Here is a 72,089-nt window from a genome sequence, read left to right on the forward strand (position 1 = left end):
GTTCTCAATTGGTTAAATTCAGTTTTAGAATCATGTATACAAAGGAATCATGGGGATACAGAGGAACCATGGGTACTGACGACCAACTATAAATTATTCTGAAATTTTCAACTGCTTGGAAGGTTGGCACGCCTAATCCCATGTTATTCAAGAGTCAACTGTATTTCATTGTTATGAACTTTCAGTTTTCTTTAATCTAAATCAGTGCCACTTTTTTTGTTGTTTTGTTTTTACATTTCTTTATATTGCCTTTTTCAAAGAAAAGTTCTCTAAATTGGTTCAAAAACCTACACCCAAGGAGAGGTGGAAGAAAAAGTCAGACCACTCCAGGTTGGTAGGTGACAGATTTAACATGCAAGAAAACTTACATATGGACAGCTGAAAGACAAGTAGATCTCTGTCCTCACACACCAGAATCTTAAAAGTTTATATGGAGGCCTTAACTGAGTTCATTCATATATACTATTCAGATGGTCTCAGCAACACCTTACTCTTTCAAGATCATGCTTTTTTTTAAAATAAATTTATTTATTTTAATTGGAGGCTTGAAACAACTCCTAGTATGGGAATGATGGATGGAATGTACATTCCAAGAGCAAAGGAGGAAATGAAGAGACTTTGATTGCTGGGCCTAGCTCAGGAGCCAACCAGAAGGACCATTTGCTCAATAACCTCCTTCAACAATTGGATATGTCTGATGTTTCCTCATACTTATACACAGATTATGTGTATTTGACAGGAATAGCAGATACACCATCTTACACTAAGTGATCAAGTTAAAATCAGTAGTAATGGGATAAACTGATACCATGTTTCTCTTCATCTAATGAATGGAGAATAACAAACTGAAAATTTGAAGTCTATATCTGATTAAAGTATAAATACATTCTTTGTTATGCTTTTTTAAATAAAGAAGTTTCATAGTAAAAGTAAACTTCCTGTCATACTATTATCTCAACCCCCAAGTTCATTTTTTCCTCATAGGAAAGTGCTTTTAATGGTTTGTGGACATTTCTAACATCTCTTTCTGTGAGTTTACATATGTATAAAAAGTATACAGGCAGTTCACAACTTTCAGTGGTCCAACTTATAATTTTTCAACTTTACAGTGGTGTGAAATGATATACCTTCAGCAGAAACTGTACTTCAAATTTTGAATTTTAATTTTTTCTTTAGCTAGCAATAATCTCTCCTTATGCTGGGTAGTAACAGCTAGCCAGCCAGCCACAGCTCCCAGTCTGCCACATGATCACAAATGTAAACAAACCATATGGTTACAACCATTCTGTATCCACATAGTATTCATTACAACACGGGAAATACTCAACACTTTATAATAATACAGGATTTATGCTGGATTTTTGCCCATTGTAAGTTAATCTATGTGTTCTGGGCACATTTAGGAGAAGGCAATGGCACCCCACTCCAGTACTCTTGCCTGGAAAATCCCATGGATGGAGGAGCCTGGTGTGCTGCAGTCCATGGGGTCGCTAAGAGTAGGATACGACTGAGCGACTTCACTTTCACTTTTCACTTTCAGGCATTGGAGAAGGAAATGGCAACCCACTCCAGTGTTCCCGCCTGGAAAATCCCGGGGACGGGGGAGCCTGGTGGGCTGCCGTCTATGGGGTCGCACAGAGTCGGACACGACTGAAGCGACTTAGCAGTAGCAGCAGCAGGGCACATTTAATGTAGGCTGGGCTAAGCTATAATATTCAGTAAATTGGATATATTAAATGTATTTTTGACTTATGATGGATTTATCAGGATGGTGGTGCTAGTGATAAAGAACCTGCCTGCCAATGCAGGAGACCTAAGAGATGCAGGTTCGGTACCTGGGTTGGGAAGATCCCCTGACGGAGGGCATGGAAACCTACTCCAGTATTCTTGCCTGGAGATCCTATGGACAGAGAAGCCTGGCAGGCTACCGTCCATAGGGTTGCAAAGAGTCGGACATGACTGTAGAAACTTAGCACGCACTCAACTTCATGATAGGGCTTCCCGGGTGTTGTAGTGGTAAAGAATTCTCCTGCCAGTGCAGGAGACCTAAGAGACATGGGTTTGATCCATGGGTCAGGAAGACAGACTGGAATAGAAAATGACAACCCACTCTAGTATTCTTGTCTGGAAAATTCCATGGATGGTGGAGCAAGGTGGGCTACAGTCCATGGAATCACAAAGAGTTGAACACAACTGAGTGACTGAGGACGCAACCCCATGTTAAGTTAAGGAAGATCTGTATTCAGGGTGATTTTGAGGGGTGGTGGTTGAAGTTGCCTAAGTAGAATAACACTACATATTTTGTCTTATAGTTCATTTTATTCACTTAATATACTTTAGAATGCTTTCCATGAGAGCTCACAACTCATTCTTTTTTAAATTAATTAATTTATTTTAATTGGAGGCTAATTACAATGTTGTAGTGGGTTTTGCTATACATTGACATGAATCAGCCATGGGTGTACATGTGTCCCCCATCCTAAAGCCCCCTCTCACATCCCTCCCCACCCTATCCCTCACAGTTGTCCCAGTGCAGCTCATTCTTTATCTGATGATTAATATTCCATTATACATATGAAGCATTAATTATTTAACAATTCTTAAGTTGATAAACCCAACCTTTTACTATTCCAAACAATTCTGTAAAGGCACTCTTATACATGTATCTTCATGTACACCTACAAATATTTCCATGAATAACTACCTAGGAGTTAAAAATTTGAAAGATGACATTCTTATTTTTTGTAAATCCTACCAATTTCCCTTTAAGTCAACTGACCATTTCATGTTTCTACTAACTGTATAAGGAAAACCTGTTTCCTCTACATATTTGTCAATAGTTATTATTAGCAAGACAATTTTTAATATTTGTTAATCTGTTGGGAAAAATCTTATTATTGATTGCTAGAGAGGTTGTGTGCTTCTTCATATATTTATTGATCATTTTTGTAATGCTTCTATGATTTGCCTATTTGTATACTTTACACACTTTCATTGTGCATATTTTTCTTATTTATTTGAAAACTTATCTTTATATTTCTTTTCACATTCATCATATATGATTCTTATGTTATCAATATATGTTTTCTCAATTACTTTTATTCAAGTGTGCTTTGTAACAGTTCACTGGAAGAAACTTAAAAAATCAAAAGTCCCACTGTCATGATTTTACCCAAGGAAAACCTGAGACTACAAAGAGAAGCATATTAACTTATTCTAAGTCACACAACTGAGCTTTTAGTATTATGTGAGGATGCCAGAATGTGTAGGATAGTGGGGAGAAAATTCAGAATTTATATTTTTGATGAAAGACCTGGCTTGGAGCACAATATAAGATAATAATTAGATCTTCAATCTACTATTTGGCAAGGACTTTAAAATCCCTGAAAAGAAAACCAAATTTGGAATCCAAAAGCATAGTTTCAATGTTTAGCTCTAAAATATATGAGCTAAGCGTACTCATTACTATTCAGATTCCTCATTTGTAAAATAAGAATACAAGCAGATGTCCTACATATTTCAAATCAGTGAAGAGTTTTATGCCTTTAAAATATTATACAAATAAAGGCAAGCCCAGAGTGACTTTTGGTAATACAAGGTAACCTCTTATTTTGCAAATAAACCACTCTTTCTTAGTTACAAGTAACTTAAATAAAGAAAACAATGTTTTATACTATATTCAAATAATAGAGATTTCTGTTGCATAGAGATTCTCATCCTCTGTCATTAATCTTCACAAATCCAACATTAGTTTTTCAGTAGGCCAAACACCCTTCAAGTATTCTAAATTTCTATCATTTCTTATTACTTTTATATTTAATTTCAATTTAAACTTGATTTGCAATTCAAAATTAAAATGCCCAAATTTATTTCTACTAAGATAGAAAAAAATATTAATGACCATGTTTTATGGCATTGATAATTCAATTTTGAATCTTCTTATGAAAAGAATTTCCTCAAACTGTAGAAGTTAATCATTATTTTATGTGAACTATAAGCACGGCTATATGGTTCTCTTGTTTCTTGAGGTAGGATTGAATTGCTATAACCTTCCCTCTTAGAACTGCTTTTGTTTCATCCCATAGGTTCTGGGTCATTGTGTTTTCATTATCATTTGTCTCTAGGAATTTTTTTATTTCCCTTCTTATTTTCTGAGTAACCTGTTCATTAGTTAGAAATGTATTATTTAATCTCCACGTGTGTGTGTGTTTTTAATAGGTTTTTCCTGTAATTGATATCTAGTCTCAAATTGTTGTGGTCAGAAAATATGCTTGATACGATTCCATTTTCCTAAACTCACTTAGGTTTTATAAATGACCCAAGATGTGGTGTATCCTGGAGAATGTTCCGTGTGCACTTGAGAAGAAAGTGCATTTGGATGGAAAGTCCTAAAGATATCAAATAGGTCCATTTGCTCTAATGTTTCATTTAAGGTGTGTGTTTCTTTATTAATTTTCTGTTTTAATGATCTGTCCATTGGTGTAAGTGGGGTGTTAAAGTCCCCTACAATTGTGTCACTGTCAATTTCCCCTTTTAGGTCTATTAGTGTTTCCCTTATATATTGAGGTGCTCCTATGTTGATTGCATAAATATTTACTATTATTATATCTTCTTGGATTGATCTGCTGATCATTCTGTAGTGTCTTTCTTGATCTCCTGTAATATTCTTTATTTTAAGGCCTATGTTGCCTGAGGACTAGTGGCTCAGATGGTAAAGTGTCTGTCTACAATGCAGGAGACCTGGGTTTGATCCCTGGGTCAGGAATATTCCCTGGAGAAGGAAATGGCAACCCACTCCAGTACTCTTGCCTAGAAAATCCCATGGACAGAGGAGCCTGGTGCGGGCTACTGTCCATGGGGTTGCAAAGAGTCAGACACGACTGAATGACTTCACTTTCACTTCATGTTGCCTGAAATGAGAATTGCCACTCCAGCTTTCTTTTTATTTCTATTTTCATGGAGTATCTTTTTCTATCCTCTTATTTCCAGTCTGTATGTGTCTCTAGGTCTGAAGTGGGTCTCTTGTAGACAGCATGTATATGGGTCTTGTTTTTGTATCTATTCAGCCAGTTGTTTCTTTAGGTTGGAGCATTTAATCCATTTACATTTAAAATAATTATTGATATATATGTTCCTATTTGCATTTTCTTAATTGCTTTGGGTTTGTTTTTGTAGGTTTTTTTTCCTTCTCTTGTGTTTCCTGCCTATAGAAGTCCCTTTAATATTTGTTGTAAAGCTGCTTTAGTGGTGCCCAGCCAGGTAGAATAATCTTGGTTGTAGCATTTTTTTTTTTTCAGTACTCTAAATATATCCTGCCATTCCCTTCTTGCCTGTAGAATTTCTGCTGAAAGATCAGCTGTTAATTGTATGGGTTTTCCCTTGTATGTTACTTGTTTTTCCCTTGCTGTTTTTTAATATTCTTTCTTTGTGTTTACTCTCTGTTAGCTTGATTAGTGTGTGTCTCAATGTATTTCTCCTTAAGTTTATCCTGTATGGGACTCTCTTCACTTACTGGATTTGATGGACTATTTCCCTTCTCATGTTGGGGAAGTTTTTTACTTCAAAAATTTTCTCAGACCCTTTCATTTTTCCTTCTTCCTCTCAGACCCCTATACTCAAATATCGGTGCATTTAATATTGTCCCAGGGGTCTCTAAGGCTATCCTCAATTCTTTTCATTCTTTCCCCTTTATTCTGCTCTTCCAACTCACTTATATGTACTTCTGTCTCATTATTCTACTGTTGGTTCCTTTTAGAGTATTTTTAATTTCAGTAATTATGTTATTCATCCTTTTTTGTATTATTTATTCTAGGTCCTCATTATTTGTGTTAACTGATTCTCACATTTTCTCCATTCTATTTTTGACCTTTGTAACATTTTTACTATCATTACTCTGAATTCTTTTCCAGGTAGTTTGCCTATTTCCTCTTCATTTGTTTGGTCTTGTGAGTTTCTTCCTTGTTCCTTCATTTGCACTATATTTCTCTGTCTTTTCTTTTTTTTCCCTAACTTACTCCATTTCAGGTCACCAGTTCCCTGGCTTTAAGGTCATATTCCTTCTTCCTTTTGGTTTCTTCCTTCAGTGGGTAAGGTTGGTCTAGTGGTTTGTGTTGGTGTCATGTTGGGGGTGACATGCCTGTGTTCTAGTGGGAGGAGGTGAGTTACTTTTCCCTTCTGATGGGCAAGGCTGTGTGAGGTTCTGTATTTTGGGGTGTCTGCAAGAATTCTGTCTGCTGATAGCTGGTTTTGTGTTTTTGTCTTGCTTGTTTGAATGAGGCATCCTACACTGGGTGCCATCAGGAGATGAAGGATACCAGGCTTTGTATACAGGTTTTGGCCTTCGTGGGCTTCCCTGGTGTCCCAGACAGTAAAGATTCCTCCTGCAATGCAGGATGGAAGTTGTCACTAATTAATACTCCTTGGGATTACAAGTTCTTTGGCAGTCTGGGATCCTGGACTCAGGGCTTCCACTTCAGTGACTCAGGCCCAATCCCTTGTCAGGAGACTTAGACTCCACAAGTTGTTTGTTATTTGATTAAAATGTATTGAAACAAACACACCAAGTAAAAAGTAAAACATAATAAGAAACAAAAGACGAACCTAAACAAATGGTAAGTACCAGACCAGACAGATAATAACAAAAACAATGGGGCATATATATACATGCGTTTCAGTTCAGTTCAGTCACTCAGTCATGTCTGACTCTTTGTGACCCCATTAATACACACATTTAAACACATACAAATTTAAGCAAAATATTCCAAAGAAAAAAATGTATAAGAGATTGCTTTGGTGAGCAATGGAAACCAAAAGTGATATCAACCAATTAATAACAGAATTAACTAAAACTTAAACTGGAAAGCTGAGCCAAAGTAGAGTGCCAGTTGGGGAATAAAGCAAAGAAAACATAACAAATAACAAGCATGGTGAAAAAAGAAACAGTGAAAGAAAAAGAGAAGAAGGAAAGGAAGGAAGGAAAGGAGAAAAAAGGAAGGGAAGGCAGAAAAGAGAAAAAGTAGAAAAGCAAAGTTAAATAGAAGTACGCAAGAAAGGTTTATATATATTAGGGAATAACTGCATCAGGAAACAAACAATAAGAAAAACAGTCAAACAGGAGAAAAACAAAAACAAAACAAAACAAAAATCAAAGAAAAAAATTTTTTTAATTATTAAAAAGAGAAAGGAAAAATTCGCAGCACCTGCAAAAGCCAACATAAAAGTATGTAAGAATAAAAAGTGTGATTTTTAAAAAAGAGAAAAGTCCTCAAGGTCATAGTTCTTAATTGTGGTGTCTGCCACCCATGAGCGGGGTTGGACTAGTACCCTGTGATGGTTTCCTGTTGGGGGAAACTTGTGAATGTGTTCTGGTCGATGGAGCTGGATCTCATCTCTCTGAAGGGCAGCACCATATCCAGTAGTGGGTTTTGGGGTGTCTATGGGTTTGGTATAGCTCTGGGCATCCTGTCTGCTGGTGTGAAATGCTGTGTTTCTGTTTTGTTGAAGGATTGGCATGGGGTATCTGGGCACTGGTGCTTGCTGACCTTTGGGTGCTCTTCATTTTGGTGTTGAGATGGAGGTATTTGGGAGGGTTTTGTCTACTAATATTCCCTGGGATCAGGAGTTCTCTGGCAATTCAAAGTCTTGGGCTTGTGTCTCTCACCTCAGGGGTTCAGGCTTGATACCTACTAAAGCTCCAAGACCTCACAAGCCACACAGCACAAAAGACAAGTTCCCAATACTCTTGGTGAAGGCAACACTCAACAGCCCAAATCACCCAGAGAAGCTTATACTAAAGTCCCTAATATTTCTAGGAAGGTCTCTGGACCTGTTGTGGGCAGTGAGGGTTCAGTTCAGTCTCAGATCTTTTTCTACCTTGTAGTTGCTCCTAATGTTCACAGTTGCCCCTAAAGTCCACAGTATGTTCCCCACCTGAACATGAAGGGGTGAAGGCCAAGGTCATGAGGGCTCACTTGTTCTGTTGGGCTGGGGAGAAGGGAGGATATGTCAGCCCACATACGGGGGAAGTGCTTGGGTTGTGCAGGCGGAGTGCTAATGGCAATAGTGACCTGTTGGATGTTGTTACGGTCTGAGGTGGATCGTGAGTTCTACCAGAGGAAAAGGTCCCAGTTCGTGGGTCCCTAGAAAGAGCTCAGCTGTTCAAGCTCCCAACAAGGTGTGGGCAGTAACCTGGGCCTGCTCACAGTCTGGTGGCGGCTGTAATCTCTAGGATTGGGACTGCATCGGTGGTGTTTTGTCCACTGCCTCCGGCAACCCTCCCAGCTTTGGCAGTGGCAATCACATCTATTTCTGCAACAGTGTTGAAGCAGCCCTCTCAACACATCCTAACAACCACCAGCCTCCCTACCTCTCCCAGGGGTCTTTGGCAGAGCCTCCACTCCCAGTCCCACCCTCTGCTGTAGGCAGAAGCTTTCTAGCCACTCTCTCAGCTCCCTGTCCCCTCTCTGCTCTGGTGGAGGCTTCTGTGCTGCTTTTCTTGGTTCCTGCCCCCTCCTTCTGGCTCTGGCTGGGGCTTGCTAGCTGCTTCTCTTGTCTCCCAGCCCTCACCCTCTCATCCAAGCTGAGGCTTGTGAGCTGCTTAAGGGCTGAGAATTGCTGTTCAGCAGCTTTCTCTGTATTTTGCCTTCTGAGTCCCCACTGTTGCACAGCTCCCTGAGGTTCTGCGGCTCCCCTTTGGTCCCACCTCTGTGGGGGTTTCCTAGTGAATGGAAACTTTTCCTCCTTCACGACTCCCTCCCTCTCTTGGGGCACTAGCTCCCATTCTGAAGTCCTCTTGTTTTTCTCTTAACGTATTTATCTTTTATCCTACCTCATTCCATAGCTTGCCTTTTTGGAGGCCTGGGGTCTTCTGCTGCCATTTAGAAGTTGCTCTGTAGGAGTTGTTCTGTATTTTTATGAGTTTTTGATGTATTTGTGGGGAGGCAGCCTATCTCCCCATCTTATCCCTCTGCCATCTTCTTCTGCTTTCCCACTATCTCTTAATGGCTGTTTCTCTACTTTCTTTTATGGAACAACTTTCACTTTTTTAATATCCTTATATGCTATTAAAAAAGCAATACACATATAAACACATAGAAAAAAAGCAAAGAACTTACTACCATCCTCATTATGAGTCATATATAGAGCTTGTGCTGAGTCATATATTTGTAACATATAACATATACCTGTTATACATAACATATAACATATACCTGTTATACATAACATATAACATATACCTGTTATACATAAATTGGGACATATCCTTTGGAATTTGCAGAAAAAATATACTTTATGTATTTTGCATATATATATGTATATATACTCATACTGAGACAAATACAAGTATTTCAACCAAAAAAGGTAAATATTATTTAAGTCACTTCACTTTCACTTTTTAAAATCCTTCAAATAAGATTTCAAAAAAGCGTCATTGTCTCTTTTGTGTTTTAATATTAACATTTAAAACAAATGCTCCTTAGGATAGAACTAACATCAGTGGAACACATCCCAAGAGAAATTTCAAAACACCTCTTACTGACTCTGAAATGTTCTGACCACCAAGGATTAGTACAGAACCAGTACACAATGTGCAGCAGCACATGTAGGTATTAATACATAGGTAGGTTCATACTGTTACCAAATATCATGACACTCTTAAAACTCAAAGAATTAAATGTAGCACAAAGAGAAAGAAGACACAAAGTCTCTTGGACTCTGGCTGTTATGCTAGGAGCCTAAGGGTGAAAGAATAGAAAGGAATCAGTATTATTCAGAGAGTATTCTCCAAATTCTGCCATCTTAAGGGATAGCTACAGACATGATAATATTTGATTGAAGAAGAAATTAAATAAGTGGTTTCATACAAAAAAAAAAAAAAAAGAAGAAATTGAGGTGTAATTTCTCTCAGGTTCTGGAGGGGCAGGCAGAACCATTGTCAAAATGAGATCCAAAGGAGCTTTCTATAATTAGTTAAAAAGGAACACCTCTATGGGAAATAAAGCCCACCAGCCCAAACCCAAAGAATAGACTTGGAGACACAAGGGGTAGCAAGAAGTGAGGCTTTAATGACCATCTTGTAAGAGTGGGTGTCTGGTGGGCAGGCACACAGAGGGCAGTTACAACAAGCAATTCATCCTCTCGCATACGAGTCCCTGCCCCAGTTCCTCACTGGCTGAGTACTATGGGGTGAACAATCTTCCTGGATGTCACCTAGGCTTATTCGCTCTCTCTTTATGGCTAGCCCCTCCCTGACACATTGTTTTCTCCTTTCCTGCACACCTGTTCCTGATATTATGCTTTGAATTCACCAGTAGAATGAGCCTGCATGAATATCCTAGGCATCCCACCCACCCCTTGTTTGCCCAGACTTTCCAGTTTTGTAACCCTTAAGGTTACTACCCTGGTGGCTCAGACCGTAAAGCGTCTGCCTACAATGCGGGAGACCCGGGTTCGATCCCTGGGTAGGGAAGATCCCCTGGAGAAGGAAATGGAAACCCACTCCAGTACTCTTGCCATGGAGAAATCCATGGATGAAGGAGCCTGGTGGGCTACAGTCCATGGAGCCGCAAAGAGTTGGACACGACTGAGCGACTTCACTTTCACTTTCACTTTCAAGGTTACTACATTAGTAAGCTGTTAGGCAAGTTCAGTTCAGTTCAGTTCAGTCCCTCAGTCGTGTCCGACTCTTTGCGACCCCATGAATCGCAGCACGCCAGGCCTCCCTGTCCATCACCATCTCCCGGAGTTCACTCAGACTCACTCACGTCCATCGAGTCAGTGATGCCATCCAGCCACCTCATCCTCTGTCGTCCCCTTCTCCTCTTGCCCCCAATCCCTCCCAGCATCAGAGTCTTTTCCAATGAGTCAACTCTTCGCATGAGGTGGCCAAAGTACTGGAGTTTCAGCTTCAGCATCATTCCCTCCAAAGAAATCCCAGGGCTGATCTCCTTCAGAATGGACTGGTTGGATCTCCTTGCAGTCCAAGGGACTCTCAAGAGTCTTCTCCAACACCACAGTTGAAAAGCATCAATTCTTTGGCGTTCAAGTTAGGCTGGTAATAATTTTTCCACTCCAAGCCAGCCACCCTTGAAAACGGACCACTTTAAGTTTTTACTCTTTACACCTCCTAGGAGTCTGTTGGGAAATGAGAATTCTGAGATCCATTTGGAAACTAGAAAAGGCTAGAAACTCAGTTGGTAATTGAGTTTTATCCCAATAAATTACAAGGATATAAGCAATACTCTTGACCACATGTAGGACCTAGATTCTAACAATGAAGCATATAGCTGGTGCAGAATCTAAAAGAGGTCCTTTAATTTAGCATCTGTAACAACTTCCAAGTCCAGGTAAGTTACTTACCCTTACATTTTAATCTAGTTTTATATATATTTCACATTGTTGTGTACAATAAATATGTTGGTATACATAATGCTTAGATATTGCACACTTACATGAAAAGTTTTATACTTTAAAAACTGACAGTGGTAAAAATGCAACTTCAGGTGTCATGTATGAAATGGGAAAGTTACTATCAAAGCAGAAGGAAATGAATTCTCAACTATATCCTCCTTAGCCTAACAACAACTTCTAGTCTTCTCTGACAACCAAGCTTCTGTTCAAGCCAAGAAGTGAATAAATTTCTTCTCTACCACTAATTAGCTGTAATGGGACCTGCTTCCTCATTATAATATAGATAAAATAAGAATATCAACCCCACAGGAATAGTTTGTAGAGTTTAAAGAAGGACAATTTGTATAAAGCTTTTATTAGCATGCCCTAGAAACAAGGACTGTCCAATATATTGTCCAATATAACTACAAAACACATATTCCAGCCTTTACACTTTTTAAAAGGTTAAGGGGAAATTAAAAATTTTACATATTTTATAAATCCTATATGTCCAAAATATCATTTTAGCAAGCAATCAATAGAAAACTTAATATATTTTACATTGTTCCTACAATATATTTTATATATGATGTATCTTTTGTGCTTAGAGTACATCTCAATTTAGTTTAACCTCATTTCAATATTCAATAGCCACATGTGACTAGTGCCAACTGTACTGAACAAGGCAGAGCTAGGATGTGGTTAACACTCAACAAATATTTATTAGTATTAATTGTTATAGCAATATTGGAGTTACTATTGCCATTGTAATATTCTGACAGTAATCCCAAGCAGTGTTTATAACTATTCATATGTTGGGACTCAGCGCAAGTCACTCCAAAATATGCCACAGTGGCATATTGATTATTTGGAATTAACGTTACTGAAGAAAGAGATGACACAAGAGGAACACTCTGACCATCCTTTCTGTCTCCCTGAAAGCAGGAAATTAATCTCCCACGTGAAGACTATACTCCCTGCATCTAGAGGTAGAAGGACATTCTTATCATAAAAGATAAAAAATTCAAGTGGAAAATCCTGTATGAAAAATATCCTATTTTAATTTGCTACCACAAGTTCAAATTCTGTGTAATTTTTTTACTAACTGAGCACTCCAAAACTAAGTTTCTTTGTTCTGTCCAGTCTTCACAAATTCACTGTTTCTTTGTCTAGGAACTAAAAAAAAAAAAATAACTGCCTGTTTTGTTCATGTCTTAGGTCCCATTTCTATGGTACCTCAATGTTTATGAACTAAAATGTACTTCTTTTTCTCCTGTTAATCTATCTTGCATTAATTTTACAATTAGTCCAACCACAAGAGCTCAAGAGAAGTAGAAGGGAAAATTTCCCTTCCCTAGTGTGTAGAATTATAAAATAATTTAAAATCCCTTTCTAATTTACAGAATATAGTCTTCCAATGATGGAACAAAAACTAATAAAAATAAAACTTGATATGAATTTTTAATATGTTAGGAAAAACTACAGAAGAAAACAGTCAAAGAGCACAACAAATATTCAAAGGGGAAAAACTGTATGGAATGAGAAAAATTTCAGCTAGATTATATATTTCAAGAAAAAGTTTTTAAAAGGCAAAATATAAGACTCTAAAACATAGGTTTAAATTTTTGTTTATAGCCAATATAGTGGGAAGTGTTATCTAAAACCTCTGTTTATTTTCCAGAAAATCCAGATAAATGTAAAAGTCTTAGGAAGGCAACTTAGATGTACAGTTTTGAATTAAGCAAAACCAGGGTTAACTCTGTACAAGACTTTCTAGAACAAAATTATTTTATAAGTCAGGGAGGAACTTTATTCTTTGAAGAATACAAGTTAGCCTGAAGTTCTAAAGGACTTGTGTAGATTTTATTGTCAGATTCCAAGGGAGTGAGCCTTACATAAGGCTTGTCAACCTAAAGAACAGTCACAACCTAGAAGTCCACGGGGTCGCTAAGAGTCGGACACAACTGAGCATCTTCACTTTCACTTTTCACTTTCATGCATTGGAGAAGGAAATGGCAACCGACTCCAGTCTTCTTGCCTGGAGAATCCCAGGGACAAGGGAGCCTGGTGGGCTGCCGTCTATGGGGTCGCACAGAGTTGGATACAACTGAAGTGACTTAGCAGCAGCAGCAGAAGTTTTATTTGGTGGGAATTTTTATGACTTCAAGCCAGGGAGACAGCATGTCAAATGACCTGGAGAGAAACGTTCCCTGAAGTCCTCAAAGTTCCCATCAAATCAAACATAACTCTCAGCTTCTATGTTGTGACTGTTTTTCAAGTCGATAGTTTTGGCAACCATCATGAAGAGAACCAGAGCAGATTTCTGTCCTCTGCTTGGTCCCTACAAGAAACTGGAGCTTTGGTTCCAGCAGAGGCCACTTATACTCATTTGCCTTCCTGGGGAGTCCAGACAGATTTGAGTGAGTCTCTCCTGGTTCTCAGCTCTCCCATATTGGTTGATGATCCTGAGTTTTATTTGGTGGGGTATGGCAGGTGCCTGCCCCTTCTCAATTGAAAGATATGGGGATGGGGAGAGGGGGGAACAATTGAAAGACAGGAATACATACCCACCCAGGGTCTGGATACTGGATAAAGGCTTGGTTGAAAGATACTGAGGAATACATAGGACTCTGTTGAAAGATAACAAGCTTACACCATTTTAGGAAGCTAAGTGGTCTGTGCCGAGTAGTTAGGTAAGAGCCTTATCTGATACTTTTCTGCAAGTCAGCTGCCTTAATAGAATTAGTCAGGATAAAAGTGAAGATATTACTTTTATTCCAAAGAAAAGGGACAAGATTCCTCATGGCTGGTTACAGCTTTATCAGGTGACTGAGAAATTTACAGGAGTGGTGGAGGCTGAGTCCTCATATTGTTCAGTGGTCCCATAGAGAAACCCATTCATTAATTAAACCTTTGATCACCCAGGTATCACAAATAAGAATTGGCTATTCAGTGATCTGAGCACCTATGGTGGTCTTTGCTGAAGGGAGAAACCAAGACACGGAAGATGAGCTGAAATGACTCTGGGGTGACTCCTGGAGGAATTAAACCCACAAGTGGCACACAGTCCCACCACACAGTTTCACTAGTAAATTTTATCCATGACAAACTTAAAGTGGGAAGCAGAATCTCTCAAAAACTAAAAACCAGGGGCATCAGAAAGCCAATCTCCAATGAACACCCCAGTCAAGTTCAAGTACAATGCATATAGGGTTCATACTTATATTTGCAGTACCTAGTTAATCGGAGAAATTATACTAAAGGAAATCTCTCCCTAAAATGAAAACACTCTTTTATTGGGTAAGCAATTTATTAAGGTTAAAAAAGCTGGCTTGATAAAAATATCCTCAGAAATCTGATTTAAGCAAAGGCCTCTTGGGGGTAAATTTGCATTTCTCGGTGTCTTAGAGGTATAAATATTCTACCTGGCCTTCCTAGATTTTTCTGATTCTGTATTTTGTTTGTTCACATTTTTGAAAACTTGGCCTTGAGAGTAGGCTTTCTGAATTTAAGTTATATCTTCCTCTACTTTCTTATAGGGAGGCATTTTGTATCTTAATGGTTCAAATCTCTGTTGAGACATATTTTATTGGTGGCCAAAAATGAATCCTTTTAAAATTGAAGTAACTAACAAATTTTCATGGCAAATAGATGGGGAAACAGTGGCTGACTCTATTTTGGGGGGCTCCAAAATTACTACAGATGATGACTGCAGCCATGAAATTAAAAGACACTTACTCCTTGGAAGGAAAATTATGACCTACCTAGATAGCATACTAACAAACAGAGACATTACTTTGTCAACAAAGATCCATATAGTCAAGGCTGTGGTTTTTCCAGTGGTCATGTATGGATGTGAGAGTTGGACTATAAAGAAAGCTGAGCGCCAAAGAATTGATGCTTTTTAACTGTGGTGTTGGAGAAGAGAGTCCCTGAGAGTCCCTTGGACTGCAAGGAGATCCAATCAGTCCATCCTAAAGGAGATCAGTCCTGGGTGTTCATTGGAAGGACTGATGCTGAGGTTGAAACTCCAATACTTTGGCCATCTGATGCAAAGAGCTGACTCATTTTAAAAGATCCTGATGCTGGGAAAGACTGAGGGCAGGAGGAGAAGGGGATAACAGAGGATGAAATGGTTGGATGGCATCACTGACTCAATGGACATGAGTTTGGGTGAACTCCGGGAGTTGGTGATGGACAAGGAGGCCAGGCGTGCTGCAGTTCATGGGGTCGCAAAGAGTCTGACACGACTGAGCAATTGAACTGAACCGAACTGAAGAAATTGGTGAGAATGTTTCCTCAAGTCAAACTTTACAGATAGTAATTTTTAATCATCTGAACAAGCAGCATTAATGTATTCCAACTGTTTGTAAACTTGTAAGTTTATATTGTAATATCTGATTCTTAGCTAAGCTTTTAAATGAAGCCACGAGATCTCTAGTTTGCCTGTTTATGTCTGTGTGCACATTATATATATGAGACACATCTACTTCTAAATTATTTGTAGAATTGAATATATAAAGAGCTCTATTAAATTTTAATAAAAACTTCTTATATTTCAAGGAAACTGGTGTGAAATGAATATATCTCCTGCCATATTAATAAACAAGAAATGTCATGGTCATTGGTGATTTCTGGCGTCCAAATGTGAATGAGGCTCCCAAAACTCTGATCCAGCAGATGCTGCCACCACCTAGGGATTGCTGAGGAGCTGGGGCAATGCAAGAAGCAAGGTGAACATGGAAACCGGATTGGCCGCAGGGAGCTGAGCTGCAGAAGAAAGGGATGAATGCAGTGCGCCCAGAGGCTTGCATCTTCCCATACACAGGATGCGAAATCCTTTAACTTTATACCTGATCTTCAATGTTCAGACTCCTTGCTTCCTTTGTTGCAAACTTGTATACAGTCTGACTTCCCCTTCTAGCTCCTTGAAGCAGTTTTCTCAGAGCTACTGAGAGGCTGGCTCCAAGGCTTGGAGTCCTAAACACTCCCACCAAATAAAATAACTCTCTACTTTCAGGTTATGACTATATTTTTTAGTCAACACTGGCAAAGATGACTTTCAGGCTCACATGAACTGAGAAATATTCAATATTAAGTTGATACCTGATTTTAATGTTTAAGTCTGCTGATCTAATTAATATGGCATGTTGTTAAATTTATTGTACCTACATTTAATAAATAAGACCTTACTAGATAACTTGTAAGAAAAACAACTCAACATGATTAAACTTTAAAGTAAATATAAATGAAATAAGAACTTCAGTATAAAAATCTGGGATGCTTCAAAGAAACACCTCTGAGACAATGTTAAACTAACTTTGATATTTTAATTCAGAAACATCAAATGATTAGAGGTAAACTTTAGGTTGCAATGTATGTATTAATGTCACTAATATAGATATCCCCTGTCAACTTAAAAAATAGTCACAACCTAGAATTTCAAAGCTATGTTTTATTAGGTGTGAATTTTTAGTACTTTAAGCCCAGGAGGCAACATCTCAAGTGACCTTGAGAGAACTGTTCTAAGGAGGCAGTGAGGAGAAGGAACTAAGAATCTGAAAAATAAAATCACAAGATGCTGGCCCCAGATAGCTGAGACTCATATGAAAGAATGATTTCAGTGAGTCCAGATTCTCCCATTTTCTTATGCATAGAAAAGCACTAAATTCCTTAAATTGAGATATCTGCTTTTCCTTAATTAACAAGTCTTTTGATGTTCAGAATACCTGCTCCTTGTTGCGTGCATGCATGTGTGCATTTTAAGTTCCTTCAGTCCTGTCTGACTCTGTGCAACCCTATGGACTGTACCCACCAGACTCCTCTGTCCATGAGATTCTCCAGGCAAAAATACTGCAGTGAGCTGCCATGCCTTCCTGCAGGGGACCTTCCTGACCCAGGGATTTAACCTGTGTTTCCTGTATCTCCTGCACTGCAGGAGTATTCTTTACCACTGAGCCTCTGGGGAAGCCCACTCCTTGTTATAAGCTTGTATATAACCTGACTCCTCCCTTACCTCCTCAGAACAGTTCTCTTGAGATGCTGTCTCCTGGGCTTGAAGTCTGAAAAATTCCCACCAAATAAAACATAAATCTCAACTTCTAGGCTATGACAGGCTGGTTGAGTCCATGTCGAGGACCAGCCCCGGCTGATCCAGGGTATTCGAAGGGGAGACAGCTTAGGCGACCTATTCAAATGTTAATTAGAGATATAAAGAGTAATAGAATGAGGATAGCTCAGTAGGAAAATTCAGTGGAGAAAAGAGGCTCAGTAGCTTGGTTTACATAGAAAATCAATATAACCCGTGACACCAGGTTAGCTCTGACCACGGAGGCTGCAGGCGCCCTCTCGAACAGCAGAAGGTGCCCCACCTTAGACACCTTCTCGAGTGGGTCTTAGAAGCCCAGGCAAATAAATGGTCGCAGAGGATATCCGCGCTCCAGATGGAGACTTCAGCCAGAATGTGAAAAGAAAGAATGACATGGGGAGACCAAGCTCTGGTGAGCAAGGCCCGTAGCTTTATTTTTAACAGGGGCTTATATACCCTAAGCTACACATAGAGGATAATAGGGGATGCAAAGTCAGCAGTCTTTGGTCCTTATCAAAAACCAGGGTTTCTTTCCTGCAAATTTATCGTATACAAATGGTTTAGGTGATTTACATCATCTTCTGGCCAGAAGGCCTATTAACATTTTATGACTCTTGACAAAGACTTATCAGCAGAGACTTATTTTCTCTACAAGTAATTATGTTAAGGTTTGGCGCCATCTTCCGAAGATAAAATTGCATTCCTATAGGGCAGATGTGTAATGGGTTTACAACAAAGGAAAGAATTTATTACCTTAAGGGTCTAAAGTTACTAACACCAAGGCCACTACTTATTTTTTCTACATACCAACTATTAATTAATACACATTCAAGGATACAATTCAGGGGATGTGAAAACTTGGCAACAAGCATTGGCTCATCAATGAAATCTTTTACTAGTTTATTCTGACAGTTTCTAACTCTCTGAGAGGTTCTAAGCTATTTGAATATCTTAAGCTTCCTGTGCCTCTCGAGGCTGGGAGACTGTAAACAATCATATGCATAGCTGTAGGAGTCCAGGTAAACTTGTCAGGCGAGTTAGAGAGCCATCTGAGGGGTTTGGATTTAAACACTCCTAATTGCCCAGGAACTTTATTAATTGGTGCTGTAAGTTAACTCTTTGACAGAGAAAGCGAGATGGTGGTGGGGGACAGCCCCCAGTAAAGTCAGAGGTGAGAGCACAAAGCAATAAAGTAGGCAGACTCTGGTTTTTTGTGGGTAGATGCTCGAGAATATCCAGGGGGACTCCTGAGGCTCCATCCCGCCTTTGCGTATGCCGAGCCTCCTTCCTCATGACCTTTGTCACAAGTGGAATGTCTCTCACCGGCTCCCGGCAAGTCCACTTCCCTAACTCCACTTCCCTGACTCCACAAAGCAATCTCTCACTCCAATCTCTTTCTATTGTTGCTGTTGTTTAGTCGCTAAGTCATGTATGACTCTTTGCAATCCCATGAACTGCAGTATGACAGGTGTTCCTGTCCTTTATCATCTCCCAGAGTTTGCCCAAAGTCATGTCCATTGAGTCGGTGATGCCATCCAACCATCTCATCTTCTGTTGCCCCCTTCTCCTCTTGTCCTCAATCTTTCCCAACACCAGCCTTTATCAACGAGTCAGATCTTTATATCAGGTGATCAAATTATTGGAGCTTCAGCTTCAGCATCAGTCCTTCCAATGAATATTCAGAGTTGATTTCATTTAGGATTGACTGATTTAATCTTTTTGCTATCCAAAGAATTTTCAAGAGTCTTCTCCAGCACCACACTTCAAAGCATCAATTCTTCGGTGCTCAGCCTTCTTTATGGTCCAACTCTCATATCCGTTCATGACTACTGGAAAAACTACAGCTTTGACTATATGGACCTTTGTTGGCAAAGTGATATCTCTGCTTTTTAATATGCTGTCTAGGTTGGACTGCAAGGAGATCCAACCAGTCCATTCTAAAGGAGATCAGCCCTGGGATTTCTTTGGAAGGAATGATGCTAAAGCTGAAACTCCAGTACTTTGGCCACCTCGTGCGAAAAGTTGACTCATTGGGAAAGACTCTGATGATGGGAGGGATTGGGGCAAGAGGAGAAGAGGACGACAGAGGATGAGATGGCTGGATGTCATCACTGACTCGATGGACATGAGTCTGAGTGAACTCCGGGAGTTGGTGATGGACAGGGAGGCCTGGCGTGCTGTGATTCATGGGGTCACAAAGAGTCAGACACGACTGAGTGACTGATCTGATCTAAGTTTGTCAAAACTTGTCTTCCAAGAAGCAAGTGTCTTTTAATTTCGTGGCTGCAGTCACCATCAGCAATGATTTTTGGAGCCCAAGAAAATAAAGTCTGTCACCCTTTCCACTTTTCCTCATCTATTTGCCATGAAGTGATGGGACTAGATGCCATGATTTCAGTGTTTTGAATGTTAAGTTTTAAACTAGCTTTCTCACTCTTCTCTTTCACCTCATCAAGAGGCTCTTTAGTTCCTCTTCACATTTTCCGTTAGGATGGTGTCATTTGCACATCTGAGGTTGTTGATATTTCTCCCAGAAATCTTGATTTCAACTTGTGAGTCATCCAGCCTGGCACTTTGCATGATGTACTCTGTGTATAAGTTAAAGAAGCAGAATGACAATATACAGCCTTGATGTACTCCTTTCCCAATTTTGAACCACTCTGTTGTTCCATGTCAGAGTTGTAACTGTTGCTTCTGGACCTACATACAAGTTTCTCAGGAGGCAGGTAAGGTGGTCTGGTATTCCCATTTCTTTAAGAATTTTCCAGTTTGCTGTGATCCACACAAAAGCTTTACCATAGTCAATGAAGCAGAAATAGACTTTTTTTTTTTTTGAATTTCCTTGCTTTTTCTATCATCCAGCGGATGTTGGCAATTTGATCTGTTTCCTTTGCCTTTTCTAAATCCAGCATGTACATCTGAAAGTACATGGTTCGTGTACTACTGAAGCTTAACTTTAAGGATTTTGAGCCTAATCTTGTTAGCAAGTGAAATGAGTGCAATTGTATGGTAATTGAAAATTCTTTGGCATTGCCTTTCTTTGGGATTGAAAAGGAAACTGACCTTTTTCAGTCCTGTGGCCACTGATGAGTTTTCCAAATTTACTGGCATTTTGAGTGAAGCACTTGAGATATTAACCTAGACTTCCCTTCCTTTGAGAATCTTTACCTGACCCTGAAAGGCCCTGAGAGATGTCTATGACAACCTCTTATACCATTATAGCTGGTCTAACCACAGTGTATTTCATTTCCAGGATATGTGCTTATTCTCCTTTTTTCCTTTTTCAAATTATTATTATTATTATTTGCTTATTTACTTGCTCTTTCTAAAGAGTATTATAATTTTCTATGCTTTCAACTATCTATGCAGATAGCTTCTAAATCTATATCTAAAACCTGCTAGAATTCTCCACATTAAAATATACAAAACTAAACTTGTCATCCTACCTTTTCAAACCTAGTCCTCCTCCTGACACCTCATTTTTAAAATAGCTTCACTGTCCTCTTGGTTACAAAGGAAATCTTAAATTTACTTTTGTTCTCTCCTTTCCTCTTACCACCCAGATTAAACATAAGCCCAGTAGGGAAGCAAAATTTGTCATTCCAAAATATCTCTGTGGGATGAGGATTATTTAGAGCTGAAAACAAGCAAGACCCAAAAGATTCAGAAGAAACTGTGACCTTCCCTCTAACTGCCTAAAAAAATTTTAGATAAAAGACCTGTTTCCAGAATAGAGCTACCACCAGAGATATCTGCAAAGAATATGGGCTAGCTGTGATGGGCGAAACTCAGCAGGGCATAGAGATCAGAATGGGCTCTGTCCCATTGTTTCTGCATGGCTCTGCAAATATTTGTTTACCAAATATTTGCTTTTCCATCTCATTGTGAGTTGCCTTCCTCCCTTTTACAGTCCCAACCCCTTACCCCCAACATCCTCTTTCTTCCCTAACTGAAGTTATTTAAAGTGAGGGCTTTGGTCATTTTGGTGAGTTAATCCATTTTCCTGGGACTCTCTCATGTACACATGTTATTAAACTTTTTCTTGATCATCTTCTGTTAATGTTTTATGTTATGGCTTACTATAAAGTTAAAAATTTAACAACTAATTTTCTCTTTTAAGTTATATATTGAATTAAATAATGTACACATGCTTTTTTCTCTGTTAATTATGCCAATAATTTCTGTCCTGTTTAGCTAGTAATTCTTATCTTGAGTCACAGGTGATAGGATCAAGCAATCAGCAGAAAAAGAGTAAGAACATCTTGACCAGATTCACAAAACCACAATGGCCATGAATCACAGAAATATCAAAACAAGCTGTGCCAGCCCAGGAAGTTCTCAGTCACATTAGTCCTGCAACTCCCACTCTCAAAATTCTCCTTATGATAGTTTTCAAGACATGAGTCTGCTACACTCCCCATTTTCTGGCAAATTAATACTCTTTCCTTTACCTTGTCCTTATTATTCTCATTTAGCATACAAAACGGAGACCAAATTTTTGCCTACAATGTCGATTTAATTCTTAGAGCAGCCAGAAGGACCTAGAAGGGTAGAAAAAAATTTTCTTCCTCTCCAGCACCCCACTAACCACTGTCTCCAGAATTCATTTCCATTATTCTGATTCACAGCTTCATTAGTTCCTACTGACACAGACACCTTCTAGTTGGCCCTTCAATTCAGGAGTCTCTCCTGCCCTAGTCAGCAGACACACTGCTGCAAAATTTTCTTAATACAGTTAGTTGTTCATGCTATTCCTTTACTTGTTAAATCTTAACTTCTAAGTCTGGCTTTCTAAATTCCCCACAATCTAGCCCCAAACTATTATTCCAGTTCTATTTTCCACCTTCACTTAATTAGATATTCAGTTAATTAGATATTCCAGCCATATTAATTCTGTCCATGCTAGTGTTGTAGCCACACATTCTGGGAAACAAACTCACTCAGAAGGACAATGCAGATAGTGGAGTGCAGTTTATTATACCGACAGACCCAAGGCAGTCTCCTCTTAGCCAAGGACCCCAACCAGTTTTTGTGAAAACCTTATATACCCTAAGTGTACGTGCCCAAACCCACCTTCCCAAATTCCCTGAAACAGTCTGAACAAAGGACAAGAAAGATACAATCAAAGCTAACCTGTGATTCATATGCTTTAAGCCTAGGTAGTTAACAGTGGACAATTATCAATAGGCCTGTGGTCATACTCCAATAAGCATAATAGAATTCATGATTCTATTTATTTACACAGATAATTAAGGTATTCTTTTAGGCTACAGAGAGTCTAAGTACAAGCCCTGGGTCTCTTCCATCCATGGGGTCTGGTTTTCCAATTGGTATGTCGTTTCCATAGATAATGGGCATATAGCTCAAAGTCCACAGTCCAGCCCAAGATGGAGTCCTGATTTCAAGATGGAGCCTTTTCTGTCTGTTTCCTCCTTCACTAGGAGTCCGTATAATTCCTTGATTTTATTAACTTTTCATTTCCGATGCATAGGAAGATGCCACCCACACAATCTACACCTAAAAATCCCATATTTTTCCTGATCCCCTTTTTAAGTGATCTTTTTCTCACTTGAACCACAACCTATATATTTTTAAAATTTTATTTGTATTACTCAGCTTTATCTTTATCTGTCTTACAGGTTTCTAGTCAATTTGAAATTCCTTAAAGAAGGAACATGGCTTCCCAGGTTGGTGCTAGTGGCAAAAAAAATCTGCCTGCAATGCAGGAGACATAAGAGACATGGGTTCAATCCCTGAGTCAGGAAGATCCCCTGGAGGAGGGCATGGCAACTCACTCCAGTATTCTAGCCTGAAGAATCCCATGGACAGAGGAGTCTGGCAGGCCACAGTCCATTGGGTTGCAGAGTCAGACATGACTGAGTGACTTAGCATACAAAGAAGGAACATGTTTTGATTTTCTTAGTGTTACCTTCAAAACACAACCCTAAAAAAAAGCAATAAAAAATAGGAATAGAAAAAAACTCCCCAGATGATATCACTACAAATGTCTCATATCAAATTAGAAGCAAATTTGGAGAGTCTGGTTATGTTTTAGGTAGAAATAATTCCGTTTAGGATAGGCTTCTTAAATTTGTGAAAGTTTCTCAGTCATGTCCAACTCTTTGCGACGCCATGGACTATACATTCCATGGAATTCTCGAGGCCAGAATACTGGAGTGAGTAGCTGTCCCCTTCTCAAGGAGATCTTCCCAACCTAGGGATCAAAACCAGCTCTCCCCCACTGCAGGTGGATTCTTTACCATCTGAGCCACCAGGGAAGCCCGTGAGCAGTTTGAAATATGACAGAGAAAGCTAGTAGGTAAATAACAGAAAAATATTTGTGTATGTCAATATTTAATTACCCAGTATGCTTTAAATGTCTACTGATACCCTCAAATTATTTTAGATGCAGAAAGAAGTTCTAAAAAGGGGGAAATACTTCAGCAAGTATGTTCAGAACCTCATCTTAAGTGACTGTATCATGAAGTTTTCTCCAAGAATAAAAAAGATCAGCAAAACCATCTTCCCATGTTTATAAAGCTGCCTTTTAATTCCTGGAGTTGAAATGTAGTAATTCAAAAGCACTGAGAAACTGAACTCAAGTCATCTTGGAATATTTTTTATTTTTAGTAGTTTCTTCATCTTAGGGATGTAAAAATGCAAACTACATCTTAGTAGTAGGAAGGAGACTCTAGACTTGCAAATAAAAAATAAGCAATTAGACAATAAGAAGAGTAAAATGCAAATAAAACAGCAAATGAATTCTAAAGCTTTTAAATGTCAGTTATATAAAGAATCATGGTTTGAAATCATAACAGATGCAAGTGATTTTGATAATCTAAAAAGTAAGATAGATAACTGGAAAGAAAACCAAAATAACAAAAGCTACCTGGACAAAATAATTATTGTAACTGTTTAAAGTTTTAATAAAATCACTTTAGCTGATCAGAATGTATTCAGGATATAGAGTTGTATTCTTCTTTCAAAAAATAACTATAAATCTCAAACATTTTGGATTTTTTTCCCTTGGAAATGTAATATAACTATCTCTGAAAGGCTTAAGTATTTGAAACTGAAATAAAATTTTATGAACCTATACATGAGCTCTCCTTTAGAAGTACAAATTTATAAAAAATAATAATTAGGTCAAAATATCCCCATAGCATAAATAAGACATTGTGTGCCTTTTATAAATATACCTGGCATACAGTAAGAGGCATGCAGTAAGAAATTATTAAGAGAAAATAAATGAGGACTAAGCATGATATGAACCCTACTTAGTATTCCAGCCTTATTATTTACTACTCCTTTAAAATATACTTATAGTCTACCGACATTTAACCACTCACATTGTTGTAATACTCACATTTTCCTATATAGTTAAGCCTCTGCTCCTACTAATTTGTCTTTCTCATATGATATTTCCAAGTTACCCACATAATAGACTTTACTCTTCCAAACTGAATTATATGATCAAGAGATCAATCCAAGGTAAAGATATAACAACTGTAAATATATATGCCCCAACATAGGAGCAGCCCAACATATAAAGCAAATGTTAACAGTCATAAAAGAAGAAATCAACAGTAGCACAATAATAGTGGGGAAATTTAACACTCCACTTACAGGTTCAGAGGGTAAAGAGTATGCCTGCAATGTGGGAGACCTGATTTCAATCCCAGGGTCAGGAAAATCACCTGGAGAAGAACATGGCAAACCCACACCAGTATTCTTGCCTGGAAAATCCCATAAACAGAGGAGCCTGGTGGGCTACAGTCCCTGAAATTGCAAAGAGTTGGACACAACTAAGCGACTTCACTTTCCCTTACATCAAAGGACATATCATCCAGAAAAAGTCAATAAGAAAGACAGGAATTTAATAATAACATTAGACCAAATGGACTTATTTATAAAGCATTTTATCTGAAAGCAGCGAGGATACACATTCTTTGTAAGTGCACATGGAACATTCTCTAGGGTAGATCACATGCTAGGCCATAAAACAAGACTAAGAAAATTGAATTCATATCGAACACCCTTTCCAACCAAAATGTTAATGAGATTAGAAATCAACTATAAGGGCTTCTCCAGTGGCTCAAGAATCTGAGAAATCAACTATATGGGCTTCTCTGCCAAAAAATCTTCCTGCCAATGCAAGAGGAATAGGTTTGATCCCTGATCCAGAAAGATCCCACATACCATGGAGCAGCTAAGTCCGTTGGACTTCAACGAGATAAAACCAGTCAATTCTAAATGAAATCAATTCTGAATATTCATTGGAAGGACTGATGGTGAAGCTGAAGCTCCAATACTTTGGCCACCTGATGCAAAAAACTGACTCATTGGAAAAGACCCTGATGCTGGGAAAGATTGAAGGTAGGAGGAGAAGGGTATGACAGAGGATGAGATGGTTGGATGGCATCACTGACTCAATGGATATGAGTTTGAGCAAGTCCTGGGAGTTGGTGATATACAGGGAAGTCTGGCTTGCTGCAGTCCATGGTTTTGCAAAGAGTCAGACATTACTGAACTTCTGAACTGAACTGAAGATACACATAGTGAAACTGAATTTCAGTGTTAAAGTGGGAGTCATATAAATATACAAAGAGAAGAAACAGTTCATCAAATAAGGGAAATTAATTTAATTTTATAAACTTCATATGCAAAAGAACAAGAAAACAGTATCTCCAGAATTTGGAAGAAGAAATAGATTTCAGAAATAGAGGGAACAACAAACTAAATTGTTATTAACATGTGAAGGCAACAGAAAAGTATTCAAAATATATAAAGGCTTGTCAACTATATGTCTTATGTAATCTCTGTGAAAAATCTACTCGACTAGATAATCTATCAAGCAAAATATTGGAAGAAAATCCTGGTGGTAAATATTAATTTTAAAAAACAGAATTACTGCTGTTAAAAAATTTAAATCATGTTTACAAAACAGTTTTATGATTTTAACTCAACAGCAAAGCCATATAATGAAATAATTGATAATTATTAATAATTCAGTTATAATATACCAAGGAAAATGTCCCAGACTAGTCACCATAACTGAAAGATAAAAAGAAAGAGGATGGTAAAATTGTACAGTTTTTTTCACCATTTTTAGATGACATATATTACATAGGCACTAAATATATTTTTTTTTAACTTTAGAAAATAAATCAAAAAATATAATTATAATCATTAATTTTAATACTTCTTTAGTTCTTATCATGATAGATTGAGAGTTCTTATCATGATAGATTGAGGTATCTTATCATGATAGATTGAAAAATTTTATCATGCTAAATTGAGATTCAAGAACGATACAATATTTCTAATTATAATATTTAATATAATTAATAGAGTTGCTACAAAAACTTATAGACTGTAGAGGCTCTACCATTTTATAAGTTCCTGTGAATTCACAAAGAAAATCTCAATAAATTCTTGAAAATAGAAAAGCATAATCTCTGAATACAATTTAGTGAAAACAGATACCTAACAAAAGTAAAAAATAAAACAATAACTTTAATTTACCAACTTTCAAGTCAAAAAGAAAATTTTTAAAAACTGAAATTACAGAATGTTTGAAAATAAGGTTGAGGAAAGGACAGAAGGAAATAAGATAAACCAAAGGAAAGAAGATAAAAATAATTTAGCATTCAGTATAGGATGCTGAACTAATATGTCCTGAGAAAGTGAAAGCAATAAACCAATAAGATAGAAGCACTGATTAACAAATTAGAGAAACAGTAAAATTGATATCACTAGGATATCTAAGCAATAGTAACAATACCTTTTTAAATAGGTAACTTTCACTTGGCTTGGTCAAGGGGGTAGATGGGAAAAAGTTAAAGCACAAGTAAATAAATATAAGTGTGAGAACAAGGGATAATCCACCAGGACAGAAATGATAGAGCTACAAGAAAATCGTGTTCAAAATTCTATGCTAGTAAATATGAAATGTTCCTTGAATGGATGATTTTTTTCAAGACAAATGTTCTCCAAATTAACTCCTAAAGGGAAAGAAAATATAAACACCCAATAATCTTAATGGAAATTAGACACTTGTCAAAGAACCACTACCTTCATCTCCATCATCTATTTTTAAAAACAAGGACTTTGCATGTCTACAGTGTTCTGGCAGCAATATTTATTATGCATAAGATTGAAAAATTACATCCAGTCATCTCATTACTTTGGAATGTATTTTGTCTGGTTTAGATATTTTAATTGGCTTTAAATATTTATTTATTTTTATTAGCATCCTCTTTCTATATGGAATTCAAAATCTGGTTTTAAATTGTTTCTAACAATTATAAAATCTACAATCACCTTGCTAGAGAGAGTCTTGTAATTCAATTCCTTCCATCTTCAAGTTAGGAAATACATTCAGTTTCCTTTATTGTGGTCATCCAGGAAGCTAGTGGTAGAACAAGCACTAGAAAGAAATGGTTACCTCCTCAGAATAGAAAAGCTAAGAAAACGTTCCTTTGCTAGGTGTTGGATGGAGGGAAAATTGCTATTATATGTATTTCCCAGACTTTATTCCTATAAGTACTTTAGCCTTAGTTAACACTGCTTTGGCATTGCCTTTCTTTGGGATTGGAATGAAAACTGACCTTTTCCAGCCCTGTGGCCACTGCTGAGTTTTCCAAATTTGCTGGCACATTGAGTGCAGCACTTTCATAGCATTATCTTTCAAGATTTGAAAGAGCTCAACTGGAATTCCATCGCCTCCACTAACCTTGTTCGTAGTGATGCTTTCTAAGGCCCACTTGACTTCAAATTCCAGAATGTCTGGCTCTAGGTCAGTGATCACACCATTGTGATTATCTGGGTCGTGAAGATCTTTTTTGTACAGTTCTTCTGTATATTCTTGCCACCTCTTCTTAATATCTTCTGCTTCTGTTAGGTCCATACCATTTCTGTCCTTTATCGAGCCCATCTTTGCATGAAATGTTCCCTTGGTATCTCTAATTTTCTTGAAGAGATCCCTAGTCTTTCCCATTCTGTTGTTTTCCTCTATTTCTTTGTATTGACCCCTGAGGAAGACTTTCTTATCTCTTCTTGCTTTTCTTTGGAACTCTACATTCAGATGCTTATATCTTTCCTTTTCTCCTTTGCTTTTTGCTTCTCTTCTTTTCACAGCTCTTTGTAAGGCCTCCCCAGACAGCCATTTTGCTTTTTTTGCATTTCTTTTCCATGGGAATGGTCTTGATCCCTGTCTCCTGTACAGTGTCACGAACCTCCCTCCATAGTTCATCAGGCACTCTATCTATCAGATCTAGTCCCTTAAATCTATTTCTCACTTCCACTGTATAATCATAAGGGAGTTGATTTAGGTCATACCTGAATGGTCTAGTGGTTTTCCCTACTTTCCTCAATTTAAGTCTGAATTTGGCGATAAGGAGTTCATGATCTGAGCCACAGTCAGCTCCTGGTCTTGTTTTTGTTGACTGTATAGAACTTCTCCATCTTTGGCTGCAAAGAATATAATCAATCTTATTTTGGTGTTGACCATCTGGTGATGTCCATGTATAGAGTCTTCTCTTGTGTTGTTGGAAGAGGGTGTTTGCTATGACCAGTGCCTTTTCTTGGCAAAACTCTGTTAGTCTTTGTCCTGCTTAATTCTGTATGCCAAGGCCAAATTTGCCTGTTACTCCAGGTGTTTCTTGACTTCTTACTTTTGCATTCCAGTCCCCTATATACAATTGCACTCATCTCACATGCTAGTAAAGTAATGCTCAAAATTCTCCAAGCCAGGCTTCAGCAATACGTGAACTGTGAACTTCTTGATGTTCACGCTCGTTTTAGAAAATGCAGAGGAACCAGAGATCAAATTGCCAACACCCGCTGATCATCAAAAAAGCAAGAGAGTTCCAGAAAAAAAAAAACATCTATTTCTGCTTTATTGACTATGCCAAAGCCTTTGACTGTGTGGATCACAATAAACTGTGGAAAATTCTGAAAGAGATGGGAATACCAGACCACCTGACCTGTCTCTTGAGAAATCTGTATGCAGGTCAGGAAGCAACAGTTAGAACTGGACATGGAACAACAGACTGGTTCCAAATAGGAAAAGGAGTACGTCAAGGCTGTATATTGTCACCCTGCTTATTTAACTTATATGCAGAGTACATGGTGAGAAACGCTGGACTGGAAGAAGCACAAGCTGGAATCAAGATTGCCGGGAGAAATATCAATAACCTCAGATATGCAGATGACACCACCCTTATGGCAGAAAGTGAAGAGGAACTCAAAAGCCTCTTGATAAAAGTGAAAGTGGAGAGTGAAAAAGTTGGCTTAAAGCTCAACATTCAGAAAACTAAGATCATGGCATCCGGTCCCATCACTTCATTGCAAATAGATGGGGAAACAGTGGAAACAGTGGCAGACTTTATTTTTTGGGCTCCAAAATCACTGCATATGGTGACAGCAGCCATGAAATTAAAAGACACTTACTCCTTGGAAGGAAGGTTATGACCAACCTAGATAGCATATTAAAAAGCAGAGACATTACTTTGCCAACAAAGGTCCGTCTAGTCAAGGCTATGGTTTTTCCAGTGGCCATGTATGGATGTGAGAGTTGGACTGTGAAGAAGGCTGAGCGCTGAAGAATTGATGCTTTTGAACTGTGGTGTTGAATACTCTTGAGAGTCCCTTGGACTGCAAGGAGATCCAACCAGTCCATTCTGAAGGAGATCAGCCCTGGGATTTCTTTGGAAGGAATGATGCTGAAGCTGAAACTCCAGTACTTTGGCCACATCATGCGAAGAGTTGACTCATTGGGAAAGACTCTGATGCTGGGAGGGATTGGGGGCAGGAGGAGAAGGGGATGACAGAGGATGAGATGGCTGGATGGCATCACTGACTCGATGAAAGTGAGTCTAAATGAACTCCGGGAGTTGGTGATGGACAGGGAGGCCTGGCATGCTGCGATTCATGGGATCACAAAGAGTCTGATACGACTGAGTGACTGAACTGAACTGAACTGAACAGTGCTTTAAGGATCTTATCACTTACATATATAATTTGTTTATATCAAAATAAGGAAGCAAATTTGTTAAACTATCTTGAAAACTTCCTGAGTTAATAAAAATGTATTCTGAGGAGACTGCAGTCAACATTAGAGCCTAGGGTAACAGATGTCTCACAAATTGCAAAGCTTTTGCAGATGTATAAGATTTTTTAAGTGGTCCCCAAAGATTACTAAGGACCTCACTGTTATGAGAAAAAATGGAATCATCAGTGCATAGCCTGGGTGAGAAATAATGTCACATCCTGACATTACCAACTCCATTAAAGCTGTTGAGAAAAAGGAAGCTGGGAAGTAACAGCTGTATTTCTAAATGATGAAAATGTTAAAGGTACTTCAGAGGTCTGTGGCAGTTATTTACTTTCATCAAAGAGGTGCACTGATCAAGTAGGTTCATTTAATTGCAATTCTACAAAAAATAGGTCTTTTAAGATTTAGAGCACCATTTGAATGAGGACTTATGCTGCTTCTCTTTTCTCTTCTGCAAAGTCTACATTTAAGGCTGAGTTCATAGTCTTGTGAAGGTCAGCCTTTGATTACATGAGTAAATCAGTATGTATTAATCCACAGATTTGAAAGAACTTTAACAATGATTCATATATTCCATGGGGACTTTTTGTTTTCTCTGTTTTGTTTTGTTATATTCTTTTGCCCATAATGGTCCCTGCAACATATTGTATGCTTAATGAATATTCATTAAATTCTCTGATGGCTCAGTGTCACACCTTCTGTTAAATAAACACAAACTGCCTTATTGTGCTTTACATATACTAGAGATTTCTTCTCTTTTGTTCATGTTTTACCTCTGCTTAGTAGGTCCCTATCATCAAATTGCCTTTAAAGATTCAGTAAATAAGTACTCCTTTTTGGTGTGTGTCGTGCTAAGTCACTTCAGTCGTGTCTGACTTTTTGTGACCCCATTGACTGTAGCCAAGAATACACAGAAGAACTGTACAAAAAAGAGCTTCACGACCCAGATAATCACAATGGTGTGGTCACTGACCTAGAGCCAGACATCCTGGAATGGGAAGTCAAGTGGGCCTTAGAAGGCATCACTATGAACAAAGCTAGTGGAGGTGATGGAATTCCAGTTGAGCTATTTCAAATCCTGAAAGATGATGCTGTGAAAGTGCTGCACTCAATATGCCAGCAAATTTGGAAAACTCAGTAGTGGCCACAGGACTGGAAAAGGTCAGTTTTCATTCCAATCCCAAAGAAAGGCAATGCCAAAGAATGCTCAACGTACCACACAATTACACTCATCTCACACGCTAGTAAATGCATTCTTTGGCATTTACTAGTCCCTTACCCGCTCCTGCGCTGTCGCAGCCTGGCGCTCTCGGCTGCCATCCCTGGCCTCAGACGTGGGGTAGCTCCTCTCGGCTGCCACCCCTGACCTTGGGCGAGAGGTAGCTCCTGTCTGCCAGGCTTCTGTGCAGTCCGTTGCGCCCGGCTTACATGACTTTTAATCCTTGGTTATAATCAATGTATTAGGATGGACTACTATCTGGTTCTCAATTCTCAGATTTTGGAATTTGATTTGAAAAGTACTAATTGGCCTTATGAACTAGACCAGGCAGGTGAGACCCATCTGCAGGCTGACCCTGTGAAGTCGGGTATTAAAAGAGGGAGAAATAAAAGGAATAGATGCAGAGATGAAGCCAAAAAGAGAGCTATATCAAGGTTACTGGTTTCCTTGCCAGGTCTCTATCTTTTTATGCAGCCAGGCCTCATCTTCTGCCCCTTGGTTTTATGAGACATTACCTTCCAAATAAATAAATCCCACTATTTATATATTCTTGTTGGAAGTGTTTTTTTTTTTTATCTGAAACTGAACATCTTGATTAAGTAACCCCTTGAGAAGTCTCTTAAAAGGATGAAATGAAACAAAAGGTTAAAATTACTGTTAACATGGTTGCTACCATGAATATGAGGAAAAGAGGTAAGGGGAGGATGGAAGGAGATAAAAAAAACTGAAGAGTAAGGTGGTTCAAGGCCTTAGATTTAATAGAAATCCTGTAACATGGCTCTCTTAAAATGAAATCTCAATACTTTCAAATAATTACATTTTCTTCCTTTGAATGTGGATGAAAGAATGGTAGAGATGTGGAAATATAAGGTTAAGCAAGCAATTGACAATTCTGTCTTGTTCAAATTTGGCTTAAGCAGTAACTGTTGTGCCAAGGCCATCACAAAATGTAGTGAAACTTGGTGACAAATAGAAAACATGATAGGACAATATCTCAGATGACTCTGCTGAATCAAAAATAGAATTTTTGTAAACAATTTGTTATTTTGAAGGAAAAATCACATAGCTCATGCTTCACTGCATGTTTGAAAGAAAAAGAAACATATCTCCTCAAGTAGTGGACCATTTAAGACTAAAATAATCAATGTAAACAGTGGATCAGAAAATCCAAACGGAGGAGGTAGGTATTTATCAGTCTGCCTCTACTCACTGCTGGTAAAGGGTCAGATTTTTATTTTGTTTGGTTAAAAAAAAGGCTCTAACAAAACACAAATAAAACAGCATTCATGAACAAAACAACTTCGCTAGATACTTAGAATAGTAAAAGAAAGTAAGAGCTCATATCATTTTCTTCATAGAATTAAAGGATCACATTGGATAAGGACAGCTGAACAAGGGAGGGAGTTACACAGTTGGAGGTTACCTTCCTTTCTCTTTCCTTTATTCTTTTTTCCATTTTTCTTTCATTTCCCCCTTCCTTAGCTTTTTTCTATAAGTAAAAACTATGAGTAAAAAATATAAGTAAAAATATAAGTAAATATAACTAAAATATAAGTATTTATATTATAAATATAATAAGTAAATATAAGTAAAAAATATGATGTTGAGCAACTTTTTATTTCCCTTCTCTTCCCAAACTACTTTTAGGATTTTCTCATTATCATAGATTTTTATAAATTTGATTATATTGTCTCTTGATGTAGTTACTTTTGTTTTTGTTCTTTGGTATATATACTTATCTTCCTTGTACTACATTGTATTTTCTGGTTGTGTGGTTTAATTTTTTTTTTTTTTGGAAGATAATTACTTTACAGTGTGCTGGGTTTTGCCATACAACAGGGTGAATGAGTCATAATTATATATATGGCCCTTCCCTCAAGAGCCCCGCCCCCCCATCCCCACTTCCCTTCCCATCCCATCCCTGCAGGTGATCACAAAATGCCAGGCTGAGCTCCCTGTGTTATCTATTTTACAGCTTCCCACTAGTTATCTGTTTCACACATGATAGATTATAATATGTCATTTTAATATTGTTAATAGACAATTTCCTTTTCATTTGGAGACTCTACTTGCACATATGTTAGACCATTTGATATTACCCTGCAAATCTTGAAACTTTTTTTTTCCTTTTAGTTATAAAAAGAAAATCACTTATAGCACTACACACTTATAGCAATGCAGCTGAAATCACTTATAGCACTGCATATGTGCTTCTTTTGCTTTTCTTCTCCTTTCAGTTTTGTAGTTTCTATTGCTTTGTCTTCAAGTTCATTGGTCTTTTCTTCTTCAGTATATAATGTACCATTAATTCCATTTGTTAGGTAGTTAGAATAGGAAAAAGGAGTCCAGAATGGCAGTGGCTAAAAGACAAGGAAGGGAAAAGCCCGTGAAAATAGAACAAAGGAAGGTCCAACGACCGGAGTGAGGACCTCAGGTAGAACAAACAGCACTCCTGGCAAGCCCAGTTTATATAGGGCAGACCCAGGGGCAGGAAAAAAAACATAAAAAGAGGAGCCACAGGGTTGGGTGGTCTCTCTCTCCCCCACACGCACGCATGCTCGTTCTCTCTCTCTCTCTTTTCTTTTTGCAACTTTTGGGTCAGCATGCCCTCACACCTCGAGGTTGTGTTTTCCTTTATTTTATGAATAAAACTGATCTGTCCAAGAACTATAACATGGACTGTCCGAGAGCGGTGATATGCCCAGGGCTTTAAGGTCTATCACTTCAAATCTTTGTTGTGACAAGACAGAAACAAGGAGATCACACTCCTCTGACACATTTAATAAATTTTTTGGAGTCATATATATTGAAATATAATTTTTACACAGTAGAATTTATTTTTTCCGTACATTTTTGTTCAGCGAATACTTTTACTTCAGATATGCGTTTTCCATCTCAAGAAATTCTAATTGGTCTTATTTTTCTGTTTTTTTCTCACTTTGTTTATGTTTCTCTTTACATTTTAAACATTTTAATCATCATTTTAAAAATCCTTTTTTGTTTGTCATATTTGTTTACTTGTCTAGTTATTGAGTGCAGATCTTATATCCATCTTTTAAAAGATCTTTGTTATGCAGTAGTTAATTTCTTGAAAAACCACTTGATTCTTCTGGGCTTTTCTTTTCTTTTAAAGATTTATTAGAATGCATCCAGAATTATCTTCACATTTGGGGCTAGGTTAGCCTTACTCCGAAGGTATAGTATTTCTAGAGGCCCTCTTGCATGCCTCAGGTGTTCAATGAGGTTTCTCCCTTTGGCTGAATAAAATTTGGATACCTTTCAGTCTTGTGTAAGCTCTAAGGTTTTTTTTTTTTTTTTCCTTAGTAGTCATTCTTTACTTTGACTCATATATTTCACTCCCCACTTATGTGCAGCTTTGCAATCAAAGATTCAAGAGTATCTGTGGAGATTTTTGGAATTTTCTTTTGCATTTTTTTTTTTTTTTTTTCTCTCAGGTAGTCTGTACTCCATATTCTAGTCTTTGTCTCTCAGAACTTTGCTGTCTGTCTTTCCAACCCATTGACACATCCATGGTCTGTTTGTGTTCTTCCTTTATATGCAGCATTCCAGAATGTGTCTCAGGGCAAAAAGTTGAGGCAATTATAGAGCTTGCCTTATTTGTTCCTTTCTCTCAGAATTATAATCCAATCCTGTCTGTTGTTCTATAGGAGAATATTCATGAAATTTGAAAGCAATTGTTTAATATATTTAGTCCACTATTCTTGCGTTTACAATGAGTGGTCTAATAAAGTACTAGTTAACCCGATTATGGCAAAAAACCATGATTAATCATACATCAAACTATCAATAAATCATTCAAAAACCATAGAACCTATTATGAACTTCTGTTTGTTTGTTTTTAGAATCAGATTTAGAGTCTAAGTAATTTTGTTCATAAACCTCTCCTAAAAGAAAGATATTAAAATTAAGATACTCAAAATAATTACTGCATTATTTATATGATGCAAGATAACCTTTATATTCATTAATTTCATGATGTCTGGGTTTCCCATCTAAACAGAGACATAAAATATTTGGCAGGATTCAAAGACAAGCTATGCAAATTCATGAGATTAAAGGACCTACTTGGCACATATGAAAATAGGTCAGGAGAAATGAGCTTATTTAATAGCTGAACGAGCAACTTAGGAAAGATAATCAAACCAAAATCAGAAAGGATCATATATAGAGGCTATAACCACTTTTTCTTGCCTTCTACTAAGGATATAAATATATTTAAAGACTAGAGAGGAGATTTACATAATGTGCAAAGCTCAGTGCCCTCCAAAAGCTTCCAAAATACTTTCAAATTGTTTGGGATGTTGTGAAATCTTTTTCCTGCTTTAGAGATGAACAAACAGCAGGGCACCTTCTTTGCAAGTTGATTTAGATCTGAGATTAGCAGTAAGTTAAACCACCCAGCTTCATTTTAGGCCTCTGATTCTAATAGTATTTAGGAGATTTTGTTTTTTTTTCTGCTTCCTGACTACTGCTTTTCTAGATTTTATGGAATTGCTCCTCTTATTTTATTTTTTTTCATTAGGAAGATGCTTTTTTGACACTCTCCTTTCAGCTGCCTGGGGTCTTTATTAAGATAGCAAAAGAAGTGTTCTTGGTCTCACTGACTTTTTTTTTTTAACAAGATTTATTTTTTACAAAAATAAATACCAGTGATATTTGTGCTTGTCAACTTTAAAAAGTAGTCACAACCTAAAATTTGAGAGTTATGTTTTATTTGGTGGGATTTTTTAGGATTTAAGCCCAGGGTACAGCATATCAAGCAACCCTGAAAGAACTACTCTGAGGAGTCAGGGGGAGGCGTGCTGAATCATTTCAGTCATGTCCGACTCTTTGTGACTCCAGAGGGAGGAGTCATGTTACACAGAAATTTGCAGAAACAGATAGTCTGAATATCAAGATTAAAACCAGACATCTCAAGTTAAGGAATTTAGTGCTTTTCTATGTTTGGAAATATACAACAGCCTGGGCTTACTTTCATATGCATCTCAGCTATCTGGGGCAAGCATCCTGCTATTGATTTTTCACATTCTTAGTTCATCACTCACCATAGGAAGTGGTGGCAGCTCCTGGTGGCAGCTTGATGACTGCCAGATAGCAGGCATTGTTCTTCCTGAGCTCAGAAATTCACATTTGAAAGGCCAGAATCCCTGATGGCTGTGACATCCTTGTTTATTGATATGGCAGAAAGTACTCCATTTCACACACTCAAAATCATTTTTATGTGATTTTTTTTTTTTTCCCCCCTGACTGTGCCATGTAGCACGCAGGGTCTTAGTTCCCAGATCAGGGATCAAACCCATGCCCTTTGCATTGGGAGGGCAGAGGCTTAACCACAGGACCTCCATGGAAGTCCTCAAAATTGTTATTCATGGGGTTTATTGTAGCAGGATCCAGAAAATAGCTGCCTTTATATTTTAATTCTCAGGCAAAAATTTCACTTAAAAAGAAAATAATGAATTTATGTAAATTTTTTAAAATATTGAAATGAAAAAAACCCCAACTACTGCAGAGTTGTAATTTCTTTAACCGTTTTAACAAGACATCTCTGCCTGTGGAAGCCAATCACATTAGAAGAGAAGCTGTCTTTCATCATTCCTTTTGAAAATTGTTTACCTCTTTAGATTTTCTTTCTAAGATGTAACTTGAAAATGTCATTGGTGCATGATGTATTTTTGTTCACAGAAATAGAACTCAGTAGTTGTTTTTTCAGCCGGAGGGAATGATAACGTTCTTGACAATTGTTCTAAGAGAATGATCAAGTTTATATCCTTAGAGGATATCTAAAGCAATATTGGATTTACCAAGAAAGGGATTTTAGCCAGGACAAAATGATAGAGCCCTTGACTTATTGTCTTTTCTCCAGTTAGTGTTTCTTCCATATTGTTATATGTTTTATGTACATGCTTATTGGGTGCTCTCTTGTGTTATATAATATGAACAGATTGTGAAACTCCATGTCCCCTCAAATGCTCCCTAATTAGTTGTTATAGCAACATAATCCCCCTATTTAGTTCAAATAGTCCAGTGATTTTTTAAAAATTTGAAAGTGGGTTAGATAACAGGTGGAATGGATTAGTTAATATTTACCAAGCAAGTCATCTGTAAAGCCTGAGCCTAAAATGCTAATCTATGCTTTTAAGGCAGACTTATTTTGGGAGAAGTCCTGACATAATAAATACCTCCTATTGTGCTTCTTTTGTGCCCTGGGGTGTTAGGAAGAAGGGTGCTAGAACCTTGGACCCAGACAGAACCAGTAGAAGGTGTAGAAGAAGGTGAGAGGACCATAAAATTGATTGTCTGGACTAATTTGACGAATCTAATATCTGGCTGGGAGGGATTGGGGGCAGGAGGAGAAGGGGACGACAGAGGATGAGATGGCTGGATGGCATCACTGACTCGATGGACGTGAGTCTGAGTGAACTCCGGGAGTTGGTAATGGACGGGGAAGCCTGGCATGGGGTCGCAAAGAGTCGGACACGACTCAGCGACTGAACTGAACTGAATATCTGGCTGACAGTATTAACATTTGCCAATTTTACCACTCTGTGCTTCTCTTTCTTGTATGACCAATCTATATTTGTGCTTATTTACCTTGTATTGTATGGACTTCTGTAAAGAAGAATATTCCCAGACAGAAGGTACAGTGTTAGCTATTATTATTTCAGAAACACAGAGTATACCTAGTAGAATCTCTTCTTCCAGTACTGCTGAAAAAATCCCAAATAACCACTGGCCATGGCACTTAACAAGTATGTGATAGGAGGATATGGAAGTATTTGTCAGCATTTGGTGCATTGGTACACATGAAGAACTAGGGTATTGAAAGCAAACTCAACTAGTTTTGGTTGAAGCAGTCTTTCATATTATGTTTAGACAGCAATCATAAGTGAAGCCCTCAGGATCAAGACCTAGACAAGACATATTTAGGATAACTATTCTGATGGCAGCACAAATATAACACTTAATCTGAATGCCTGTTGTAGAATTCATGGCATGCTGTCCTGTTACTAGTTATTTAAAAGCTAGACTGTGAGCTGATGGAAGGCAGCAATGGTGTTTTACTAATTACTGCATTTGATGCTTTTGAACTGTGGTGTTGGAGAAGACTCTTGAGAGTCCCTTGGACTGCAAGGAGATCCAACCAGTCCATTCTGAAGGAGATCAGCCCTGGGATTTCTTTGGAAGGAATGATGCTAAAGCTGAAACTCCAGTACTTTGGCCACCTCATGTGAAGAGTTGACTCATTGGAAAAGACCCTGATGCTGGGAGGGATTGGGGGCAGGAGGAGAAGGGGATGACAGGGGATGAGATGGCTGGATGGCATCACTGACTCGATGGACGTGAGTCTGAGTGAACTCCGGGAGATGGTGATGGACAGGGAGGCCTGGCGTGCTGCCATTCATGGGGTTGCAAAGAGTCGGGACACGACTGAGTGCCTGAACTGAACTGTAATACTCTAGTAATTGCTTTATTACCAGAGGAAGTTCAATCAATGTTTTCTTACTAGAGGAAGCTCAATCAATGTTTTCTGAGTTGAATTGAATATATTATGATATTTTCTGACTCTTAGCTCCAAATAACTTATATAAAATAAATGATAATGGTGTTTGGTGCATCTATTACAAAAGAATCTAAATCTAACCACAGGGAATGTACAAAATAAAGAGACTGGTTGAATCTTTCTTAAAGATACAGCAAGTGAGACTAAGAGAAGTTTCTCTTCGAAAGGCAAAACAAAACAAGAACTCTCTTCTTTCTCCCTTGTGAATGTAAAAATGTGTGTAATTCTCTGGTGAATGGAAAAAAAAAGTGTCATCATTTCCCATTATTCCTTTTAATATAAAGCAAGTCAATGAGTAAACTTTATATATTATATTCTGAAACTTTAAAAACAATTTTAAAAAAGCTTTAATTTTTAAGAAAGTCTCTCTTTACCCGACATGCTGCCCAACTTATCTCATTAACTTTTCAAAATGGAGACAGAGAATTATGCCAGTCACCTCAAAATCAAAACATATTTTGGCTTTTTAGTAGTTTTTTGGAGAGCAGAGAAAAGAAATAAAATAATTAAAATAATTGTGAATGTTTACATTTGGAGTGAAAATAAAATATTTCATGAACAACACAGTATATTCTACACAATCATGTTTCAAGTCTTCAAGGAATTCTCTTCAAAAGAGATGAAAGCATGTATTACAAACAAAATTATGTTCAAATGTAAATTTGACAAAATAGTCTTTATTTCCTTTTACATTGAATAGCTGGAAATATACCAAATAAAAATTTGTTCATTTCTGATAGAAGAGGATTAAGTGTTAATTTACTTGTTTCAATCTATTCATCTCTGAATTCTTTTTTAGGGTCATCAACCATAACTACTCTGCTTTTTTAGGCTCTCCTCCATCAAAAGAGTTCCTATTATTTTTTCCCTCCTTCTCCTAATAAAATTTTTGTAGCCAGGCGTTCTGGGAAACAAACTCACTCAGAAGGACAATGCAGGTAGTGGAGTGCAGCCTCCTCTTAGCCAAGGGCCCTGACCAGTTTTTGTGAAAACCTTATATGCCCTAAGTGTACGTGCTCAAACCCACCTCCCCAAATTCTCTGAAACTAGTCTGAAGAAAGGAAAAGAAAGGTACAATCAAAGTTAACCCATGATTCGTATGCCTTAAGCCTAGGTAGTTAACAGTGGACAATTATCAATAGGCCTGTGGTCATACCCCAATAAGCATAATAGAATTTATGATTCTATTCAGTTACAGATAATTAGGATATTCCTTTAGGCGATGGAGGGTCTAGGTACGAGCCCTGGAGCTCTTCCATTGGGGGATCTGGTTTTCCAGTTGGTATGTCATTTCCGTAGATACTGGACATGTAGCTCAAAGTCCACAGCCCAGCCCAAGATGGAGCCTTTTCTGTCTGTTTCCTCATACAAAATTAGATCAATCATAAGGTATACAGAAGTAGAAATTTAATGTATGCATGAATTTATGTTATAAATCAATGTTATCTCAATAAAAACAAATTAAAACAAAAAATAAATAAATATATTTGCTTATACATAAATGTAACAAGTATATTGCATAAAAGTCTGCACTTACTAGCTCTGTGGTCTTAGGTAAATTATTTGACTTCTTTGGTCTTCAGTTTCATCAACTGTAACATGAAGCTAATGCTTATTTTGTAGTGTAGTTATTTGGATTAAATAATATAATATTAGAAATACTTAGCAACTAGGAACATAATGATGTTTAATAAATGTTATAGTCCTTCAAATTTTACATTTTACTTATTTAAACTTCTTTATTATTTTTCTAACATAATTTGGCTTAACCAGATGAAAAATATAATAGCAAATTCAATGTGGCCTACTTTCCTCTCTTAGAAGTATATCTTCAGAATTGAGAGGGACAATTTAGAGCAGCCATTCAGTGACATTTCAAGGCACAGCATATTCTATCAAGAGACACAAAGCTCAGGTAAAAATCTATCTGAGCAGAACAGAGAAAATGGAAGTCAATCTGCAAAATTTGCTCTTGGCTACTTTTCACTTACTGTTCCTAAGCTTCCTTTTCCCCATATCTCTGTTTTATTTTCCTGAATTCTTACATTATGAAAGAATGTTTCTTCAGTATGAAGGGTTTCATGAAAACTACAGAAAAGAATTGAAGTTACTATGACATAAGAAGAAAGATGGAACTTATCTTTCTAAGATCGGTGGATATGTTAAATATCAAATCAATTCTTCAATATTAGGGCTAATATTAGAAAAGAGATGGCATGGATAAAGAAATACTCAGGTATTCTATGTTTATAGTTGAGAATTGTTATCACCTTCTTTACCAAAGATTTCCTCAAGAATTTGTAGCAAAGTCTCTCCTTTTCTTTGGATTTCTTTTCCAGTAGATGTCATTGCTGTTCTCATCAAAGTCACCAGTGTTCTAATAGTCTGATTCTCCCCTGGCAGCAGAGTTAAAATTCTCTCTCACTGCCCTAGTACTTGGTATATATCTGATATGGATTTGCCTCTTTGTTGGACCATTGTTTATTTATACCTCTCACTAAATTATGAATTCCTTGAGTATAAGAGTTATTACATTTTATCCATCTTTGTAATCCTAATATCATTCCTGGAACAGAGTGGGCACTTCCTAAATGAGTAGTAAGTGGTAGGAGTTAGGTCTTGTGTCTGCTTCTTATTCATAATCCATTTTCTAGGCATGACTAAATTGCCTCAGGAAAGTAGAGATGACCTGTTGTAAACAGGATTTTTTTAAAGATGAATCTTAAAGTATACAGAACTGAAGCCAAGAAGGAACAGAGACAGTCCATAATCAGTTTGAATCAATTGAATCATGTCACATCAAAATTATGCTCAACTACATCTCATTTATCCATTCCTCTGCTGATGGACATTTAGATTGCTTCCATATCTTGGCTATTGTAAATAATGCTGTAATGAACATTGGAAGTCATGTGTCTTTTGAAATTATGATTTTCTCTGGGTATATATCCAGAAGTGAGATTGCTGGATCATATCATAGCTCTGTTTTAGTTTTTTAAAGTACCTCCGTACTGTTCTCCATAGTAGCTGTACCAATTTACATTCCAACCAACAGTGTAAGAGGTTCCTTGTCTCCATGCCCTCTCCAGCATTTATTGTTTATAGATTTTTTTTTTTTTTATGAAAGCCATTCTGATCAGTGAAAGGTGATACCACATTGTAGTTTTGGTTTGCAATCCTCTAAAAATTACTTATATTGGACATCTTTTCATGTGCTTTTTGGCCATTTGTATGTCTTCCTTGGAGAAATGTCTATTTAGATCATCTGCCTGTTTTTGATTGGGTTGTTTGGCTTTTGTGTTTTGTTTTTTTGTTTTTTAAACTCCATGAGCTGTTTTTTATTCAGCCATAAAAAAGAATAAAATAATGCTGTCTGCAGCAACATGGATGGACCTAGAAATTGTCATACTGAGTGAAGTAAGTCAAAAAGAGAAGGACAATTATTGTATATTGTCACTTATAGGCTGTGCTGTGCTTAGTCGCTCAGTCATGTCAGACTCTTTGCAACCCCATGAACTGTATCCCACCATGTTACTCTGTCCATGAGATTCTCCAGGCAAAAATAATGGAGTGGATTACCATTTCCTTCTCTAAGGGATCTTCCCAACCCAGGGATCAAACCCACATCTCCCGCATTGCAGGTGGATTCTTTACTGTCTGAGCCACCAGGAAAGCCCTTACATGTTGACTTTTAAAAAGTGGTACAAATGGTTTTATTTACAAAACAGAAATAGAGTTACAGATGTAGAAAACAATCTTATGGTTATCAGTGGAGAAAGGGGTGGAGGGATAAACTGGGAGGTTGGGATTTACATATGTGCACGTGGGCTAAGTAGCTTCAGTTGTGTCCGACTCTTGGTGATCCTATGGACTCTAGCTCACCAGGCTACTCTGTCCATGGGATTCTCCAGGCAAGAATACTGGAGTGGGTGGGCACGTCCTTCTCCAAGGGATCTTCCTTGCCAGGGTCCAGCCCCAGTGGATCCAGGGAATTCAAAGCAGGGACGGCATGGGCGAGGATCAGGAAATAATTGCTTAATTAAATGTTAATTAAGGATATAAAGAGTAACAGAATAAGGATAGCTCAGTGAGAAAATTTAGTGGAGAAAAGAGGCTGAATAATTCAGCCAGAAGGTGAGAGAAAGAACGACATGAGGAGACCAAGTTTTGGTGAACAAGGCCCACACTTTATTTTCCAAAGTAGTTTTTATACCTTAAGTTGTGCATAGAGGATAATGGGGGAAAGGGGTAGAGTCAGCAGTAAGCCATGCTTTCTTCCTGCAAACTTATCATATGCAAAAGTTTAGGTGATTTACATCATCTTCTGGCCCGGAGGCCTGTTAACATTTTAAGACCCTTTCTTAAGAAAACTTATTTTTCTCTAAAGGTGATTAGTCAGGCGTCACCCTCCAAAAGCATTAGATAAAGTTGCATTCCTATAGGGCAAAGGTGTGGTGGGCTATAACAAGAAAAAGAATTAACTCAAGCGTCCAAGGTTACAAACATTAAAGCTACTACTTACATTTCTATACACCAATTATATCAATCAATACACTGCCAGGGACACAGTAGGTAAGGGATATGGAGACTTAGTAGCAAACATTGGCCCAACAAGTGAAAAACCCTTCACCAATACAATTTCTAATCAATCTTTTAACTGCTCAAAGGAATCTGTATTTAGACAGTTTAGAACATCTCATGCCTCTCACAGTTGGGAGGCTCTGAACAATCACATGTGGCCGGAACAACCTATTCAGGCAGGCTAGAGGACTTCCAAAGGAGTTTGTAGGTTGAAACATTGTCCCACCCAGGAATTATTAACTGGAGCTGTAAGTTAACTCTTTTTTCAGAAAGAGGTAGTGGGGGACAGCCCGCCATAAAGTCAGAGGTGTAGGTGAAAGCACAAAGCAGAAAGTAGGCAGACTCTGGTTTTGGGGGTAGATGCTTGAGAATTTCCAGGGGGACTCCTGAGGCTCGATCCCACCTTTGCGTATGCCAAACCCCTTCCTCATGACCTTTGTCATGGGCGGAGTTCCTCACGCTGGCTCCCGGCACTTCCTGATCCAGGTATGGAACCTGTGTCTCCTGAATTGGCAGGCAGGTTCTTTACCACTAGCGTCATCTAGGAAGCTCCAGGATTGACATATACATACTACTATATATATAATAGATAACTAATAAGGAACTGGTGCACTCTGCTACACAGTTGATCAGTTCAGTTCAGTTCAGTTCAGTCGCTCAGTCATGTCCGACTCTTTGCGACCCCATGAATTACAGCACGCCAGGCCTCCCTGTCCATCACCAACTCACGGAGTTCACTCAGACTCACGTCCATTGAGTCACTGATGCCATCCAGCCATCTTATCCTCTGTCGTCCTCTTCTCCTCCTGCCCCCAATCCCTCCCAGCATCAGAGTCTTTTCCCATGAGTCAACTCTTCACATGAGGTGGTCAAAGTACTGGAGTTTCAGCTTTAGCATCATTCCTTCCAAAGAAATCCCAGGGCTGATCTCCTTCAGAATGGACTGGTTGGATCTCCTTGCAGTCCAAGGGACTCTCAAGAGTCTTCTCCAACACCACAGTTCAAAAGCATCAATTCTTCAGCGCTCAGCCTTCTTCACAGTCCAACTCTCACATCCATACATGACCACAGGAAAAACCATAGCCTTGACTAGATGGACCTTTGTTGACAAAGTAATGTCTGTTTTTCAATGTGCTATCTAGGTTGGTCATAACTTTTCTTCCAAGGAGTAGGCGTCTTTTAATTTCATGGCTGCAGTCACCATCTGCAGTGATTTTGGAGCCCAGAAAAATAAAGTCTGACACTGTTTCCACTGTTTCCCCATCTATTTCCCATGAAGTGATGGGACCAGATGCCATGATCTTCGTTTTCTGAATGTTGAGTTTTAAGCCAACTTTTTCACTCTCCTCTTTCACTTTCATCAAGAGGCTTTTTAGTTCCTCTTCACCCTCTGCCATAAGGGTGGTGTCATCTGCATATCTGAAGTTATTGATATTTCTCCCAGCAATCTTGATTCCAGCTTGTGCTTCTTCCAGTCCAGCATTTCTCATGATGTACTCTGCATTAAATAAGCAGGGTGACAATATACAGTCTTGATGTACTCCTTTTCCTATTTGGAACCAATCTGTTGTTCCATGTCCAGTTCTAAGTGTTGCTTCCTGACCTGCATACAGATTTCTCAAGAGGCAGGTCAGGTGGTCTGGTATTCCCATCTCTTTCAGAATTTTCCACAGTTTACTGTGATCCACACAGTCAAAGGCTTTGGCATAGTCAATAAAGCAGAAATAGATGTTTTTCTGGAACTCTCTTGCTTTTTCCATGATCCAGTGGATGTTGGCAATTTGAACTCTGGTTTCTCTGCCTTTTCTAAAACCAGCTTGAACAACTGGAAGTTCACGGTTCACGTATTGCTGAAGCCTGGCTTGGAGAATTTTGAGCATTGCTTTACTAACATGTGAGATGAGTGCAATTGTGCGGTAGTTTGAGAATTCTTTGGCATTGCCTTTCTTTGGGATTGGAATGAAAACTGACCTTTTCCCATCCTGTGGCCACTGCTGAGTTTTCCAAATTTGCTGGCATATTGAGTAACACATTTTAAATCAACCATACTCTAATCATTTTTTTAAATTAAAGCTTAGCCAAGAAATCACAAATGCTTCTTCCCATGTCTCTCATTCCCTCTCTTTGTGTTGATTTATGAGTGTAGCTTACAGACAGCGGTTGCTAGGGGACAGATTTTTTTTTTTTTCATGTTTCCATTGAAGATATATTCACAAAAAAGTATGAACAAGATGTTGGTTGTTTGCAAGAAGAAGGTAATGTGGAGATGTCTGATCTGAGGCTTGGACAATGTGTATAAATAAATTTTTTTTTAAGTGGATGAAGGAAACACCAGTATTCCAGACAGATGAAGAAGAATTAGCAGAGACACTGCAGTGAGAGACAACAAAACATGTGTTGAACACAGCAGTCTGTTTAATGTGTTGAAGCAGGGGGTGACAAAAGAAGAATCTGGAAAGATTAAGCAGGAGTCAGGCCATAGAAGATTTTGTATTCCATGGTAAATGTTGTCACTGCTACTGGATCCTCAAATTGGCATCACTCTGACCTTCTTGCACTTTAACCCACATTACCCTTCTTTTTCCTCTTTAACATTCTGAACCCATTTCCTTATCCTTAAAACAATGGTTAGATGAAAATACACTGAAATGATAGCAGAGGAGCCTTACATTTTGGCCCAAGGCTATTATTAATTATTTTAAGTATAACAATCTCAATTTTTCCACTTGTGAGACTAAAATTTTTAATGATATTTTGAGGGTAAGTGTTCCATATGGATAAAATAAATAATAGTACTTTTATTGACTTCCTATTTTGGAAACCAAAAATCCAAATGAGGAATTGTTGCTCATGTTCAGTCACTAAGTGGTGTCTGACTCTTTGCAACCCTATGGACCACAGTACACAGGCTTCCCCTGTCCTTCGTATCTCCTGGAGTTTGCTCAAACCCTTGTCCATTGAGTCAATGATGCCATCCAACCATCTCATCCTTTATCATCCCCTTCTCTTCCTGCCCTCAGTCTTTCCCAACATTAGGGTCTTTTCCAGTGAGTCAGCTCTTCACATAAGGTTGCCAAAGTATTGGGGCCTCAGCATTATATTATTCCCTTCCAATGAATATTCAGAGTTGATTTCCTTTAGGATTGGCTGACTTGATCTCATTGTAGTCTAAGGGACTCTCAGGAGTCTTCTCCAGTACCACTATTCAGAAGTATTGATTCTTCAGTGGTCAGCCTTCTTTACGGCCCAACTCTCACATCCATAAATGACTACTGGAAAAACCATAGCTTTGACTGTACAGACTTTTGTCAGCAAGGTGATGTCTCTGCTTTTTAATACACTGTTTAGGTTTGTCATAGCTTTTCTTTCAGGAGGAAATGTCTTTTAATTTCATGGCTGTGGTCACCATCCACAGTGATTTGGGAGGACAAGAAAATAAGATTTGTCACTCCTTCTACTTTTTCCCCATTTATTTGCCATGAAGTCGTGGGGCCGGATGCCATGATTTTAGTTTATTGAATGTTGAGTTTTAAGCCAGCTTTTTCACTCTCCTCTTTCACCCTCATCAAGAGGCATTTATCTCCTCTTCACTTTCTGCTATTAGTTGGTGGATTTTTTTTTTTGAACAAGTGTTTTATTTTTTATTTTTATTTTTTTACTTTACAATATTGTACTGGTTTTGCCATACATCAACATGAATCCACCACGGGTGTACACGTGTAAACACTTTCTGCTATTAGAGTAGCATCATCTGTATACCTGAGGTTGTTGATATTTCTCCCTGCAATCTGGATTTCACTTTGTGATTCATCCAGCCCAGCATTTTGTGTGATGTACTTTGCATATAAGTTAAATAAGCAGGGTGACAGTACACTGCTTTGATGTCCTCCTTTCCCAGTTTTGAACCAGTCTCTTGTTCCATGTCTGATTCTAACTGTTTCTTCTTGAACTGCATACAGGTTTCTCAAATGGTCTGGTATATCCATCTCCTTAAAAATTTTATATAGTTTCTTGTGATCCACACAATCAAAGGCTTTATAATAGTAGATGAAGCAGAAGTTTTCCCGGATTTCCCTTGCTTTTTCTACAACCCAAAGGATGTTGACAATTTGATCTCTGGTTCCTCTGCCTTTTCTAAATCCAGCTTGTGCATGTGGACTTCATGTATGAAGCCTAGCTTAAAGGATTTAGGAATTACCTATGCACATATCTTCAAATTGTCAATATTCTTAATCTCAATTATTTCTATAATATATATTTAAGGGTTCCTCCAGGGAAAAGCTTAAATAAGATGAAATTGTTGAGCACTTTTATCAATAAACATAATATATATGTATATGGGCTTCCCAGGTGGCACAAGTGGTAAAGAACTGACTGCCAGTGTAGGAGATGTAAGAGATGCAGGTTCGATCTCTGGGTCAAGAAGATCCCCTGGAGGAAGACATGGCAACCACTCCACTATTCTTGCCTGGGTCCCATGGACAGAGGAGCTTGGAGGGCTTCAGTCCATAGGGTCACAAAGAGTTGGACACAACTGAAGTGACTTAGTGCACACGCACACACACAAACACACATTCATCTCTGTACCTTCAGCATCCACTACAGTGCTTCTCTTATGTTGCTTTTCAGTCACTAAATCATGTCCAACTCCTTGTTACTCTATGTACTACAGTATGCCAGGTTTCTTTGTCCTTCACCATCTACCAGAGTTCGCTCAAACTCACGTCCATTGAGTCAATGATTCCATTCAACCATCTCATTCTCTGTTGCCCTATTTTCCTCCTGCCCTCAATCTTTCTCAGCATCAGGATCTTTTCCAATGAGTCAGCTCTTTGCTTCAGGTGGCCAAAGTACTGGAGCTTTGGCTTTACCATCAGTCCTTCCAATGAATATTCAGGGTTCATTTTCTTTATGATTGACTGGTTTGATCTCCTTGCTGTCCAAGAGATGCTCAAGAGTCTCTTATGTGGAGAGCTAAGAATAATTTGTGATATTAAGGATATTTAATTTTCTCATTTCTTCTTCTCCTTGGTAGTGTTAGTCTTGTATTAAAGCATCTCTTCCTTTTTTCAATTGCATATTTTACATTATATTTTGCTCTCATATTCTTTAGATTATTGTTTCATTAGGCAACTGAACTAATGTGGAAATATCTTAAGAGAGATTTATTCTCACGAATTCACTCTAAAGTGAAAGTGTTTGTTGCTCAATCGGGTCCGATTCTTTGCAACCCAAAGAACTGTAACCTTTGCCCATGGAATTACCTAGAATGCCAGAGTGGGTAGCCAGCCACTCCCTTCTCCACGGAATCTTCCTGACCTAGGGATTGAACCTAAGTCTCTTGCATTGCAGGCAGATTCTTTACCATCTGAGCTATCAGGGAATTTACTCTAAGGTTAATATAGTTGTAACTGGAGAATCTTTGAAAATCTTTTCAAATAATAAGGATAAACCTCACAGAAACATCATGTGAAATCAGTTTCAGTTCAGTTCAGTCGCTCAGTCATGTCTGATTCTTTGAGACCTCATGAATTGCAGCACGCCAGGCCTCTCCGTCCATCACCAACTCCTGGAGTTCACTCAAACTCATGTCCATCGAGTTGGTGATGCCATACAGCCATGTCATCCTCTGTCATCCCCTTCTCTTTCTGCCCCCAACCCCTCCCAGCATCAGAGTCTTTCCAATGAGTCAACTCTTCGCATGAGGTGGTCAAAGTACTGGAGTTTCAGCTTTAGCATCATTCCTTCCAAAGAACATCCAGGACTGATCTCCTCTAGAGTGGACTAGTTGGATCTCCTTGAAGTCCAAGGGACTCTCAAGAGTCTTCTGCAATACCACAGTTCAAAAGCATCAATTCTTCAGTGCTCAGCCTTCTTCACAGTCCAACTCTCACATCCATACATGACCACTGGAAAAACCATAGCCTTGACTAAATGGACCTTTGTAAGAGCCTACAAATTTTCCAATCTTAAGACTTTATATCTTTACCAAAGTTTGCTTCACAATTGTGGTGACTAGGACCATCTACCACATTGTGATGATTATACATTTAGAGAAATGAAATGCTGGACATACAATCAGTGTGATACCTGCTGTTGAGATTTTTTAATAAGTTGCAGCTCCTATAAAGGATGTTTGATATAAAAATACTCAGAAAATGTCTTAGAAACCAAGACTTTCTTTCTACATATAACTAATTAATGCAATTTCTATCTTTCATCTAAACAATTAGACAGGAATTACTCTCCTTGTAAATAAAGTCAACTCTGAAGCTGTGGGCTATGTCTCATTCACTATTGTATCTCCCTAGACCTAGAGAATTTCCTGGGACATAGTAAACAATAAATATTTGGTGAATGAGTCAAGTAACAAAAAATACATATTATTGAATTCTCCAGATCCAGTGAAAAAAACAGAGAAAAAGCTAAACTTTGTGCCAATGGGGAGAAGTTGTTTCTTGGTGATAAATATTAAAGGCAGACATTCTATAGATATTGTTATGGTCAGAGGAAAGATACCCTAATTACCAATCTGCTTAAATTCTTTGCAGTTTCAAACACTGATAGCTAGAGATATAGAAACATAGTCTAAAATCTTCCTCTCTTTAAAACTGAAGTATAGTCAATTTATAATATTGGTTTCAGGTGTACAACATAGTTACTCAATATTTTTATAGATTTTACTACATTCAAATTTATTACAAAATAGTGGCTATATTTCCTTGTGCTGTAAAATATATCCTTGTTGCTTATTTATTTTATACATGGTAGTTTGTATGTCTTACTCCCCTTAAAAGTCTCAATATTTTTGGTAGTTACAGTCAGAAACTTAATAACTTTTCTACAGTAAGTATTAAAAATCCTCCACAATTGAATGCCTTGTCCAGTCTGGCACGGGACCTAAATACAAAGGAACATAATAGATTAGCCAGCAATTCAAAATCCAAGGGAAGAAAGGAGAGAAATAGTGTAAGACATGGCACATTTTCCTTCTTTATGTCTGGTGAAGGATGTCTGATCCCTTACAGAGGAAGATTTTAAAACTAATAGAATTCTATATGTACAACTAAGGATTATCATATATTTAATGCATAAATTCTCAGTTTACTAAACTATGTATAGGTCATAGTGTGGTTTCCAATATTGTTAATTATACTTTAATTGTCTTTATACTATGTAGAAATAAAAGAAATTGAATTTAGTTATTATTTTAGAAAGAATTGTCTCCATATAATTGTTTCAATCTTGTATCCAAAATGGATAGATAGAATATACTGTGCCTCTTGTTCTGTGGTGCCTTAACAATGCTTATTTCTGCCTGGAGTTGTTCCATACACTCATGTGGGTTTGAACAGGTTTTTGTTGTTTTGCAGTCACTAAGTCATGTCCGATTCTTTGCAACTCCATAGACTGCAATACACCAGGCTCCTTTGTCCTCCACTATCTCCCAGAGTTTGCTCAAATTCATGTTCATTGAGTTGGTGATGATATCTTACCATAACATCCTCTGTTGCCCTCTTCTCCTCCTGCCTTTGATCTTTCCCAGCATCAGGGTCTTATTTCTAATGAGTCAACTCTTCACTTCAAGTGGCCAAAGTATTGGAGCTTTAGCTTCAGCAAAAGTCTTTCCAATGAATATTCAGGGTTGATTTCCTTTGGGATTGACTGGTTTGATCTCTTTGCAGTCCAAGGGACTCTCAAGAGTCTGCCCAGCAACACAGTTCAAAAACATCAGTTCTTTGGCTCTCAGCTTTCTTTATGGTCCAACTCTCATATCTGTACATCTCTACTGGAAAAACAATTAGTTCAACTCAGTCACTCAGTTGTGTCCATCTCTTTGTAACCGCGCAGCATGCCAGGCTTCCCTGTTCATCACCAACTCCCAGAGCTTGCTTAAACTCATGTCCATCAGGTCGGTGATGCCATCCAAACATCTCATCCTCTGTTCTCCCCTACTCCTCCTGCCTTCAGTCTTTCCCAGCATCAGGATCTTTTCTAATGAGTTAGCTCTTCGCATCAAGTGCCAAAGTAGTGGCATTTCATAGCTTTGACTATATGGATGTTTGTCAGCAAACTGATATCTCTGATTTTAACATACTGTCTGAATTTGTCATAACTTTTCTTCCAAGGAGCAAGTGTCGTTTAATGTCATGGCTGTAGTTACCATCTGCAGTGATTTTGGAGTCCAAGAAAATAAAATCTGTCACTGCACCACTTTTTCCCCCTTCTATTTATATGAAGTGAAGGGACTGGATGCCATGATCTAAAAGTTTTCTGAATGTTGAGTTTCAAGCCAGTTTTTACTCTCTCCTCTTTCACCCTCATCAAGAGGCTCTTTTGCACAGGATTTGTTAATATTTGTTTTGCTTAGTCTGAGTATCAGAATCTTCCAGCTGACAGGCTAAGTGTAGGGGTTTTGAATGAATGAATGAATGAAGTCGCTCAGTCGTGTCCGACTCTTTGTGACCCAATGGACTGTAGCCTACCAGTCTCCTCTGTCCATGGGATTTTCCAGGCAATAGTACTGCAGTGGACTGCCATTTCCTTCTCCAGTGGATCTTCCCGACCCAGGGATCGAAACCGGGTGTTCCTCATTGTAGACAGAGGCTTTACCGTCTCAACCACCAGGGAAGTCATAGGGGTTTTAGATAGCGATAATGCTACTGCTTAAAGTTTACATTTGTATTAACCCCAATGCTGAGCCTTTCACATGTATTGTATAAGCTATTTCTTTTGATTATTTTAAAATTTTCAATACTACTATTAATAATAGAAATATGTAAAAATGTGTATTATATGTCAAAATATTTCAAAAATAGATATTTGTATACCAAATTTTCCCCTGGGTCAGGAAAATCCCCTGGAGGAGAATATGGCAACCCGCTCCAGTATTCTTGCCAAGAGAATCCTATGGACAAGTGAACCTGGTAGGCTAGAGTCCATGGGTCCCAAAGACTGGGAGACAACTGAAGCAAATTAGCACACATGCAAAGCTAGTTTTAGGGCTTCCCAGATGGTGCAGGTGGCGCTAGTGGTAAAGAACCTGTCTGCCAATGTAGGAGATGTTAAGAGATGAAGGTTATGATTCCTGGTTTGGGACAATCCTTTGCAGGAGGGCATGGCAACCCACTCCAGTATTCTTGCCTGGAGGATCCCATGGACAGTGGAGCCTGGTGGGCTAGGGTCCTTAGAGTCACAGAGTCAGATATGACTGAGCACACACACACACACACACACACACACACCTACTTTTATATATGCTACCCATTTCTTTTTTTATATATAAATTTATTCATTTTAATTGGAGGCTAATTACTTTACAATATTGTAGTGGTTTTGCCATACATTGACATGAATCAGCCACGGGCGTACATGTGTTCCCCATCCTGAACCCCCCTCCCACCTCCCTCCCTATCCCATCCCTCTGGGTCATCCCAGTGCACCAGCCCCAAGCACCCTGTCCCATGCATTGAAACTGGACTGGTGATCCATTTCACATATGATAATATACATGTTTCAATGCCACTCTCCCAAATCATCCCACCCTTGCCATCTCCCACAGAGTCCAAAAGACTGTCTTAAATTTATTAGTTTTCCCATATTATAGATGGAGAAACAGAAGCAGAAAAGTTAACTTTTGATGGAAGGAAACATAGTAAATGGCACAGCTAGGATTTGAATCCAGACCATCTGATTTTATTAATACAATGGAAGCTGTGAATGTACCTGTCATATTCTACAAGGTGACTTTACCTTAAAAATTGCCTTGTTTTGCTGTTTCCTAAATCTTTTCCAACTGATAATTTCAAATATCAAGATGAGCTGATCTATTTAAACTTCTGGTACAATAGGGTGTCAATTTTCTTAGAAGTTTGCTTCAGAAATCTAGGCAAATTAATACAAAAATTTTAACTAAAATATAAAATGTGAGCTGTTTTAAGGCTTATAAACATAACTATTGAAATCATACACACTTTCTATCTTGATCTGGAGTATTGTTAAAACTTTAATTTCTTAATTTCTGAAGAACAAGGGAATCGATTTATCCTTGTGACTTAGCATTAATACATCCACTTTCACAACAATGCAATTCAAGCTGGCCAACTCTCCTTCCTGTATCAGTTTCATCACATGTTCAAAATGGAAAGGCAATTATAAACATTTAAAATAAAATTTTAAGCCTATTAGACCTCTAAAAATTTAATTCTCCTGGTAAAATTTGATTTCATTCATGCATCTTGATATATTTTCTCTTCTCTTTCACCCCTTTCTGCTTTTAGAATGTATTGCTTAAAAAGAAAATAAATATCCATGCAATATAGTGACACACAGTGACCCCATGAAAGGACAGATTCCAGTGAAACTCTGCCTCAGATTTTTACTTTTGTGGATCACACATATGCATTGTTAGTACAAGGACATCTTTTCTTGAAGTACTGAAGAATATGTATTTAGTGTGTTTTTTTTAACTTCCAGTTTTATTGAGACATAATTGACATACATCACCATGTAAGTCTAAGGTGTATAGCATAAAGATTTGACGCACATACATCATAAAATGATTACTGTAATAAGTTTATTGGAACATCGATCATCTCATATAAATACAAAATTAAATGAAAATAAAAAATACTTTTTCCTTGTGATGAGAATTTTAGAATTTACTCTTAACAAAGTCATATATAACATATGAGTGCTAATTATATTATATACTGTTTATCTTATAACTGAAAGTTACTTTTGACCTCCTTCGCCCAATTACCCTGCACTCCTGAATCTGGTAACCACAGATCTGATATCCTCCTATGAGTTTGTTTGTTTGTTTGAAGTATAATTAACCAACAACACTATGTTAGTTTCTGTTACACAACATAATATTTCAATATTCTACACATTTCAAAATGATCACAGCAAGTCTAGTTAGCATCTGTCACCACACAAAGATATGACATAATTATTAACTATATTCCCATACTCTACATTCTATATCTGTGACTCCATTTATTTTGCAACTGGAAGTCTGTACCTCTTAATTTCCCTTACCTATATCACTCATCCACCTACCCCTCTCCTCTCTAGAAAACACCTATTTGTTTTTGGTATTTATGACTCTACTTTACTTGTTCCATTTGTTCATGTTTTTGTTTTTAAGACTTCACATGTAAGTAAATTTATTTGGTATTTGTCTTTCTCTGTCTGACATTTCACTTAGCACAGTACTCTGTAAGTTCTTCTATGTTGTCATAAATTTCAAGATTTCATTATTTATATGACCAAATAACATTTTATTATATATATACATATATGTATATATGTGTATATATATATATATATATATATGTATATATGTATATATATGTATATATATGGCTTCCCTGGTGACTCAGACAGTAAAGAATCCACTTGCAATGTGAGAGACCTAGGTTCAATCCCTGGGTTGGGAAGATCCCATGGAGGAGGGCATGGCAACCCACTCCAGTATTCTTACCTGGAGAATCCCCATGGACAGAGGCTGGCAGGCTACAGTCCATGGGGTCATAAGGAGTTAGACATGACTGAGTGACTAAGCATGTGTGTGTATGTATGTATATATATATATATCAGATTTTCTTTATCCATTCATCTGTTGATACGCTTCCTTATCTTGTTTATTGTGAATAATCCTACCATGAACACAAAGATGCACATATCTTTTTGAATTCGTGTTTCTGTTTTCTTTTATTTCCTACACTTAATCCATACCAAAACCAAACAGAAAAAGAACCAATAAAAATTCCGATACATATGCAACTGGGCTCTCTTTGTGGGAAAACTGCCTGGCTATAGAAATTATCCAAGCAAATTATATTTGAAAAAAAAAATACCTGTATATACTTTTCCTGAGAAGCTTACATCCTGATATCTCAGACATGCAATTAGTATCAGTAGTAGACAATAATTAAACACCAAGAAGTGAAATTTCTGCATCATATGGCACTTCTATTTTTAATTTTTTGAGGAATCGCCATAATGTTATCCATTGTGGTTGCACTAATTTACATTCTCATAAAAACTACATGAGGGTCTCCTTTTCTCCACATCCTAAACAATGCTTGTTATTTGTTGTCTTTTTCAGGATAGCTATTCTGGCAGGTATGAGGTGGTATCTGATCGTGATTTGCATTTCCCTAATGATTAGTGGAATTAGGCATCTTTTCATGAGTCTGTTAGCCATCTCTATGTCTCCTTTGGGAAATGATTATTCAGGATCTCTGCTCAATGCTTAATTTTTAATTGTTATTTTTTGATGTTGGGTAGTATGAATATATTGTATATTAATCCCTTATCAGATATATGATTTGCAAACATCTTCTCCCATGCAATAATCTTTTTATTTTGTTAATAATTTCCTTAACTTGCAAAAGCATTTTAGTTTGATGTATTACTATTTGTTGTTTTTTGCTTTTTTCCCCTTGGTTGAGAAGACAGATCCCAAATATATATATATATATATTGCTAAGGATAATGTCAAGGAGCAAACTGCATACATTTTCTTCTAGATATTTTATGGCTTAAATTTAAGTCCCTAAACCATTTTAAATTTATTTTTACATATAGTATGAGACAGTGGACTAGTTTGATTCTTTTGCATGCAGCTATCCAGTTTTCCAAACACCTCTGATTAAAAAGGCTGTCTTCTCCCCATTGTATATTCTTGCCACCTTATCATAGACTAATGGCCCATAGAAGTGTAGGTTTATTTCTGAGTTCTTTTTTCTGCTCCTTTGATCTATACATCTGTTCTTGTGTCAGGAACATACTGCTTTGATTATTGTAGGTTTCTAGTATAGGTTGAACCCAAGGAATGTGATACCTTTACCTTTGCTCTTCCTCAAAATGTTTGGCTACTCAGGGTATATTGAGTTTCCATAAAAATTTTAGAATTATTTGATTTCTGTCATTTCAGTCACTCAGTCGTGTCTGACTCTTTGCAACCCCCTGGACTGCAACATGCCAGCTTCCCTGTCTATCATCAACTCCTGGAGCTTGCTCAAACTCATGTCCATCAAATCAGTGATGCCATCCAACCATTTCATCCTCTATCATCCCCTTCTCCTCCTGCCTTCAATCTTTCCAGCGTTAGGATCTTTTCCAATGAGTCAATTATTTGTATCAGCTGACCAAAGTGTTGGAGCTTCAGCATCAGTCCTTCTAATGAAGCCTTTGCCCTGCTTCATTTTGTACTTCAAGGCCAAACTTGCCTGTTACTCCAGGTATCTCTTGACTTCCTACTTTTGCATTCCAGTCCCCTATGATGAAAAGGACATCTTTTTTTTGGTGTTAGCTCTAGGAGGTCTTGTAGATGTTCAAAGAAACATTCAACATCAGCTCCTTCGGCACTAGTGGTTAGGCCTAGACTTGGATTACTGTGATATGGTGTGGTTTGCCTTGGAAATGAACAGAGATCATTCTGTCATTTTTGAAATTGTACCCAAGTATTGCATTTTGGACTCTTTTGTTGACTATGAGGGCTACTCCATCTCTTCTAAGGTATTCTTGCCCACAGTGGTAGATATAATGTTCATCTGAATTAAAATCATCCATTCCAGTCCATTTTAGTTCACTGATTTCTAAAATGTCAATGTACACATATTCTGTTTGACCACTTCCAATTTACCTTTATTCATGGATCTAACATTCCAGCTTCCTATGCACTATCGTTCTTTATAGCATCAGACTTTACTTCCATCACCAGTCACATCCACAACTGGGCACTGTTTTTGCTTTGGCCAGATCTCTTCATTCTTTCTGAAGTTATTTCTCCACTCTTCTCCAGTATCATATTGGGCACCTGCCAACCTGGGGAGTTCATCTTTCAGTGTCATTTCTTTTTGCGTTTTTATACTGTTCAAGGGGTTCCCAAGGCAAGAATACTGAAGTGGTTTGCCATTCCCTTCTCCAGTGGACTACGTTTTGTCAGAACTCTCTACCATGACCCATCAGTCTAGGGTGGCCCTACATGGCATGGCTTATAGTTTCATTCAGTTAGACAAGGCTGTGATCCATGTGATCATCTGATTTAGTTTTGTGAAAAATGTTATTGGTACTATGATACGAATTGCATTGAATTAGTAGACTGCCTTGTGTAGAAATGGTCATTTTAGCAATATTAATTCTTCCAATCCATGAGAACCAAATATCTTTCCACTAGTTTGTGTTATGTTGTTTCTTTCATCGATGTATTTTCGTTTTCCAAGTAACTTCCTAGGTTTATCCCTAGGTATTTGTATTTTAATCACTCTGATGCAATTGTAAAAGTGATTTCTCAGTTTTTCTTCCTGAGTTTTCATTGTTAGCATATAGAAAAAGAGCAGATTATATATATTAATCATTTTTAGAAATGAAATTTATTGAAAGTTTTTTTGGCCTTCCACTCAGTAAGGGTATCTTAGTTCCCTGATCATACAGGAAATGCTTTGGCTTTTCATTGTTGAACATGATGTTAACTGTGGGCTTGTCATATATGACCTCTATTATGTTGAAGTATGTTCCCTCTAATCCTACTTTGTTAAGAGTTTTTAATCATAAATGGGGGTTGAATTTTTTCAAAAGCTTTTTCCATATCTATTGAGATAAAAATATAATTTTTGTTCTTCAGTTTGTTAATGTGATGTATCACATTGTTTGATCTGTGAATATATTGAACCACATTTACATCCCTGAAATAAATTGTATCTGATCATAGTATATCATCTTTCTAATGTATTATTGAATTTAATTGGCTAATTTTTGTTGAGAGTTTTTTCACCTATAATCATCAGAGATATTGGCCTGTAATTTTCTTTTTCTGTGGTGTCTTTGTCTGGTTCTGGTATTAGGGTAATACTGGCCTTTAGACAGGTGTTACTGGTTGAAAAGGTGTTGAAAAGGCTTCTTTATTCTTTAATTTTTTAGAATAGTTTGAGAAGGGTAGATGTTAATATTCTTTAAATATTTGAAGACGTCATGTCTTAGACTTTTGTTTGTGGAGAGTTTTGCCTCCTGATTAAATTTCATTAATGGTCATAATATTTGTTCCTAATTCAGTTTTGGGAGACTGTATATTTCTAGGAGCTTATCCAATTATTCTACATTGGTCTTTTTATTGGTCTATAATTCTTTGTCCTTTTAAGATGTTGGTTATAATTTCTTTTCTGATTTTATTTATTTGGGCTCTCTCTCATCTTTTTTTTTTGATGAGTCAATAAAATTGTATAAGATTTTTTTTTATTTTAAAAGAACCAGCTCTTATTTTCATTGATGCTTTCTATTATCTTTAAGTCTCTAATTTATTTATTTTCATTCTGATCTTTATGAATTCTTTTCTTGTAATTACTTTGGGCTTTGTTCTTCATTTTCTAATTTCTTTTAGGTCTAAACTCAGCCGGGAGAAATAATAACCTCAGATATGCAGATGACACCATCCTTATGGCAGAAAGTGAAGAGGAACTAAAAAGCCCCTTGATGAAAGTGAAAGTGGAGAGTGAAAAAGTTGGCTTAAAGCTCAACATTCAGAAAAGTAAAATCATGGCATCTGGTTCCGTCACTTCATGGGAAATAGATGGGGAAACAGTGGAAACAGTGTCAAATAAAGAAACTTTATTTTGGGGGGGCTCCAAAATCACTGCAGATGGGATTGCAACCATGAAATTAAAAGACGCTTACTCCTTGGAAGGAAAGTTATGACCAGCCTGGATAGCATATTCAAAAGCAGAGACATTACTTTGCCAACAAAGGTCCGTCTAGTCAAGGCTATGGTTTTTCCAGTGGTCATGTATGGATGTGAGAGTTGGACTGTGAGGAAAGGTGAGCACCGAAGAATTGATGCTTTTGAACTGTGGTGTTGGAGAGGACTCTTGAGAGTCCATTGGACTGCAAGGAGATCCAACCAGTCCATTCTAGAGATCAGTCCTGGGTGTTCTTTGGAAGGAATGATGCTAAAACTGAAACTCCAGTACTTTGGCCACCTCATGTGAAGAGTTGACTCATTGGAAAAGACTCTGATGCTGGGAGGGATTAGGGGCAGGAGGAGAAGGGGACGACAGAGGATGAGATGGCTGGAAGGCATCACCGACTCGATGGACATGAGTTTGAGTGAACTCCGGGGGTTGGTAATGGACAGGTAGGCCTGGCGTGCTGTGATTCATGGGGTCACAAAGAGTCGGACACGACTGAGCAACTGAACTGGACTGAACTGAAAGTCAATCAATTTTAGATTTTCTTAGATAAGGTTGCATCACAATAAACTTCTCTCTTAGAACAGCTTTTGCAGCACCTCATAGATTTTGGATCATCGTGTTTACAGCTTCATTTGTCTTCTGGTATTTTTAAATACTGTCTTCATTTTCTTTAATGACCCATTGACTGTTGAGTAGCATGCTGTTTGACACCATATGTTTGTGTTTTTCACAGTTTTTTCTCTGTGGTTGATTTCTAGTCTCTTATAGTTGTCCTTGAAAAAGTGCTTGTTAAGATTTCAATCTTCTCAAATTTATTGAGACTTGTTTCATGCCTTAGTATGTTATATACTCTAGAGAATTCTTCATGTTCATTAAAAAAAAATGTGTATTCTGTTACTTTTGCATGGAATGTTCTGTATATATCTATTACTGGTATCTGATATAATGTGAGATTTAAATATAGTGTTTCCTTATTGATTTTTTTCTGGATGATCTGTCCATTTATGTAAATTTGGACATTAAAGTCCCCTACTATTATTGTGTTATTGTCAATTTCTCCCTTTATGTTTGTTAATATTTGCTGTACATATTTAGATGCATGTGTATTTATAATTGTTTTATTATCTTGCTAGGTTTATCCTTTATCATTATGTAATGTCCTTTTTTGTCCCTTGATAAAATCTTTGTTTTAAAATCTATTTTGTCTGATATGAATGTTGTTACCCCAGCCTTCATTCATTTTCATTTTCATGGAATACCTTTTCTATCCTCTCACTTTCAGTTGGTATGTGTCTTTAAATGTGAAATGAGTGCTTTGTAGGCAGCATATACGGGGAAATTGTTTTTTTTACCTATTTAGCCACTCTATGCCTTTTGATTATTTAGTATATTTATATTTGAAGCAATTATGATAGGTGTATGAAGAGAATGGCAGAAGAAGAATAGAGAAGGGAATGGCAACCCACTCCATTATTCTTGCCTGGAGAATTCCATGGACAGAGGAGCCCAGTGGGCTACAGCCAATGGAGTCACAAAGAGTCAGACACAACTGAGGGATTAACACTATGATAGGTATGTGAGTGAAAGTTGCTCAGTCGTGTCCGACTCTTTGTGACCCCATGGACTATACAGTCCATGGAATCCTCCAGGCCAGAATACTGGAGTGAGTAGCCATTCCCTTCTCCAAGGGATCTTTCCAGCCCAGGGATTGAACCCAGGTCTCCTGCATTGCAGATGGATTCTTTACCAGCTAAGCTATGAGGGAAGCCCAAGAATATTGGAATGGGTAGCCTATCCCATCTCCAGCAGATCTTCCTGACCCAGGAATTGAACTGGGGTCTCCTGCACTGCAGGCAGATCCTTTACCAACTGAGCTACCGGGGAAGTCCCTGATAGGAGTGTACTCATGGCTATTTTGTTAATTATTTTCAGACTGTTTTGTACTTTTTTCTCTTTTCTTTTTTTCTCTCTTCCCTTGTGATTTGATGACCTCCTTTAGAATTATGTTTGGATTCCTTTCTCTCTTTTTGTGTATCTATCATTTTTTTGGCTTGTGATTACCATGATGTTCATACATAACATTATATATGTATGTATGTATATTTGTGTATATATATACACATATATATGTGTGTGTGTATATATATATATATGTGTGTGTGTATATATATATGTGTGTGTGTATATATATATATATATATATAAAGAAGCCCCAATCATATATGTATATATATATATATGTAAAGGAGGTTTTATATATATATAAATTGGTGTTTCCTCAGAGGCTCAGTGGTAAAGAATTTGCCTGCAATGCAGAGACCTGGCAGGAGTTGCTGGTTCTACCCCTTGGTCAGGAAGATCACTTGGAGAAGGAAATAGCATCCCACTCCAGTATTATTCCCTGGAAAATACCATGGATTGAGAAGCCTGGTGGACTACAGTCCATGGATTTGCAAAAGGGTCAGATGTGACCTAGCAATGAAACAACAAAAATATGATTATATAAAAGATAATTTAAGTGATGATGTTTTCATTTTGAGCATATTTGAACAAGCCTGCATTTTTACTCCCCTTTTATTTAATATTTTTTATGTCATAATTTACATATTTTTTTGTTTTGTGTATCCCTTAAATACTTAGTGTGAATATGGGTGATTTTTTTACTACTTTTAGTAAAAAAGTGGTACAGTCATTTAACTTTCCCACTAGTTTTATAAATGGTTGCTCTACTACCTTTTCTGTATATTTTCCTTAACAATGAGAATTTTCCATTCATAATTTTTATATTTTTTAATTGTGGTCTTTTCTTTCTGTTTAGACAAGTCTCTTTAGCATTTCTTGTAAAGTCAGTCTGTAGGTCATGAACTTCTTTAGCTTTTGTCTGTGAAGTTCTTCATCTTTCTTTCAAATCTTAACAATAACCCTTCCAGGTAGAATATACTTCACTGTAGTTTTTTCCTTTTATTATTTTATAATTTGTGCCACTCCCATATAGCCTTAAAATTTTCTCTGGAAAACTCATAGTCTTATGGAAACTCACATGTATATAAGCAATTTCTTTTCTCTTGTTGCTTTTAAGATTTTCCTTTTATCTTAAAGTTTTACCATTTTAATTATAATGTATATTGCTTTGGACATCTTTGGATTTATCTTCTTTAGGACTCAGTGCTTCCTGGACCTGAATATCTATTTCCTTCCCCAGATTAAAAAAGTTGCAGTTCTTAGTTTTCAAGTAAGTCTTATGTCACTTTCTCTCTTTTTTTTTCTGGGACCATAATAACGTAAATGTTGTTATGCTTGACATTGTGATGAAAGGACTCTAAAACTATTTTAACTTTTTAATATTTTTTCTGTTCTGCTTGGTGATTTACACCCCTATTTCAGCTTGCTGATTCACTCCTTTGTAACATCTTTGATACTGATTATGACCAACCTAGATAGCATATTCAAAAGCAGAGACATTACTTTGCCAACAAAGGTCCGTCTAGTCAAGGCTATGGTTTTTCCTGTGGTCATGTATGGATGGGAGAGTTGGACTGTGAAGAAGGCTGAGCGCCGAAGAATTGATGCTTTTCAACTGTGGTGTTGGAGAAGACTCTTGAGAGTCCCTTGGACTGCAAGGAGATCCAACCAGTCCATTCTAGAGGAGATCAGCCCTGGGAGTTCTTTGGAAGGACTGATGCTAAAGCTGAAACTCCAGTACTTTGGCCACCTCATGCGAAGAGTTGACTCATTGGAAAAGACTCTGATGCTGGGAGGGATTGGGGGCAGGAGGAGAAGGGGACAACAGAGGGTGAGATGGCTGGATGGCATCACTGACTCGATGGATGTGAGTCTGAGTGAATTCCGGGAATTGGTGATAGACAGGGAGGCCTGGCGTGCTGCGATTCATGGGGTCGCAAAGAGTCGAACACGACTGAGCGACTGATCTGATCTGATCTGATTGTTGATTCCTTCCACTGTATTTAAATTATTACATTCTTCACCCTGCTTGATTGTTCTCAATATTCTCTAACTCTTTGTTGAACTCTCATTGTGTTCATCCATTCTTTTCTCAAGTTTGTTGAGTTATTTATGATCACTACCTTGAATTCTTTTGGTATGTGGAGTCTAGTTCCCTGATCAGGGATTGAACCTGGGCCCCTTCCATTGGGATCACAGAGTATTGGCCACAAGGTCAAGAAAATCCCCAAGAAATAGAAATGCAAAAAGGCAAAATGGCTGTCTGAGGAGGACTTACAAATAGCTGGGAAAAGAAGAGAAGCTAAAGGCAAAGGAGAAAAGGAAAGATATACCATCTGAATGCAGAGCCCCAAAGAAAAGCAAGGAGAGATAACAAAACCTTCTTTAGCGATCAATGCAAAGAAATATAGGAAAACAATAGAATGGAAAAAACTAGAGATCTCTTCAAGAAAATTACAGATACTAAGGGAACATTTCATGTAAGTTCAATTCAGTTCAGTGTCTCAGTTGTGTTCAACTCTTTGTGACCACACAGATGCCTGGCTGCCCTCTCCATCACCAACACTTATTCAAACTCATGTCCATCGAGTTGGTGATGTCATCCAATCATCTCATCCTCTGTTGTCTGCTTCTCCTCCTGCCTTCAAACTTTCCCAGCATCAGGATCTTTTCCAATGAGTCAGTTCTTCATGTCAGATGGCCAAAGTATTGGAGTTTCAATTTCAGCATCAGTCTTTCCAACGAATATTCAGGACTGATGCACTCCAGGACTGACTGATTTTATCTCCTTGCAGTCCAAAGAACACTCAAGAGTCTTTTCCAGCACCACAATTTGAAAACATCAGTTCTTCAGCACTCAGCTTTCTTTATGGTCCAACTCTCACATCCATAAGTGACTACAGGAAAAACAATAGCTTTGACTAGCCAGATCTTTATATTAAATTGGATTAAAGATTTACTGAGCATGGCCCCACCTTTCAGAACAAGAACCAGTTTCCCCCACAGTCAGTCCCTTCCTTCAGGAAGCTTTCATAAGCCTCTTATTCTTATCCATCAGACGGCAAACAGAATGAAAATCGCAATCACAGAAAATTAATCAAACTGATCACATGGACTACAGCCTTGCATAACTCAATAATACTATGAGCCATGTCATGTAGGGCCATCCAAGATGGACGGGTCATAGTGCAGAGTTCTGACAAATTGTGGTCCACTGGAGAAGGGAATGGCAAACCACTTCAGTATTCTTGCCTTGAGAACCCCATGAACAGTATAAAAACGCAAAAAGACATGACACTGAAAGATGAACTCCCCAGGTCAGTAGGTGCCCAATATGATACTGGAGAAGAGTGGAGAAATAACTTCAGAAAGAATGAAGAGATGGAGCCAAAGCAAAAACAATGCCCAGTTGTGGATATGACTGATGATGGAAGTAAAGTCTGATGCTATAAAGAACAATATTTCATAGGAACCTGGAATGTTAGATCCATAAATCAAGGTAAGTTGGAAGTTGTCAAACAGGAGATGACAAGTGTGAACATCAACATTTTAGGAATCAGTGAACTAAAATGGACTGGAATGGATGAATTTAATTCAGATGAACATTATATCTACTACTGTGGGCAAGAATCCCTTAGAAGAAATGGAGTAGCCCTCATAGTCAACAAAAGAGTACAAAATGCAGTACTTGGGTTCAGTCTCAAAAATGACAGAATGATCTCTGTTCGTTTCCAAGGCAAACCATTCAATATCGCAGTAATCCAAGTCCAGGCTAGAATCACTAATGTCGAAGAAGCTGACGTTGAATGTTTCTATGAACATCTACAAGACCTTCTAGAGTTAACACACACACACAAAAACAAAAGATGTCCTTTTCATCATAGGGGACTGGAATGCAAAAGTAGGAAGTCAAGAGATACCTGGAGTAACAGGCAAGTTTGGCCTTGGAGTACAAAATGAAGCAGGACAAAGGCTAACAGGGTTTTGCTAAGAGAATGCACTGGTCATAGCAAACACCCTCTTCCAAACACACAAGAGACAACTCTACACATGGACATCACCAGATAGTCAATACCGAAATCAGATTCATTATATTCTTTGCAGTCAAAGATGGAGAAGCTCTACACAGCCAGCAAAAACAAGACCAGGAGCTGACTGTGGCTCAGATCATGAACTCCTATTGTCAAATTCAGGCTTAAATTGAAAAAAGTAGGGGAAACCATTAGACCATTCAGGTATGGCCTAAATTAAATCCTTAATGATTATACAGTGGAAGTGACAAATTGATTTAAGGGATTAGACTGATAGAGCCTGAATAACTATGGGCAGAGGTTTATGACATTGTACAAGAGGCAGTGATCAAGATCATCCCTCATAAAAAGAAATGCAAAAAGGCAAAATGGCTGTCCAAAGAGGCCTTACAAATAACTGAGAAAAGAAGAGATGCTAAAGGCAAAGGAGAAAAGGAAAGACATATGAATCTGAATGCAGAGTTCCAAAGAATAGCAAGGAAAGATAAGAAAGCCTTTCTCAGTGATGAGTGCAAAGAAATAGAGGGAAACAATAGAAGGGGGAAAGACTAGAGTTCTCTACAAGAAAATTAAAAATACCAAGGGAACATTTCATGCAAAGATGGGCACAAAAAGGACCAAAATGGCATGGACCTAACAGAAGCAGAAGATATTAAGAAGGGTGGCAACAATACACAGAAGAACCATACAAAAAAGATTTTCATGACCCAGATCACCATGATGGTGTGATCACTCACCTAGAGCCAGATATCCTGGAACACGACGTAAATTGGCCTTAGGAAACATCACTATGAACAAAGCTAGTGGAGGTGATAGAATTCCAATTGAGTTATTTCAAATCCTAAAAGTTGATGCTGTGAAAGTGCTGCACTCAATATGTCAGCAAATTTGGAGAACTCAGCAGTAGCCACAGGATTGGAAAATTTCAGATTTCAATCCAATCCCAACGAAAGGCAATGCCAAAGAATGTTTAAACTACCACACAATTGCAGTCACCTCATACGCTAGCGAAGTAATGCTCAAAATTCTCCAAGTTAGGTTTCAACAGTATGTGAATTGAGAACTTCCAGATGTCCAAGCTGGATTTTAAAAAGGCAGAGGAACCAGAGATCAAATTACCAACATTCTTTGGATCATCAGAAAACAAGAGAGTTCCAGAAAAACAGCTACTTCTGCTTTATTGACTATGCCAAGCCTTTGACTGTGTGGATCACAACAAACTGTGGAAAATTCTTCAAGAGATGGGAATACCAGACCACCTTACCTGCCTCCTGAGAAATATGTATGCAGGTCAAGAAGCAGCAGTTAGAACCAGACCTGGAATAACAGACTGGTTCCAAATTGGGAAAGGAGTGCATCAAGGCTGTATATTCTCACCCTGCTTATTTAACTTCTATGCAGAGTACTTCATGAGAAACACTGGGCTGGATGAAGCACACGCTGGAATCAAGATTGCCGGAAGAAATATCAATAACCTCAGATATGCAGATGACACCACCCTCATGGCAGAAAGCAAAGAAGAACTGAAGAGCCTCTTGATGAAATTGAAAAGAGGAGAGTGAAAAAACTGCCTTAAAACTGAACATTCAAGAAACTAAGATCATGGCTCTGGCCCCATCACTTCATGTCAAATAGATGGGGAAACAGCATAAACAGTGACAGACTTTATTTTCTTGGACTTCAAAATCATTGCAGCCATGAAATTAAAAGATGCTTACTCCTTGGAAGAAAAATTATGACAGACCTAGACTGCATATTGAAAAGCAGAGACATTACTGTGCCAACAAAGGTCCATCTAGTCAGAGCTATGGTTTTTCCACTAACCATGTATGCATGTGAGAGTTGGACTACAAAGAAAACTTAGCACCTGATAACTGATGCTTTTGAACTGTGGTTTAGGAGGATACTCTTGAGAGTCCCTTGGACTGCAAGATTAAATTAGTCAATCCTAAAGAAAATAAGTCCTGAATATTCTTTGGAAGGACTGGTGCTGAAGCTGAAACTCCAATTCTTTAGCCACCTCATGTGAAGAACTGAGTAATTGAAATAGACCCTGATGCTGGAATGATAAAAGGCAGGAAAAGAAGGGGTTGACAAAGGATGAGATGTTTTGATGGCATCACCAACTCAATGAGCATGAGTTTAATCAAGCTTGGGGAGTTGGTGATGGACAGGAGAAGCCTTATGTGCTGTAGTCCATGGGGTCACAAAGATTTGGACACAATTGGTCGATTGAACTGAACTGAATTCTTTATTGGATAGACAGCTTATCTCCATTTTTTATTTTTTTTATTTATTATTTTTTAAATTTTAATTTTAACTTTACAATATTGTATTGGTTTTGCCATATATCAACATGAATCCGCCACAGGTATACACGTGTTCCCCATCCTGAACCCTCCTCCCTCCTCCCTCCCCATACCATCCCTCTGGGTTGTCCCAGTGCACCAGCCCCAAGCATCCAGTATCGTGCATCAAACCTGGACTGGCAACTCCTTTCATATATGATATTATACATGTTTCAATGCCATTCTCCCAAATCATCCCACCCTCTCCGTCTCCCACAGAGTCCAAAAGACTGTTCTATACTTCAGTGTCTCTTTTGCTGTCTCGTATACAGGGTTATTGTTACCATGTTTCAAAATTCCACATATATGCATTAGTATACTGTATTTGGTGTTTTTCTTTCTGGCTTACTTCACTCTGTATAATCGGCTCCAGTTTCATCCACCTCATTAGAACTGATTCAAATGTATTCTTTTTAATGGCTGAGTAATACTCCATTGTGTATATGTACCACAGCTTTCTTATCCATTCGTCTGCTGATGGACATCTAGGTTGCTTCCATGTCCTGGCTATTATAAACAGTGCTGCAATGAACATTCGGGTACACATGTCTCTTTCAATTCTGGTTTCCTCAGTGTGTATGCCCAGCAGTGGGATTGCTGGATCATAAGGCAGTTCTATTTCCAGTTTTTAAAGGAATCTCCACACTGTTCTCCATAGTGGCTGTACTAGTTTGCATTCTCACCAACAGTATAAGAGGGTTCCCTTTTCTCAACACCCTCTCTAGCATTTATTGCTTGTAGACTTTTGGATCGCAGCCATTCTGACTGGCGTGAAATGGTACCTCATAGTGGTTTTGATTTGCATTTCTCTGATAATGAGTGATGTTGAGCATCTTTTCATGTGTTTGTTAGCCATCTGTATGTCTTCTTTGGAGAAATGTCTATTTAGTTCTTTGGCCCATTTTTTGATTGGGTCATTTATTTTTCTGGAATTGAGCTGTAGGAGTTGCTTGTATATTTTTGAGGTTAATTGTTTGTCAGTTGCTTCATTTGCTATAATTTTCTCCCATTCTGAAGTCTGTCTTTTCACCTTGCTTATAGTTTCTTTTTGTGCAGAAGTTTTTAAGTTTAATTAGGTCCCATTTGTTTATTTTTGCTTTTATTTCCAATATTCTTGGAGGTGGGTCATAGAGGATCCTGCTGTGATGTGTGTCGGAGAGTGTTTTGCCTATATTCTCCTCTAGGAGTTTTATAGTTTCTGGTCTGACGTTTAGATCTTTAATCCATTTTGAGTTTATTTTTGTGTATGGTGTTAGAAAGTGCTTTAGTTTCATTCTTTTACAAGTGGTTGACCAGTTTTCCCAGCACCACTTGTTAAAGAGATTGTCTTTAATCCATTGTATATTCTTGCCTCCTTTGTCAAAGATAAGGTATCCATAGGTGTGTGGATTTATCTCTAGGCTTTCTTTTGTTCCATTGATCTATATTTCTGTCTTTGTGCCAGTACCATACTGTCTTGATAACTGGCTTTGTAGTAGAGCCTGAAGTCAGGTAGGTTGATTCCTCCAGTTCCATTCTTCTTTCTCAAGATTGCTTTGGCTATTCGAGGTTTTTTGTATTTCCATACAAATTGTGAAATTATTTGTTCTAGCTCTGTGACAGAGAAGGCAATGGCACCCCACTCCAGTACTCCTGCCTGGAAAATCCCATGGATGGAGGAGCCTGGAGGGCTGCAATCCATGGAGTCGCTGAGGGTCGGACACGACTGAGCGATTTCACTTTCACTTTTCACTTTCATGCATTGGAGGAGGAAATGGCAACCCACTCCGGTGTTCTTGCCTGGAGAATCCCAGGGATGGGGGAGCCTGGTGGGCTGCTGTCTATGGGGTCACACAGAGTCGGACACGACTGAAGTGACTTAGCAGCAGCAGCAACTCTGTGAAGAATACCATTGGTAGCTTGATAGGGATTGCATTGAATCTATAAATTGCTTTGGGTACTATACTAATTTTCACTATATTGATTCTTCCAATCCAAAACATGGTATATTTCTCCATCTATTAGTGTCCTCTTTGATTTCTTTCACCAATGTTTTATAGTTTTCTATACATAGGTCTTTAGTTTCTTTAGGTAGATATATTCCTAAGTATTTTATTATTTTCGTTCCAATGGTGAATGGAATTGTTTCCTTAATTTCTTTTTCTATTTTCTCATTATTAGTGTATAGGAATGCAAGGTATGTCTGTGTGTTAATTTTATATCCTGCAACTTTACTATATTCATTGATTAGTTCTAGTAATTTTCTGGTGGAGTCTTTAGGGTTTTCTATGCAGAGGATCATGTCATCTGCAAATAGTGGGAGTTTTACTTCTTCTTTTCCAATTTGGATTCCTTTTATTTCTTTTTCTGCTCTGATTGCTGTGGCCAAAACTTACAACACTATGTTGAATAGTAGTGGTGAAAGTGGGCACCCTTGTCTTGTTCCTAACTTTAGGGGAAATGCTTTCAATTTTTCACCATTGAGGATAATGTTTGCTGTGGGTTTGTCATATATAGCTTTTATTGTATTGAGGTATGTTCCTTCTATTACTGCTTTCTGGAGAGTTTTTATCATAAATGGATGTTGAATTTTGTTAAAGGCTTTCTCTGCATCTATTGAGATAATCACATGGTTTTTATTTTTCAATTTGTTAATGTGGTGTATTACATTGATTGATTTGCGGATATTGAAGAATCCTTGCATCCCTGGGATAAAGCCCACTTAGTCATGGTGTATGATCTTTTTAATGTGTTGTTGGATTCTGATTGCTAGAATTTTGTTAAGGATTTTTGCATCTATGTTCATCAGTGATATTGGCCTGTAGTTTTCTTTTTTTGTGGCATCTTTGTCAGGTTTTGGTATTAGGGTGATGGTGGCCTCATAGAATGAGTTTGGAAGTTTACCTTCCTCTGCAATTTTCAGGAAGACTTTGAGTAGATAGGTGTTAGCTCTTCTCTAAATTTTTGGTAGAATTCAGCTGTGAAGCCGTCTGGACTTGGGCTTTTGTTTGCTGGAAGATTTTTTTATTACAATTTCAATTTCTGTGCTTGTGATGGGTCTGTTAAGATTTTCTGTTTCTTCCTGGTCCAGTTTTGGAAAGTTGTACTTTTCTAAGAATTTGTCCATTTCTTCCACATCTTTTCTGACCACAATGCAGTAAGATTAGATCTCAGTTACAAGATAAAAACTATTAAAAATTCCAACATATGGAGGCTGAACAACACGCTGCTGAATAACCAACAAATCACAGAAGAAATCAAAATTTGCATAGAAACAAATGAAAATGAAAACACAACAACCCAAAACCTGTGGGACACTGTAAAAGCAGTCCTAAGGGAAAAGTTCATAGCAATACAGGCATACCTCAAGAAACAAGAAAAAAGTCAAATAAATAACCTAACTCTATATCCCCATTTTTTAAAGTTCTTTTTCTGAGGTTTTGTTTCGTCCCTTGTTTAGAACATATCCCTCTATCTTTGCATTTTGCCTAATTCTCTGTTTTTGTTTTACGTATTAGGCAAGTTGGTTATGATTCCTAATCTTGGTGAGGTGCCCTTATGTAGCAGACATTTTATGGAGCCCAGCTGCACACTCATCTATGGTTACCAGAACTGTAATCTCTAGAGATATCTTCTATGTGGACTGCTTTGGCCCTTCTGTGTTCATGGAAATGACTATGCTGATAATGCTGGTTGACAGGGCTGGTCCCCAGACTAGTTGGCTGTAAGGCTCTGCCTCATGTGAGACGTGTGGTAGCTGCTAGTCCATGGTGGGCATGGGGTTAATGCTGAGCTGCTGGCAGGAGTGGTCCAGTCCCTATACAGTTGGCTGAGGGGCCCAGGGTTCCAGTGATGGTGCTGGCCTAATGGTGAGATGTGCTGGGTCTCGTCTGGTTAGTTTGGGGTTTCAGTGGACCTTAGACTAATGCCAGTCTGCTTGTGGGTGCATAAGCCCCTTTCACTTTATAAGCTAGAGGGAGGACTCCAAAATAGCACTTGCCAGGACCAGCTTTGCTGTAGTAAAAGATCTTCCCAAAATAGGTGCTGCCAATATCTCTCTCCCCAGGAGGAGTCCCGTTGCCTCATACCTCCCTGGGAAGTTGTTCAAGATCACAGGTGAGTCTGGCTCACTGTCCTTTCAAATTACTGCCTCGAC

The sequence above is a fragment of the Bos taurus genome, chromosome 5, assembly GCF_002263795.3.
Source record: "Bos taurus isolate L1 Dominette 01449 registration number 42190680 breed Hereford chromosome 5, ARS-UCD2.0, whole genome shotgun sequence".
NCBI lineage: Eukaryota > Metazoa > Chordata > Mammalia > Artiodactyla > Bovidae > Bos > Bos taurus.